Genomic DNA, 72,089 nt, shown 5'->3' on the forward strand with positions numbered 1-72,089 from the left:
GCTACTTTCCTGTTCCAGTAGGCTGTTTTGTCTTCTGGTCTGTTATGGAAATATTGTCTTTGAGGCCTGACTCTGCAATACTGAGCTAGATGTCCTTGTCCTCCACAGTTTGCACATTTCTTCCAGGGCATAGCATATTTGTATGGTTTGCCACGCCTTCCTTCATACTTGAGAGCATTTCCTTTCTTGTTGAAGTTGTGACCAACACCTTCTTTATCTAGTGGAACCTTGATGCTCTTCATCATGTATTTTAGACCTTCTTCTCCTTGAACAAAAGTTCCCATTCCTTTTCTGAGCTTCAATACTTCTGTTTCGAGAATTTTGATCTCTGAGCTTGATCTAGCTTTTCTTGAAGTTCCTTAATTCTGGCTTGAGTAGGCTCTTTGGAGTCAAAGAATTTATCTATCTTCTACATAAGCTCTTGAACCATGTTCTTAAGATAGTTGTTCTTTTCAATCAGCTTGCTGTTTTCTGCCTTGAGAGAATTATATTCCTCATTTGGAATACGATCTTGCTCCTGCATGGTTAGTTGTTCTAGCACAAGATTATCATTAGAAATATCAAATTTGAACGAACTAACCTCACTGTTGTCATCCTCGGAGTCAGTTTCGACAAGACCATCATCGGAAGTCCTCGAACATTGTCATCCTCCATGCCAACAAGTGCAAGATTGATCAGTTCCTCTCCAGATTCATCACTGGAGGCAGATTCTTCTTCATCATCACTCCAAGTCAGAAGTGCTTTAGATTTCTTCTTCTTGTCTTTAGACACAACAGGCTGTTTTGACTTCAGCTTGTAGCAGTCCTTCTTAAAGTGACCAGGCTTTCCACATTCGAAGCAGTTCTGATCCTTTGTTTCCTTGGAGGGCTTTCTGCTACTTGAGTACTTAGCCTTGTCCTTGCCTTTCTCCCTTTTCAGCTAATTATGTTTGTTGATCATCCGTTGAATCTTCTTAGAAAGGAGTGCAAGATCTTCGTCTGATTCCTCATCTGATTCTGGCTTGCTCTTTTCAGCAGTAAGAGCTAAATTCTTCATTTTCTCAACCGGAGCATCATGCTTCTTGGAGTGCATCTTTTTCTCAAATTGTTCCAATTTAGCAAAGAGAGCTAGACGATCCATTGTATCAATATTGTGAGCAGCTTCTAAGGCAGTTACTTTGGCTTGAAAGTCGAATGGAACAGAAGCTAGAATGTTCATGTTGAGTTCTGATTGAGGAATTATCTTTCCAAGTCTCCCTAGGTTATTGACAATGAGTTGAAACCTAGCTTGAGCTTCTTTGATTGTTTCTCCCTTTTGCAGACCGAAAGCACCAAGTTCCTTCATTAGTTGTCCCAACTTTACTTTCCTTAGACCCTTTGAACCTTCATGATAAGCTTCCAACGCATCCCATATCTCCTTGGCAGATTTGAGAGATGACACCTTGTCATATTCAGCTTGATTAAGACCATTGATGAGAGTACTTCTTGCTTTTCCATTTGCACCCATCTTTGTGAGCTCGTCAGTAGTCAGTTCATCAACATCTTTGACCTCGCCATCTTTATCAAGGAATTGATATGGACCTCGTTCAACAACTCGTTGCATGAGAGGGTCTCTGGAGAGATGAGCTTCCATTTGTCCTTTCCACCAGTTGTAGTTGTCCGAACCAGTCAAGAGCGGAGCTCTAAAGTCTGATTTTCCCTGAAATTGGTCAGCCATAGGATCTATACTATTCCTGTCACAGAAATGTTAGTAAACACAGCTCTGATACCACGTGTAAATACACCTAGAGGGGGGGGGGGTGAATAGGTGTAAATGGCTAACAATAACAATTTTAAACTTTACCGAATATTTCAGCTTACTGTTTTCAGATCAAGTGTGATTATAGCAGGCTATTATGCAAAACAGTAAAGTGCAGAAATGTAAATCAGACACAAGCAATTTTAGCCAGGTTCGACCCCTATGTCTAATGGTCTACGTCCTGGTCCCTTACCAACTTGGTAAGAGAATATATTATTACTGAAAATCCAACAATTACAGAATAATAATATATCTCCCTTTACCCAGTCACCTAAAGCAGCTTGCTGAAACCTTGAGCAGGCAGAAAACAGCTCGACACTTTAGTCCCCTGTGCACCTGTTCTCGAACCTCTGAATTCCTTGAGCTTCCCTCCTTGAATTCACCTTGTTCCTCGAACCTTAGCACCTCAGACCTTGTGAAGACTAATTCTATCTAACTCCCCCTTTGTTCTATACCAAGAACCCCGCTAGCTTTGGTGACTAATCAAATACAACTTTGAATAACAATAAGAGATTACAACTCAAACTATGTTCTCTAATAAGATATGAATCAAACACACGATATAAGCTCAGAAGAGAATTTCAGAATGTTTTCAAGATTGTGAGTTGTTAACTATACTTGAAAACAGCAAGCCGTTTATATACTGAAAGCTATAACGGCTATATTGAAACAAACCTCCATGAACGTTGCACAATGTGAACGTTGCAGGTTGTTAGTTCAATATAATACTCCATAGAAATAGTGGACTGAGTTTTAGAAAGTCGTTTGAAGCAACAGTCCCTATTAAAATGGGATAAGGAAGAGTTTATAAAAAGATAAGTTTAAATCATAACAACTTCCTTGATTTTAGGAAACGTTTTCAATTTAATAATCTGAGCTTATAATATGTATATTTAACTCATATTCAGATTAGAAAACGTACACCTTAAGTTCTATAAATTGAAGAAGTCAACAGCTGTAATCTTTGAAGTGTTCTGCTTCTGGTAGGACTCTATTATAGCTTGCTGTTATGAAACAGCTCGCTATAATTCTGTTATAGAAAATTTCCTGCAACACAAGATTAGAAATACAAAGCAGCAGGCTATAACAGTATGTCAAGCTAAAATAGCTTGCTATAGTTCTGTTGTCTATATAAAACCTGCAGAATGGATTAGATGATAAAATAGCATGCTATAACAGACTAAATACAATATGTTAAGCTGAAAAAGATACTAGCTTGCTAAAGTGTGTCATCATCAAAACTTGGGATTTACATATATACTAATTTTTAAGCTGCGATCCATATACTGTTCATAGTTGAACCATAGTTGAACTATTTGTTCCATATGGTGTTCATGCATGGGTTTTTTATTTTTTCAACTACTGGTTCCGTAAGGTGTTCATGAATGGATGTTTTTCAAAAAAAAAATTTTAATCAATGTATCACTATATATATTTTAACAATGTGGAACAAAAATCATTTGGTAGAAAAACGGTTGTAGTATTACAATGACATAATAAAATATTTTTTTTTCCTTTATATATTCAAGTATTTTCGTAGATTTAGGAGGAACATCATGATCACGAACTTGAACACTTACATTAGAAAAATCAGAAAAAAACAAATAAAATAACTCGTAAATGAACACCAAAATAAATTAAGATGATGTGATTTTCAAGATCGTTAGTTTTATCATAAATAATGTATAAAATCTTCTAGAATTTTGAAGATATCTAGGAGAATCTTTTAATGAGATTTCGTGTTTGTCTATGCCTCTTTTTAGTGTTTGCCCATATGAACACATAAAAGAACACCACAGCAAATCAATCCAGTTTGACTTTTAGACTATTGTAATTTTTCACTATGTAGGTGTTATTATATGTACAATGGCTACAACGTCTTAAAATTATTTTTTATTCGCTAGACTTACTGTGATATTTGCTTATGATAGTTAAAATACAAACCCAAAAAATAAAAAAATACATATATGATCTAATTAAGTAGATGAATTTATTTTGTTTTTTGTTATGTAAAAATGTTGTTACATTCAATTTAACTTTTTTACTTCGTAGAGATTTGTTGAACGCTTTTTTCATGTTAATTACAATCAAACTAAAGAAGAAAACAGAAGAAAAAAACCAACTGCGTATGGATATAAATTAATCTCAAAAATAATAAAAATTGAAAAACCACATAACCGTTCACTTTTAAAACAATCTTAATTGTAGCGACTATTGGGGAAACATCCAATGCATGCATTTATTAAACAAAACCGGTGGGAACAGTTGTGGCCAGATCGTGGTGTGAAGTCCAGGAATCATTTTATCTTTTCTCTTTATAAAAGAATCTAAGAACAACCAAAAAATCACTACTATCCATTCTTAAAACATCTACAAAAAACACCAAAACAAGTTCCTACTCATTTTTATCATAACAATGGATTCGCAAACAGTCAAAATCAACGAGATCACCAAGGAAAACCATTTAATAGAAGAAGCTATCAAAACGCTGGAGGAGGAAAATGCAAAACTTGAACACAAACTTAAACTGATGGAGATACATCAAAAGCACGACGAAGCGGTTATAGATGTGCTGAAGAAGCACATCGAAGAGCGGAGGGCATTCAACCATTTCAATATGGATGATTCAAATTTTGAACCACACAAGGTTGTAGAAAGGGAGAGGATCAGGGAAGCTTTCGAGGCGGAAGCAGAAAGGCGCAAAGCCGCCAAGGCTTCTGGGCCCAAACAAGATAAGAATTAATTTGTATTAGGTTTATTCCTTACATGTTCATCCATTCTGTAATCTCTCCAAGGAGAATGAAAAAATTTTAATTGTCTCAGATCAAATTTTCTTAAGGTATTGATGCAAATTTTTTTTCTTAGACACAATTTAGATAAAAAAGAAGTTAAAAAACATGAGATAATCAATATAGTCAACTTAATCTAATATACGAAAAAGGAAAAACAATTTGCATTTGAAGAATAGATATAATTTTGTTTTTTGATTTATAAATATAATTCAAAATGGAGTTTACAAAAACAACGACTAAACAAAACTGAACTTCTATGTGTCCTAACAATTCTTTTTGACGATTATCGTATTTCACGTACATAAAACATAGTCGAAAACATTACAGTACAAGATAGCTATTAGAACACATAGAGGAAACAAGTAGATGTGACTACGAGGAATCTCGTCGGAAAAAGGATTGTATTTAGTGCTAACAAATAGACAAGCGGTTTTTTTTTTGAAGTTTTATACATACATCAAAAATTTAAATTTACAATTTAGATTTCAACGAAAAAAATATGATTTTCCGTTATTTTTTGTTTACCTGAGGTTGGTTTAGAAAAGAACAAATGAAAAACAAAAATTCGGGAAAACTCGAAAGAACAAGTGTATACAGTTCATGTATCACTTACCAAAAACGACTCATGTAATTAATTTAAAATCGACTTTTTAATTCGTTCTCACAGATGAAGACACCTTTTTAAAAAAAATACATTAATAGTTGGTGTGTTATTTTGCGATGCTTTTAGAATTTTTTATTTTTTATAATAGAGTGTTAAATATTATATTTTTTGTCACATACAGATTAAACCTTTATAATTATTTTTTGGTTTATAATGTGTATTGAAAATGAACAAAAATTTTATAGAAATAATAAATAAATTTTTAAGATTCATTTTGTTGTTCTTACACAGTCAAAGATTACAAAAATATAATCTTTGATTTTTTGGTCATCGAACATTTTTGTACAGGCATTTGTATGCTGTAAGACCACATGACGAGTAAGATTACATCGACAAGATTTAATCCGATATAACGCGTAACTTTTTACCTTCCTAAAATTATGATATCTTTGACATTTTAACATGTCCATTGTCTTTAACGGTTTCCCGTTTTAAAATTTACGTGTTATTATTGTTTAATGTATAAGTTATTCTTTATTAATGACTCTTAATTAGTGTGCTGAAAAAATTCTTACCATTAAAAAAATTTACACATCAATGTCTCTTGCCAGTCATCTATATATAAAGATCTTTTTATTGGTTCATCATAAATTCTTGTAGGTAAAAAAATGACTCCATGGAATAAACCTCCCGCTGGTATTCTGAATATCAACGTAAGTGGTCACTCTGATGAACAAATTCGTTTGTCTTCGATTGGTTGCCTCATGCGGAGTACGTCGGGTCATTTTTTTTCTGGATATTACGATACTAGAGATTTTGCAGATCCGCTATATACTGATTTGTTGGCTATATATTATGGTTTTAAATTAGCGGACGATGAAGAACAACGGTATATTGAGGTCGAGTCTGACTCAGCAACAGCAGTTCACCTTGTCAATAATCCGAACCAGAACGCAAATTATAGTGATATTCTATTAAATATACGTAGATTAAAGGACATGGCAGCACCATCTTGTATTCTTCGATACGTTGAAAAATCTTCAAATCTTATGGCTATAAGACTGTCATCGTATTCGATCCAGAAAAGAGTACCAATCACACATTTGAATTCGTGTCCAGCAGAACTCTTCGAAGAACTTGCGGCTGATTGGTATTATTCTGCCTAGAAGATATTTTCGAATTTTTCAACCTCGCCACGTTAAAACTGTTGCAGAACACAAAGAGGAATAACATTCGGAAGCCCGTCACGTAATGATGTTCATGAAAAATAAGATATTAGGAAGGATCAAACAAGGTGGAAAATATGTTAATAAAAATCATCTGATTTAAGCAAACCATTTTATTTTAAAATTGATTATAGAAAATTTTGTTGATTGAACAAAATCAACAAAATTATTTTGTTGATTGTCAATTAAATCAACAAAACTATTTTGTTGATTGTCAATTAAAAAATGTAAAAGAAATTTATGAAATTTCTAAAGAAGAACTACTTCATTTTTTTTTGTGTTTTTAGTTTTATTGTTTTCTTTTAAAAAATAACAGTAAAGAACCTCATTAAGTAAAAACATAGTCACATAACATACTCTTTAATGTATCTCTATAAATCTCTATAAATCAGTAAAACACTTAAAAGAATCTCACAAAATGTATCTAATTTAAATTATTAAATACTCAAGAGAACTTTATAAATTTTTTTAATTTAAATTAGAATTAAGATAATTTTTAGAAAATATCAAATGTATTTATAGAGATGCATTAAGGTTTCTACAAAAAATACTAATGTCCTAATGAGAGATTTAACAGCATTTTTTCATATCGTTAATTTTTAGTTTTGTGTATAATATATAAATTGTTCGAAAGAATGTTCTTCGATGCTTTTATAAAGAGAAAAAAGAAACTGACTATGTGACTGCCCCACACGATTTTGCCAACAACTTTCTGCACGCATTTAATACATCTCAATAATACTTACCATATGAAAAACAAAGAACTTCAAAGGTCAGTTTTAAATTTATCTTTATAAACCCATTGAACAGTTAACGCAGTTTACAAATTCCAAGCCCAAACCCTTTTAATACAAATGGGCTCACAATCACCATCAAAAACCATTCGAATCATCGCCGATAAGAGTGTTTTGGAAGAAAGAATTAAATGCTTGGTGGAGGATAATGCCAATCTTCAGGAGAACATAAGGCTAATGGAAAATCAACTTGCGCACCATCAAACTGTGATAGATTTGCTGAAGAAGCAAATTGAGGAACGAAGTGCCAGGAAAGATTTAATTCCAGTTGAAGTCGAAAGCCGGAAAGCCTCGAAGCTTATTGAGGCTGAACGCAAAGAAGATAAGAACTAGATAACAGTAATTACTTTTCTTTACATGTCGATGTAATTTTTCAGCGGATGAACAAACATGAAAATTCATGATTTTGATCTAAAGTAACTTTTATTGATATATTGGCACACATTTTTTTTATAGTTGTAAATGTTTAAATTCAAAAACGATGTTTAAAAATGACGATTCTTAATTTTTTTTCTAACAATCAATATATGTGACACGGGAAAGGCAGTATTAGAAAAAATATAAAAAAAGAAACACCTTCCTGAATTAGATACGGGTTTTCATATGTGTTCTATTAGTTAGTTTGTAACATAATTTTTCCAGTTCGTGCGTTGCACATGAAACATTAGGAAATATAAACAGAAATAAAATTGTAGTTTTTAAAATTTTATTTTTTGGATCGTAATGAATTTTTTTAAATTAACATTCATTTTTAATTGTATTAATTGGATTATGTAAAAAATTGATTAACTTTTTTGAAATGATTCTTGTTGATGAATCACTTCAAGACGCAGTTCCATATATTGTTCAAGAATGTTAATCATATACGTTCCATATACGTTTATACTTGACTACATTGACGGCAACGTTTACTTTTTTTCTTGCAAGTTTTTTAATAGTTTTATCTCTGTAACATTTTTGATATTCTCTTTAGTGTTTAAAAGTATAAAAGCTTATACATTTATACGACTTTGGGGAGAGTAAGAAATAGTTTCCATGTATAGAAACCATTGGGAAAAAATAAAAAAATATAAAAACTGTTTGGAATAAGAATTAAGCTAAATTGTAGTTAATTTTTGAAATCACTGAGGCGTTTGATTTGAAAGAAAAATGCTTGCTCACGCCGATTGAGGAAACAAAAAGCAAACAGCAAAAAGACAATCAATGCACGTACTAAATGCGCTTGTCCAGGTTTTTGGTTTAACGTGGGGTGAAGTGTGGAAGATCACTTTTTGGGATTATTTTCAAACAAAGCTTTTATTGGATTTGTCGACGTGTTCCTTCATGAGTTCTTTTTTATAAGTTTTTTCGTTTTTTGTTGTAGGATAAAAATCGTGCCATAACGGAAAAAAGCATCGTGATCCATATTTATTTAAAAATGAAAACACTAGAGATTTATTCGTTTGTGTTACTTACCTCGTATAACCTACATATTAAGAACCCATCTAAGATCATTACCCAAAAAACGAAACTCATTCCATTTTTAATTCTATATAAAATCCACTGGAATCTTGAATATGTTCCAAACACTTCCAAAAACACAACATCCTATGACTTTTTGACGGGGAGGCACTATAGATCGCAACTAAAACAAAAAAAAACACATCATATACTTATTATGAAAGACGAAAGATTAACACATTCCGCAAATTTCTCTCTGAAGAAAACATAACTTTTCAAAAAATGACGTCAACCACATGTAGTTTAACATAAAAAAAAAAAAGTAACTCTGGATTCATTTACAGACATCTATCAATTTTAACTTTATATCAAAATTTCCTTTGTTTTATTTTGTTAAATTGATGTTCTTTATTAAATCTAGTTACAATATACAACACGTTTATATATTATATAAACACAAAAAAAAATATCCATAAGATAATGTTATTTTTTTAAACAAATAAATATAAATAAAAATTGATAAGAATTTTTTCAAACAAACATGCGCCTTTTACAACTGATATAGTCATTGCTATCAAAAATGTACTAAATTCAATTGATAAGTAATGTATTCACGAAATAAAAAAAGTGGGTGTTTGTTTAAGGTTTATAAGTCCATCTTTTGGATTATAAGTTATGAGCACTTATTCGGACCATTTGTGTAATAAGACAAAAAAGAACTTATAAAAAGTTAGGAATGCTATCTTTTTTTTCAAGGATTCTACATTTTTCCCAAACAGTTTAATCACTTGTAAGTCTTATCTTACTTCTAAATTCTATTCCACTTATTTATTTTTAAGCAATAATCACTTATTTTAAGCTCACCCATAGTATGATGAAAGCTAATGTAAGACATATCCTTCGAACTTTAAGACGGTATATTACAGCTGAGATAGTTATTGCCCTCATACTGTACTAAATTGAATTTCATCTTTCTTCATGTATATTTATATACATAAAAATATATATTTTTATGATTTTTATATACATATATATATTTTTTTATATACATAAAAATAAAAATGATTTTTATATACATATGTATATATTTTTAAAAAGAGGTTTTTTTTAATAATGAATTTTGTTAAATTTATAATTATCCTAACCTATTTTTGAAGATATTATAAATTTTAAACATTTAAACTTTATTACACGAGCTTTTAGTAAAGTGTTTGACTTTTTGAACAAAATGAATGTTGTTTAATAAGGATGTCTTAATGAATTTTTCGAGGTAATGTATGTAGGGAATCCCTGATTAAGTGCCCTAAACTTTCCAGGAGTTTGATTTAAAAAAATCAAAGCTAACACTCTACACACAACCCAAAATTAGGAGATTCTTAATGGTTTATGCTGTGGTCTTAAATGTTAAATTATAGGTTCTAGAACTTGAGATTTCCACTTCCACATACTTACACGAACTCAGCAGAACAAACAGAACTCCAGAAAGAAAGAATGAGGAAGAGGCTTAGGTTCTCCGACAGCATCGAATTATGTATTGGAAGAGGAACCCTTTGCTTTTAATTTTAGATTTCATTGTTGGATAAGTAAACTAACTCTTGGACTTAGAGGAAGAATCTGGAACTCTGTTATATTCAGTGAATTTAGGAATATGTGAGAACACAATAATTATGATTCATAGAACTTGGAAGATGTATCTATTTGATTCATGTATGATGTTTTATATTCTCCTGTTATATAAAGGAGAAGATTGTATTGTTTTGAATAAGATTAAGAATACAGAAATATTTAGAAACACAAAACAGTTCCTTGTTTGATTCACTATTCTATTCTGCACCTAGTATACTGAAATTATTCCTAAATTCTATACACAAACTCAACAAATTGGTATCAGAGCCAACAACCATGAATAATTCTTTTGCTGTTCCAAAACTTACCAAAGAAAACTATGGTCACTGGTGTATCCGAATGAAAGCTTTGCTAGGATCACAGGAAGCATGGGAAATTGTTGATAGAGGCTATGATGAACCTGAGAATGAGGGAGCCTTGAATCAGGCTCAGAAAAATAATTTACTGAAAGCACGAAAACAAGATCAACAGGCTTTGTCAATTATACACATGGGCTTAGATGAAGCCATGTTTGAAAAGGTGGCATCAGCATCAAAAGCAAAGGAAGCCTGGGAGATTCTGCAGAACAATTTTAAAGGCGTTGACAAAGTGAAAAAGGTACGATTACAAACCCTACGTGGTGAATTTGAAGCATTGCATATGAAAGAATCAGAATCAGTCCCAGATTATTTCACAAGGGTTTCTTCTGTTGTAAACCAAATGAAGAATTATGGAGAAAAAATCGAAGATTCTCGTGTCAATGAAAAGATACTGAGATCTTTGAATACAAAATTGCAACTTGTTGGAATCTCTATTGAAGAATCAAATGATACGGAAACCATGACCACTGATCAACTCATGGGATCATTACAAGCATATTCTGAAAGATTATTGAAAAAGGAGGAGACGGAATCCCAGGTGTTAAAAACTAATGCCTCCGTTGAAGACAAAGACAAGCTGCTGTATTCACAACATACTAGAGGAAGAGGCCGTGGACGTGCAAATCAAAATTTTAACCGAGGCAGAGGACGTGGATATGTAAGCAATAGATTTGAAGGAAGAGAGCAGACAAATCAACCAAACTGGCGAGGACAAGGACGTGGTCGCAGCAGAGGAGGAAGATCAAATTCTGGAAGAGGTGGAAGGTTCATTGAATGTTATAATTGTGGAAAATTTGGTCACTTTGCCAAAGATTGCTGGTTTAACAAAAGGGTTGAAGAAAAGGCAAACATAGCTGAAACAGGAGAGCAACAAGATGGAGTTTTGTTAATGGCCTGCAAAGATACTATTCCGGAAGAGGAGGTTCTTTGGTATCTTGACAGCGGTGCCAGCAACCATATGTCAGGGCTCAAACATCTATTTACTGATTTAAAAGAACTAGATTCTGGTTTTGTTTCTTTTGGAGATGCCTCAAAGATTGAAGTCAAAGGAAAAGGTGAAGTATGTTTTTCTAGCAAGGATGGCAGACAAGGCAGAATTGAAGATGTCTATTATGTTCCAGACATGAAGAACAATATTCTTAGCCTTGGACAACTGGTTGAAAAAGGATACTCAATTTTTATTGAAAAAAAGGCCATGTTCTTGAAGGACAAAAGTGGCAGAACAATAGCTCGTGTGGGAATGTCTCATAATCGGATGTTCAAATTAAACTTGAGGAATATACAGGAGACATGTATGCAAGTAAAGATGGAGGACAAAGCAACCTTGTGGCATAGGAGACTTGGACACCTACACTATGGTGGTCTAAAGGAGATGTCAAATAAAGGAATAGTTCATGGAATACCACGCATGGATTTTTCAGGAAATTTTTGTGAAGATTGTGTATTGGGGAAACAAACAAGAAATTCTTTTCAAAAGAAGGCCATCTTTCGTACTACAAAGCCTCTCGAGTTGGTGCATACGGATATTTGTGGGCCTATCACACCCAAGTCATATAGCTCCAAGAGGTATTTTCTTACGTTTATTGATGACTATTCTCGGAGGACATGGGTTTATTTTTTAAATGAAAAATCTGAGGCGTTGAAAGTATTCAAGAAATTCAAAATGTTGGTAGAGAAGAAGACGGGAAAGAATATCAAGGCATTGCGTTCAGATAGAGGAGGAGAATATACATCAAATGCTTTCACGGAATACTGTGAAGAACAGGGCATTAGAAGATTTCTAACAGCCCCATATTCACCACAGCAGAACGGCGTGGCTGAGAGAAAAAATCGAACTATCTTAGACATGGTTCGATCAATGTTAAAGTGCAAGGAACTGCCAAAGGAACTATGGGCAGAAGCTGTTCAGTGTGCAGTGTATATTCAGAACCGGTGTGTACACTCAATTTTGGGAGATAAAACACCTCAGGAATTGTGGAGTGGCAAGAAACCTACTGTGTCACATTTAAAAGTCTTTGGAAGTACTGCATACTCTCATATACCCGACCAGCAAAGAACAAAGCTGGACGACAAGAGCAGAAAATTTATATTCATTGGATATGATGAGAAAACAAAAGCTTATCGGCTCCTTGATCCGGTTGCGAAGAAGGTGACTGTAAGTAGAGATGTGAAGATACAAGAAGATGATGCATGGGACTGGAATAAAACTCCAGAAGAAGAAACACCAATTTCTAAAGTCTCACCAATAAGTTTTGATACATCAGAAGATGAAGAAATAAATGATGATGAGCCCCAGAATCCAAGGATGAGAACTTTGCAAGATTTATATGAAAGAACTGATGAGGTGCACTTGGTGTGTCTAGTAGCGGATGCAGAAAATGTTCTTTTTGAAGAAGCAGTAAAAGAACAGAAGTGGAAGGCTGCAATGGATGAAGAAATCAAGGCAATTGAAAAGAACAAAACCTGGGAACTAGTCGAACCTCCAGAAGGTTGTAAGCCCATCGATGTTAAGTGGGTTTATAAGAAGAAAATGAATGCTCAAGGAGAAGTAGAAAGATATAAGGCACGGTTAGTTGCAAAGGGATACCGACAAAAGGCCGGAATCGACTATGATGAAGTTTTTGCACCCGTGGCAAGAATGGAGACAATCAGACTCCTCATCTCACAAGCAGCTCAAAGGAAGTGGCCTATTTACCAGATGGACGTGAAGTCTGCTTTCTTAAATGGAGTGCTCGAAGAGGAAGTGTACGTAAACCAGCCACCCGGATATATAAAGGTAGGAAAAGAAAGAATGGTGTTGAAATTGTATAAGGCGCTCTATGGTTTAAAACAAGCGCCACGAGCATGGAACACCCGTATAGACACCTATTTCAAGAAGAATGGATTCATACAATGTCCTTATGAGCCTGCTGTATATGTCAAAATAAAGCAAGGTAATATATTACTTGTTGCACTTTACGTGGATGATCTTATTTTTATGGGCAACAATGAGGATATGATTACAAATTTTAAGAGGGAGATGACTCAAGAATTTGAGATGACTGACTTGGGCTTGATGAGATTCTTTCTTGGCATTGAGGTGAAGCAAGACAAGTCAGGTATTTTTATTTCACAAGAAGCATATGCAAACAATATTCTCAAGAAATTTCGAATGGAACACTGCAATCCAGTAGGAACGCCAATGGAACTGGGCACAAAGCTTTCTAAATTTGAGGGAGGAAATCCAGTAGAAGCAAATTTATATCAGAGTTTGGTTGGGAGCTTGAGATATCTTACATGCACAAGACCTGACATCGCATATAGTGTTGGGGTAGTAAGCAGATTCATGGAAGCTCCAAAACAATCACATTGGAAAGCAATCAAAAGGATTCTGCGGTATATTCAAGGAACAAAATCACTAGGATTGTTCTATTCTAGAACAACGGACTACAAGCTGTTGGGATATTCTGATAGTGATTGGTGTGGAGATGTGGATGATCGTAAAAGCACGTCTGGATACTTATTTTTTATGGGAGACACAGCATTTATGTGGTATTCTAAAAAGCAGCCTATAGTTTCATTGTCAACTTGTGAGGCGGAATATGTAGCAGCTTCTTATTGTGTCTGTCATGCTATTTGGTTAAGAAGGTTGCTTAGTGAATTGAATTGTCCACAGCAGAAATCTACTGAAGTTCGAATTGATAATAAGTCAGCAATAGAGCTTGCCAAGAATCCAGTACATCATGAAAGGAGCAAACATATTGATGTTAGATTCCATTTTATCCGGGAACATGTGAAGGAAAAGAATGTCCAGTTGCGTCATGTTGTTAGTCATGACCAGATAGCAGATGTGCTCACCAAACCACTGTCCAAACCTATGCTTGATACATACAAAAGGCTGATGGGAATGAAGGATCGGAAAGAGTTAGTTTAAGGGAGGAATATGTTGGATAAGTAAACTAACTCTTGGACTTAGAGGAAGATACAGAAATATTTAGAAACACAAAACAGTTCCTTGTTTGATTCACTATTCTATTCTGCACCTAGTATACTGAAATTATTCCTAAATTCTATACACAAACTCAACAAATTGGTATCAGAGCCAACAACCATGAATAATTCTTTTGCTGTTCCAAAACTTACCAAAGAAAATAAACTAACTCTTGAGTTTCTGAAAATATTCTAGAAGGATGTTTTAAATATCTGAGAATAAATGTAGTTCATTGAACTGAAGAGATGTATCAGTTTAATTCATGTATGATGGTTTGTATTCTCCTATTATAAATGGAGAAGCTTGAAGAGGAAGAAAAAAGATATCAGAACAACAAATATTCCCAGAAAAATACTTCTTCTATTCCTTGTTATGTTCTATTCTATATTTTATATACTTAAATTATACTAGAATCCTATATTCAAAACCAACAAATTGGTATTCATTGCTTCCCAAACATGATTTAATACTTCAAATTACTAATCGAATTTCTTCTCTGTGTTTATTAGCTGATCCAAAAAAGCTAAACGATGACCAGGCGGATCAATATTTAAGGTATCGAGTTTGATTTGTGATTAGAATTCTCTTTTGCATGTAACGAATTGATAAGAATTACTAAGTTTTGATTTTTTTCTTTAAATGATTATGTAGTTGTTTGTGGGCATCACTGGATAATGAGAAAGCTAAAGGATGTCTATATGTTGATTCTCTTCTAATGACGAGTTACTATACTAATGTAGAGGGTAGAGTAAAAGTCTATAAAAAACTGTTGAGGGACAATTTCTTCCAAAGACAATATGTTTTCTTTCCACTATGTCTCTGGTATGTAATACTAAACTTAACAATTAAAGCTACCATTTTTGTTTATAGTTGTGTTATTAAATGTATATATAGTTAAAATTAGTTACAAATTTGTTTAAACCAGGAATCACTGGATGTTAGTGATTTTATGCAATCCGGGTAATGATCTAAGAGCTGGTAGTGAACGTCCAACAATGTTACTATTGGATTCTCTGAAAGGATCTCTTTCGAGGAAGCCAGAAGAATTTATGAGAAGGTATTTTTCTACATTTCTATTACTGTGTACTATGTTTTGTTATATTTATATCGACTGTAAAAATACATTTTTAAATTAGGTTGCTGAGATCACTTTTCAAATATGCAAAGAGAGATTGTACCCAGAAGAATCTAAAAACTATCCCTTTTTTATTGCCTGAGGTAATTAGACATATTACTTGTTGAATAATGGAATATTGTTGAATAGTTGAATAGTGTTTGTTAACAAAATACCAGGTACCAAAGCAGAATGATGAGAAAAGCTGTGGATTCTTCGTGTTGTATTACACAACCCTGTTCTTAAAAATGTGTCCGCCAACATTGAATATAATGATTGATTATCCTTCATTTGTAAGATCTACACCTATACACATTGACCAGATCTATTTATTTTTATCAAAACATATCACTAGTTTTTCTAACTATTCCTATACAAAAAAACACAGATGTCAAGGAATTGGTTTAGTTGTGAGGAATTTGATAAATTCAGATGCAGATTATTAGGAATCTTTGGAAAAAAGGGTACGTTTTACGACACTCATATAACTTTTTGGAAGGATCTTTATATGTGTTTTCACACAGGTTGTGCTTCTGGGACAAAAAGATTTCATATGGAGATGATGGCGCTGGTTGTATCGTTTTCATTTGAAGGTGAATTCCTTAACTACTTAATTATAAGTACATGATAATTTTTTGGAATGAAGGAGGAGAATTTACAGTAATCCACATCAGTCTTCTTTATCATAAAGATATATGGTGTGGTTATGTTCTGCTCTTTTTTTTGGATGAACAATGCAGTGACTGGTATGTCGAGTTGTGATAAGAAAAAGGCTAAGAGACAGCGAGTTGAGGTCAAAAAAAGCAACTTTGTTGATTTGGTAAATGATCAATGTTCTTAACTTCTAAAAAGATATAAACAAATCAATGTTAATTGTATCTTACCATTGGGGACTATGCAGGATGTTGCAGAAACCAGTACGAAGAGCCAAATCACTGAAGAGCATGCAAAACGGCATAAACTGTTTATGAAATTAAATCCAACATTCTTCTGTGATATGATCGAGAGTTTGAGTAGCTCTCAGAAAGACTGGGTTACTAAGACCGGTTTTGGAAGTATCTTGGACTTTAATCTTCATAGTTATCCAAAATATCGGTCTTATATTGTTGTAAAAATTTTGATTGTGACTCCTGCGGTATCATGGTGGACAATAAGATTCTACAAATTACAGAAAATGATGTTCATCGTGTGCTTGGTTTGCCGATAGGACCAAAGTCTCTGTACCATTCATTAAGAGTGATTCACTGGCAAGGGAATGGAGAAAGCAATACAGTGATAACAAAGATCCTTTCAGAGTCGCTGTGAAAGATGTTCTGTCTGTTGTTAAAGATTCAACACTATCAGATGAGAACTTCAAAAAGAACTTTATTTCTCTGATGTTTTGTTTCTTTTTCCAGCCTCCTTCAAATTCGTTCATTAGACAAAAGTTGTTGCGTTTTTGTTGTAACTTAGACAGATGTTTCGATTATAATTGGTGTGAGTTTGTTATTAGTTGTTTGAAAAAGACTACTAGATTTTGGCTTCAAAAGGATGAAACAGAATACTACACGGGACCTCTACCCCTCCTTCTGGTATGCACTTCTGTTGTAAAAAATTATGTATCTTATAGGTATTAGTGCCAAACAAATATGACAGTAACATCTGAAATACTTTTTCCAGTACTTCTTCCTTGATAGTCACATTGGTAAAAGCTGTTTTCCCGAGAGAATCAAACCTAGGTTCCTACCATGGAACAATTATTGTTTGGATAAGGTGGAACAGGTTTTGATACAAAGAGGATGTATAGTCAATGGTTTTTTGCAGAATGTATGTGTCGACTACTTGACCTTAGAAAGCTGCAGGATAAAGGTTAGCAGATAAATAAACAATTTTTCTATTAAGTAATTTGTTTGTATCTAGTTTTGAATTTGCTCCTTTCTAGATTTTTCCAAAATACTTATGTATATTATAATATTACAGAGTAATGCTGAGACTGCTCCACACATAGGTAGTTCAGAGATCCCTGATTTTGTTGACGAGCACATGGTAAGCTCTCTTGACTTCTGTGTTCCCTAACACAAATTTAAACGTATTGTACCTTACACAAAAAATCTCATAAGATTCACGTGGAAAAGCAATTGTGGGTGTTATATTAACTGATGTTTTAAGTTTCCTCTGTTGTGTTAACTTTTTTAAGGTGCACGATGGCGATGATATGGATTGGGATTTGATACCAAAGGTATAATCAAACATTAACTTAATGTTATACCATTTCAACCTGATTTTGTAGAGAACCTAATTGTTTTTAAAACTTGATTTTCTTACTTAGGGGCACAATAAAGGTTTGGAATGGAACTTTACACAACAAAATAAAAAAACATGTTAGGACTCATTCCATGACAAGGTTTGCATGTTATTTTGTGAATTTTTTAATTATGAATAATAATTTTAAAAAACTGATTTAATTCATATTGTGAAGGATACAAGTGCTTTTGGAATGGACGCAGAAATCAATCGCACACAGGGCGAACAAAGGGTAATATTACTGTTTTTATCCTAGAATAAATTTTTCATGTGTAACAGTTTTTGAAGAAAAAATTACACACTAAAATCTACTATTGTTTCAAAATGAATCTTGTAATATTATTATACAATAAATGGCATTCATTTTTAAGCCACCATCAATTCAGATGCCTTATTTTGATCAAGAACAACATAAAAGATCAAAGGCACACTATGAACAGGTTTGACACAATTTTTTATGTCACTTAATCTCGTTAGTGTTTTGGTATAAATTGTTTTATATCGGATTTTATTTATCAGGGAACGACCTCAACGAGTAATGCATCTGAAAACGAAGACAATCATGTAAGTTTGTCATTTTGATCATTGTTGTGCCAGTTCTTCTCTTGTTTAGTTAGTTGTGCTTCTTAATATTTTTTAACATTGCTTTTTAGGGAAAATACACTTTGCTGGAATCTCTTTTAAGTTCTTACAAGTCGATCCAGACGTTGTTGCTGCACATTCTTTATGCAGATGACATTGCTGGCAATGAGAAGATGGATTCCATAAAGAAATCTTTTAAGGAGTTGAATGAAAAGGCAAACTTGTTTGTTGACTAAACTGAAAGTTTTGGAAGCTTTCAAAAATGTTTTATAATCTAAAAATCTGGATGAATTGTCTTTTCAATGGTTTGTAGTTCTGTTTCTTTTCAACTTGTTCTATACTTGCTTTTATAATTGAAGGGATGGTAGGACAAGTATCGGTAAGTGGTTCTCTATAATCACTTTTTTGAAGCAGTATAAATGATAATTATGGTAGAATTTATTCGTGAAATTAACATAATTAATTTTATATTTATGAATAACAGGGCTTAAAAAACTGATTTGTATCTATCAACATTACTCTGACATTAACAAAAAATATAATGACAAATCAAACAAGTCTTGTTTTTTGGTAAGTATTTAAAAGTAACAAGTGTTCTTTATAAAAACCCAAATTTATTCCGGATATCATTCTAATCAGATCGAGAAAACTTCATACATGTTTCCTTAAGTGTTCTTTATTGTTATAATATATTTTTTAGATACGCGTGATCACAGGAAAAACTATAAAAAATAGTCAATAGTATTAGATACTGTACTTAATGTAACAATTTATTAAATATATTCAATTTATAATCTACAAACAAAATTAACATTTCGGAAGTTCTAGCTCATCTTTTTAAAGTGAATACTAATGAACACAATGAAGAATTTGGTAATGTACATTGTTACGATTATTCAAACATAAACATCTAAAGGGATATTAAGAACCGATTTATTATAAATATCTTAATAACAATTACCATAATTGGACTTCAAAAACATAGAAATTAAAAGGAAACAGTATAAACAAATAAATAGATTATCATATTTCGAATTGAACAACATCTAATGCAATTATTCCCCCCTAACACCATAATGAATCTAGGAATCTCTAATATTTTTGCTCTATTTGAGTTAAAACTTTGAAAAACATGATTACTTGTACTAGAATTTTTATGTCATTTTTTTCAATTAAATTATATATAAACACACATAGATCAAGGAACACTTGAAAAAAATTAAAAAAATCTTACTGAACACCGTAGAGAATCTAGAACTCAACAGATAAAAGAACATAACAGTACCATTTAATATTATATTACTAGAATAAGAGTATCTTATAGGGAACGAAACACATAGAACAATATGTAACAAAATTTATTATCTCAAAAAACATTATCTCAAATTCATTTAATTAAGAGAACAAACACGTGTATTAAATGACGTACTGTACTTTGATTATAATGTCTATATTATGTTATTCTAAAAATAGGTTTATTTAGAAAACACATCATATAAAAATATTTTTTAATTCATAGGTATATTTCCATAAAATAATATTCCCTTGACTGATCAATAAATATATCAGACATACGGTACTAAGATTCCCTTGACTGATCAAAAAATATATCAGATATAGTGTACTAAGACAAAACTAAAAAGCAGTCATTTCTGTCTATATTTTGCTGAACTCTGTCCAACAACCATCACTTACGGAGTGTTTGGATTCTTAAAGAAATCAGGGTTTTAAAGAAAAGCACGAAAAGGGAGATCGCAACTACGATTCAAGATGAGGAGAACAGCTCGATTCGCTGGAGAGAGGGACATAGGTATCATTTCTATGAATTGTTCGTTTAGATCTTTCATAAAAATTCAATCGCAGTTCTGATTATTCAATTTAATTCTTTGTAGTGAATCCATTAGATACAGAAAGCTTGAGTGATGCTCAGGCTGATCAATATATAAGGTACAATTAAATTTTTAATTGAATGTTGCTTTGCATGTTAAAAGATTTGTTGAAATTGTGAAATTTATAAACACGAATCCATTTGATACAGTTTGTTGTGGAAAACGCTTGGTGAGGAAAAAGCAAAAACTTGTCTCTTTGTTGATCCAATGCTAATCAAAAATTACTACGATTCAAATGGTGATGACGAGGGTCTATTTAAGAACTTTGGTAAACAAAAGTTCTTCAGCAGAAGATATGTTTTTTTTCCCCTATGCTTGTGGTTAGTGTTTCGATACTATAAGACTGTGATTTTTTCAATAAACAAACTTAGAGTGGTGAAAACAATTGTAAATAGTTTATTATCTCAGGAAACATTCGGTGTTGGTGATATTGTGCAATCCAAACTACAAATTAAGAGGAGGGGTTGAACGACCTACAATGCTTCTTCTGGATTCTCTGAAGGGTTCGGACTCAACTACTATTGAGGAATTTCTTCGAGGGTAATCTAATATATTGTACGTTTTGTAAAATTACCTGCCAGATAGATTATATGACAAAATATTTGCGATAAATGTCTTCACATTACAGATTGCTTTCCTCTTTTTACAAATATGCCAAAATGGATTGTTCTGATCTTAAGTACTGTGATAACATACCATTCCTGATTCCAGAGGTAATATGACAAATTCAAAATTATTGCAATTTTGATTTACTAAAAAACTACTTTCAGTGAAGCAGATTATTGACTTTACAGGTGCCAAAACAAGTAGATAACGAAAGTTGTGGATTTTTCGTGTTATTTTACACGACTTTGTTTGTGAAAATGAGTCCAGACAGATATAGCTTAATGGAGCACTACCCTGGTTTTGTAAGACTATAATTGTTAATCCTTTCAATGATTAAGTTTTATTTTCATTATTCTCTGTAGTGTTCGAGACATTACTGAATCTTTGTCTTGTAATGTCATTTAGTTTAGTCAGAAATGGTTTACCAGGGGACAATTTGAAGATTTCAAAACTGCTTTGATTAAAGTTTTTAGAGATGAACGTAAGCCAAGTAGTTTGCATTATAATTACATTATCATCCTTTAATTTATTATTTAAAGCTTAGTTCTTTTTTAATCTTAAAGATGAATACCAAATGGAAGCTAGTGAACATAGCACAGAGGACGAAAGACGTTCTGATTCTTGTATACTTGAGCTGATAAAGCAAATATGTGTTAACTGTGAGTTCTCATGTGAAAGTTGAATATGTTAGATGTCCTCGAATTCAATTATTTTATATTTTTTACTATTTGATTATTTGTTTTCAATTAATACAACAGGCAATCTTATTTCATCAGTTGTTGGTAGTAAAGATTCAAAGAATGTAGTCAGGGATTTAACGACAACCACTGATGCAGTAAACATAGCTCAAAACTTTCACAGTTCCAATAAAAGATTTCAATAATAATAAATGTTTATGTTTGATATTTAAACTAATAAAATATATATTCTTTTTTTACATAGTCCTGCACCGATAGGAAAAGAAAGAGCAACGAAGCTGACAACGAGCATTCTACTGTGGCGCAAGAGGGAGAACATAAGCTGGTTAACTTAGAACACAGAATACATATGAAATTGAGTCCTGCTCTGTTCTGTGACATGATTCAGGACCTAACTCTTTCGCAGAAAGAGTGGGTAAGGAGAACGGGTTTTGGCTATGTTCTAGACTTCTCATTAAGTGACTATCCAAGATATCTTGGATTCTGTATTGCAAAAAAATTTGATTTTGCTAATTGTTGTATGATGGTTGATGAAGCCACAGTAAAAATCACAGAGAATGACGTTCACCGCGTTCTTGGTTTGCCACTGGGACCAAACTTGATAACCTTCGTGAACAGTAAATCATTGGCTACAGAGTGGAAGAAACAATTAAAGTTTAAAAAGAATTCTTTGAGAGTAGCTGTTACTGATATTATACAGTTGACCAAGAATTCTACTACTGTGGATTTAAATTTTAAGAAAAACTTTGTTTCTGTATTGATAAGTTTCCTGATCCAGGCACCATGTAATTCTTATATCCGAAAGAAATTATTGGGCTTCTGTTGTGATCTAGATAACTGCTCAAACTATAACTGGTGTGAGTTGGTAGTGCGAAGCCTAAAGAACTCAGGAAAATTCTGGTCAAATGATGCTGAGACAAAATACTACACAGGGTCACTTCCTTTCATATTGGTATGTTTCCCTTTTATTAAATGACATGAATCTCATTTAAATAATTTGCTAACAACTTTAAACAAAAATCTAGTACTTCTTTCTGGACTTCCACTTTGGACGGCGATTTTTTCCAAATGATATACTTCCAAGATTTATCCCGTGGAATAGTTATTGTTTGAAGATGATGGAAGAGTACATGATATCAAATTCTCTCATAGTAAATGGAGAACTCCATCTGTCAAAAGGTCCAAATTTGGATGAATGCCCATTATCTGTGGAGATTCCGAATGTGAAAAAGAAAAAGAAGGTTGCATATTTTGACTTATGAAATGTAAATATATGAATATCATACTATTTTCAGTTAAAATAATCTATTTTTTTTTCAAAGATTATGATCATTTGTATTACCGCAGTACAATGATAGGATAAGAGGTCCTGGAATTTCTGCAAAGAGTAATGCAGATGAATATGATTGGGATACAATTAAAAAGGTATAAATTAAAGATGGTACTAAAAAATTCCTTAGATATTTCTACATTATTCTTATAACGTTTAGTGAATTTGTTAAAGAATACATTTGCTGGGAAGGAATGGAACACTACTGGCGTGCTCCAAAATCAGGGGAAGGAATGGAACACTGATGACACGCATCAAAATTAGGTATTGTTTTTTTAAAGAACCTAAACAATCACATATTGTCCCTTTTGCTTGTATATTTTTGTGCTGATTTTTATATGAACGAGCAATTGGAATTTACTTTTCTTTTTGTTATCCAGTGTCAGATAATGTTGTTAATGAGATAAACTTTTGTTCTTATGCAGGGCAAAATCTCAGATCATGCAACCAAAAATCAACATGTTTTGAGTGGTGAAGAGAATACTATAAAGAATGATATGATTAAGGTAAGTCAACTTTTTAAATTTATACCATATAGTGAGGTTCTTTGAACCAACAATCAATGTTATCTATATTGTTCAGATCTTGACCATTTTAAAAAACTCTTGCAGGATAAGTATTCACTACTTGAATCTCTTTTGGATTCATACCACTCGATCCAGAGTACATTAATGTCCCATATCATATCTGCAGAGAAAGAAAGCAATAAAGATGAAAAGATTGAAGATATAAAATTCACTTTCGTCGAACTGAATAATGAAGCTAATCACTTCATTTTGAACAGTGGTACAACCAATGATTGAATTTGACGCTTTTATGTAATTCTACTACTGTGGTGGATTCTAGATTGATGCAAGTAGCAAAACTTTTGAACAAACGGTATAACTGTTTTTGATTCCTCTGAGAAGAAAATTATCTAATGACTGTAGTCAGTATGTTATTAGATAACGATACCCCTTTCGGAGTGTTCGGTAATGTATATTATTAAGTTATTTGTATGTACAGTAATCTGGTTTAACGAATGTATCTTTGTTTTATTTCTCATAGCAAACTTAACAGAATAATTCAGACTTATGAGAAACATAAGTCGCTATAAAACTGTTCACATAATATAGAATTCATATGAATAGTGTTCCTGAACTTGTTCTTATTGTATATAAACATACAAGTGTAGGAACGTGCGAGCACACAATAGATAAAAGCAAACAAAAACAACCATCCTATAAAAAAATTGTAAAGAACTTTAACAAATATAGCACTATGTTCTCAGGACAAGTTTAATGTTAAGTCTTCTCACGACAAGTCCTTGAATCATGATAAGCATAACTACCTGAAAAGTTGCACATTTCCTCATTTTCCTATTGTTGCACCCAATTGATTTCTCTGCTCCTGATATGATTCTTTTCCTGCTGCCCTTGTTGTTGCTTTTGTTAGGATTGTGTATTGTAATCTCATTGACAACATGAGAATCTATTAATTCTTCGATCTTCTCTGAGTTTAATCGAGTTCTTGGTTTCTTCATTGTTGTTGTTATGTGTTTCCTCATGCTAGAAAGTCCGTTTTTAATATACTCTAAAACATCAGCATTACCAGATGCGTCGCTTAGGCAGCCTTGGAACTCAAACCAACAATCTTGTGTCTGCACACGCCTAGATAAATTGTTGCATCTCTATCAGATATTTCTCCAAGTTCAATGTGCTGAAGCGCTCAACTGCGTTCTTCAACCATCTGTTTGAGACATACTGTCGCGGTATTATTCTAATTCCACAAATACCAAGGAAGAAAAAGGCATGGGAACATAGATAGCCAACCCTGGTGAACAGTTTGCACGAACATTCAATAAAATGTGTTTCCATGTTAAGTTCAACCTAAAAACATATGCATGGTGTTAAAAATTTAATTATTGTAATCAGTATTATATAATCCTATCAAGTATTCTTCGAATAAAAATTCTCAAAAACAAAGTACAAAACCTCAAAAATCCTGGTTCTATTCCCTGGTTCTTGGATCTTTATTTTCTTCACATTGTCCAGACAAGTCATGCCCAATAGGATAATATCCATACAACCAGCTCTTATCTCTTCTTGAACCTTGTAAAACAGATCCCTTGTGTCAAGTCTTATCGCATCTTTTTCAATCTCTCTGTCTGTGTAATTGTTTTTGGTGTGAAGTCATCATAGTGTGTCAGTTTCTTAGCGTTGTTCCTTTGTTTTTCAATTGCACTCTGATAGCATATGTAAAACTCTGAAAGTGTATCACCTCGTTGGACATAATTTCCAAAATAAAAATTAGAACTTATTCATTGCTTCCCAAACATGATTTAATACTTCAAATTACTAATCGAATTTCTTCTCTGTGTTTATTAGCTGATCCAAAAAAGCTAAACGATGACCAGGCGGATCAATATTTAAGGTATCGAGTTTGATTTGTGATTAGAATTCTCTTTTGCATGTAACGAATTGATAAGAATTACTAAGTTTTGATTTTTTTCTTTAAATGATTATGTAGTTGTTTGTGGGCATCACTGGATAATGAGAAGCTAAAGGATGTCTATATGTTGATTCTCTTCTAATGACGAGTTACTATACTAATTAGAGGGTAGAGTAAAAGTCTATAAGAAACTGTTGAGGGACAATTTCTTCCAAAGACAATATGTTTTCTTCCACTATGTCTCCTGGTATGTAATACTAAACTTAACAATTAAAGCTACCATTTTTGTTATAGTTGTGTTATTAAATGTATATATAGTTAAAATTAGTTACAAATTTGTTTAAACCAGGAATCACTGGATGTTAGTGATTTTATGCAATCCGGGTAATGATCTAAGAGCTGGGTAGTGAACGTCCAACAATGTTACTATTGGATTCTCTGAAAGGATCTCTTTCGAGGAAGCCAGAAGAATTTATGAGAAGGTATTTTTCTACATTTCTATTACTGTGTACTATGTTTTGTTATATTATATCGACTGTAAAAATACATTTTAAATTAGGTTGCTGAGATCACTTTTCAAATATGCAAAGAGAGATTGTACCCAGAAGAATCTAAAAACTATCCCTTTTTTATTGCCCGAGGTAATTAGACATATTACTTGTTGAATAATGGAATATTGTTGAATAGTTGAATAGTGTTTGTTAACAAAATACCAGGGTACCAAAGCAGAATGATGAGAAAAGCTGTGGATTCTTCGTGTGTATTACACAACCCTGTTCTTAAAAATGTGTCCGCCAACATTGAATATAATGATTGATTATCCTTCATTTGTAAGATCTACACCTATACACATTGACCAGATCTATTTATTTTATCAAAACATATCACTAGTTTTTCTAACTATTCCTATACAAAAAAACACAGATGTCAAGGAATTGGTTTAGTTGCGAGGAATTTGATAAATTCAGATGCAGATTATTAGGAATCTTTGGAAAAAAGGGTACGTTTTACTACACTCATATAACTTTTTGGAAGGATCTTTATATGTGTTTTCACACAGGTTGTGCTTCTGGGACAAAAAGATTTCATACGGAGATGATGGCGCTGGTTGTATCGTTTCATTTGAAGGTGAATTCCTTAACTACTTAATTATAAGTACATGATAATTTTTTGGAATGAAGGAGGAGAATTTACAGTAATCCACATCAGTCTTCTTTATCATAAAGATATATGGTGTGGTTATGTTCTGCTCTTTTTTTTGATGAACAATGCAGTGACTGGTATGTCAAGTTGTGATAAGAAAAAGGCTAAGAGACAGCGAGTTGAGGTCAAAAAAAGCAACTTTGTTGATTTGGTAAATGATCAATGTTCTTAACTTCTAAAAAGATATAAACAAATCAATGTTAATTGTATCTTACCATTGGGGACTATGCAAAATGTTGCAGAAACCAGTACGAAGAGCCAAATCACTGAAGAGCATGCAAAACGGCATAAACTGTTTATGAAATTAAATCCAACATTCTTCTGTGATATGATCGAGAGTTTGAGTAGCTCTCAGAAAGACTGGGTTACTAAGACCGGTTTGGAAGTATCTTGGACTTTAATCTTCATAGTTATCCAAAATATCGGTCTTATATTGTTGTAAAAAATTTTGATTGTGACTCCTGCGGTATCATGGTGGACAATAAGATTCTACAAATTACAGAAAATGATGTTCATCGTGTGCTTGGTTTGCCGATAGGACCAAAGTCTCTGTACCATTCATTAAGAGTGATTCACTGGCAAGGGAATGGAGAAAGCAATACAGTGATAACAAAGATCCTTTCAGAGTCGCTGTGAAAGATGTTCTGTCTGTTGTTAAAGATTTAACACTATCAGATGAGAACTTCAAAAAGAACTTTATTTCTCTGATGTTTTGTTTCTTTTCCAGCCTCCTTCAAATTCGTTCATTAGACAAAAGTTGTTGCGTTTTTGTTGTAACTTAGACAGATGTTTCGATTATAATTGGTGTGAGTTTGTTATTAGTTGTTTGAAAAAGACTACTAGATTTTGGCTTCAAAAGGATGAAACAGAATACTACACGGGACCTCTACCCCTCCTTCTGGTATGCACTTCTGTTGTAAAAAATTATGTATCTTATAGGTATTAGTGCCAAACAAATATGACAGTAACATCTGAAATACTTTTTCCAGTACTTCTTCCTTGATAGTCACATTGGTAAAAGCTGTTTTCCCGAGAGAATCAAACCTAGGTTCCTACCATGGAACAATTATTGTTTGGATAAGGTGGAACAGGTTTTGATACAAAGAGGATGTATAGTCAATGGTTGTTTGCAGAATGTATGTGTCGACTACTTGACCTTAGAAAAGGTTAGCAGATAAATAAACAATTTTTCTATTAAGTAATTTGTTTGTATCTAGTTTTGAATTTGCTCCTTTCTAGATTTTTCCAAAATACTTATGTATATTATAATATTACAGAGTAATGCTGAGACTGCTCCACACATAGGTAGTTCAGAGATCCCTGATTTTGTTGACGAGCACATGGTAAGCTCTCTTGACTTCTGTGTTCCCTAACACAAATTTAAACGTATTGTACCTTACACAAAAAATCTCATAAGATTCACGTGGAAAAGCAATTGTGGGTGTTATATTAACTGATGTTTTAAGTTTCCTCTGTTGTGTTAACTTTTTTAAGGTGCACGATGGCGATGATATGGATTGGGATTTGATACCAAAGGTATAATCAAACATTAACTTAATGTTATACCATTTCAACCTGATTTTGTAGAGAACCTAATTGTTTTTAAAACTTGATTTTCTTACTTAGGGGCACAATAAAGGTTTGGAATGGAACTTTACACAACAAAATAAAAAAACCTGTTAGGACTCATTCCATGACAAGGTTTGCATGTTATTTTGTGAATTTTTTAATTATGAATAATAATTTTAAAAAACTGATTTAATTCATATTGTGAAGGATACAAGTGCTTTTGGAATGGACGCAGAAATCAATCGCACACAGGGCGAACCAAGGGTAATATTACTGTTTTTATCCTAGAATAAATTTTTCATGTGTAACAGTTTTTGAAGAAAAAATTACACACTAAAATCTACTATTGTTTCAAAATGAATCTTGTAATATTATTGTACAATAAATGGCATTCATTTTTAAGCCACCATCAATTCAGATGCCTTATTTTGATCAAGAACAACATAAAAGATCAAAGGCACACTATGAACAGGTTTGAAAAAATTTTTTATGTCACTTAATCTCGTTAGTGTTTTGGTATAAATTGTTTTATATCGGATTTTATTTATCAGGGAACGACCTCAACGAGTAATGCACAGAAATCTGAAAACGAAGACAATCATGTAAGTTTGTCATTTTGATCATTGTTGTGCCAGTTCTCCTCTTGTTTAGTTAGTTGTGCTTCTTAATATTTTTTTAACATTGCTTTTTAGGGAAAATACACTTTGCTGGAATCTCTTTTAAGTTCTTACAAGTCGATCCAGACGTTGTTGCTGCACATTCTTTATGCAGATGACATTGCTGGCAATGAGAAGATGGATTCCATAATGAAATCTTTTAAGGAGTTGAATGAAAAGGCAAACTTGTTTGTTGACTAAACTGAAAGTTTTGGAAGCTTTCAAAAATGTTTTATAATCTAAAAATCTCGATGAATTGTCTTTTCAATGGTTTGTAGTTCTGTTTCTTTTCAACTTGTTCTATACTTGCTTTTATAATTGAAGGGATGGTAGGACAAGTATCGGTAAGTGGTTCTCTATAATCACTTTTTTGAAGCAGTATAAATGATAATTATGGTAGAATTTATTCGTGAAATTAACATAATTAATTTTATATTTATGAATAACAGGGTTTAAAAAACTGATTTGTATCTATCAACATTACTCTGACATTAACAAAAAATATAATGACAAATCAAACAAGTCTTGTTTTTTGGTAAGTATTTAAAAGTAACAAGTGTTCTTTATAAAAACCCAAATTTATTCCGGATATCATTCTAATCAGATCGAGAAAACTTCATACATGTTTCCTTAAGTGTTCTTTATTGTTATAATATATTTTTTAGATACGCGTGATCACAGGAAAAACTATAAAAAATAGTCAATAGTATTAGATACTGTACTTAATGTAACAATTTATTAAATATATTCAATTTATAATCTACAAACAAAATTAACATTTCGGAAGTTCTAGATCATCTTTTTAAAGTGAATACTAATGAACACAATGAAGAATTTGGTAATGTACATTGTTACGATTATTCAAACATAAACATCTAAAGGGATATTAAGAACCGATTTATTATAAATATCTTAATAACAATTACCATAATTGGACTTCAAAAACATAGAAATTAAAAGGAAACAGTATAAACAAATAAATAGATTATCATATTTCGAATTGAACAACATCTATTGCAATTATTCCCCCCTAACACCATAATGAATCTAGGAATCTCTAATATTTTTGCTCTATTTGAGTTAAAACTTTGAAAAACATGATTACTTGTACTAGAATTTTTATGTCATTTTTTTCAATTAAATTATATATAAACACACATAGATCAAGGAACACTTGAAAAAAATAAAAAAAATCTTACTGAACACCGTAGAGAATCTAGAACTCAACAGATAAAAGAACATAACAGTACCATTTAATATTATATTACTAGAATAAGAGTATCTTATAGGGAACGAAACACATAGAACAATATGTAACAAAATTTATTATCTCAAAAAACATTATCTCAAATTCATTTAATTAAGAGAACAAACACGTGTATTAAATGACGTACTGTACTTTGATTATAATGTCTATATTATGTTATTCTAAAAATAGGTTTATTTAGAAAACACATCATATAAAAATATTTTTAATTCATAGGTATATTTCCATAAAAAAATATTCCCTTGACTGATCAATAAATATATCAGACATACGGTACTAAGATTCCCTTGACTGATCAAAAAATATATCAGATATAGTGTACTAAGACAAAACTAAAAAGCAGTCATTTCTGTCTATATTTTGCTGAACTCTGTCCAACAACCATCACTTACGGAGTGTTTGGATTCTTAAAGAAATCAGGGTTTTAAAGAAAAGCACGAAAAGGGAGATCGCAACTACGATTCAAGATGAGGAGAACAGCTCGATTCGCTGGAGAGAGGGACATAGGTATCATTTCTATGAATTGTTCGTTTAGATCTTTCATAAAAATTCAATCGCAGTTCTGATTATTCAATTTAATTCTTTGTAGTGAATCCATTAGATACAGAAAGCTTGAGTGATGCTCAGGCTGATCAATATATAAGGTACAATTAAATTTTTAATTGAATGTTGCTTTGCATGTTAAAAGATTTGTTGAAATTGTGAAATTTATAAACACGAATCCATTTGATACAGTTTGTTGTGGAAAACGCTTGGTGAGGAAAAAGCAAAAACTTGTCTCTTTGTTGATCCAATGCTAATCAAAAATTACTACGATTCAAATGGTGATGACGAGGGTCTATTTAAGAACTTTGGTAAACAAAAGTTCTTCAGCAGAAGATATGTTTTTTTTCCCCTATGCTTGTGGTTAGTGTTTCGATACTATAAGACTGTGATTTTTTCAATAAACAAACTTAGAGTGGTGAAAACAATTGTAAATAGTTTATTATCTCAGGAAACATTCGGTGTTGGTGATATTGTGCAATCCAAACTACAAATTAAGAGGAGGGGTTGAACGACCTACAATGCTTCTTCTGGATTCTCTGAAGGGTTCAGACTCAACTACTATTGAGGAATTTCTTCGAGGGTAATCTAATATATTGTACGTTTTGTAAAATTACCTGCCAAATAGATTATATGACAAAATATTTGCGATAAATGTCTTCACATTACAGATTGCTTTCCTCTTTTTACAAATATGCCAAAATGGATTGTTCTGATCTTAAGTACTGTGATAACATACCATTCCTGATTCCAGAGGTAATATGACAAATTCAAAATTATTGCAATTTTGATTTACTAAAAAACTACTTTCAGTGAAGCAGATTATTGACTTTACAGGTGCCAAAACAAGTAGATAACGAAAGTTGTGGATTTTTCGTGTTAGTTTACACGACTTTGTTTGTGAAAATGAGTCCAGACAGATATAGCTTAATGGAGCATTACCCTGGTTTTGTAAGACTATAATTGTTAATCCTTTCAATGATTAAGTTTTTATTTTCATTATTCTCTGTAGTGTTCGAGACATTACTGAATCTTTGTCTTGTAATGTCATTTAGTTTAGTCAGAAATGGTTTACCAGGGGACAATTTGAAGATTTCAAAACTGCTTTGATTAAAGTTTTTAGAGATGAACGTAAGCCAAGTAGTTTGCATTATAATTACATTATCATCCTTTAATTTATTATTTAAAGCTTAGTTCTTTTTTAATCTTAAAGATGAATACCAAATGGAAGCTAGTGAACATAGCACAGAGGACGAAAGACGTTCTGATTCTTGTATACTTGAGCTGATAAAGCAAATATGTGTTAACTGTGAGTTCTCATGTGAAAGTTGAATATGTTAGATGTCCTCGAATTCAATTATTTTATATTTTTTACTATTTGATTATTTGTTTTCAATTAATACAACAGGCAATCTTATTTCATCAGTTGTTGGTAGTAAAGATTCAATGAATGTAGTCAGGGATTTAACGACAACCACTGATTACGCAGTAAGCATAGCTCAAAACTTTCACAGTTCCAATAAAAGATTTCAATAATAATAAATGTTTATGTTTGATATTTAAACTAATAAAATATATATTCTTTTTTTACATAGTCCTGCACCGATAGGAAAAGAAAGAGCAACGAAGCTGACAACGAGCATTCTACTGTGGCGCAAGAGGGAGAACATAAGCTGGTTAACTTAGAACACAAAATACATATGAAATTGAGTCCTGCTCTGTTCTGTGACATGATTCAGGACCTAACTCTTTCGCAGAAAGAGTGGGTAAGGAGAACGGGTTTTGGCTATGTTCTAGACTTCTCATTAAGTGACTATCCAAGATATCTTGGATTCTGTATTGCAAAAAAATTTGATTTTGCTAATTGTTGTATGATGGTTGATGAAGCCACAGTAAAAATCACAGAGAACGACGTTCACCGCGTTCTTGGTTTGCCACTGGGACCAAACTTGATAACCTTCGTGAACAGTAAATCATTGGCTACAGAGTGGAAGAAACAATTAAAGTTTAAAAAGAATTCTTTGAGAGTAGCTGTTACTGATATTATACAGTTGACCAAGAATTCTACTACTGTGGATTTAAATTTTAAGAAAAACTTTGTTTCTGTATTGATAAGTTTCCTGATCCAGGCACCATGTAATTCTTATATCCGAAAGAAATTATTGGGCTTCTGTTGTGATCTAGATAACTGCTCAAACTATAACTGGTGTGAGTTGGTAGTGCGAAGCCTAAAGAACTCAGGAAAATTCTGGTCAAATGATGCTGAGACCAGATACTACACAGGGTCACTTCCTTTCATATTGGTATGTTTCCCTTTTATTAAATGACATGAATCTCATTTAAATAATTTGCTAACAACTTTAAGCAAAAATCTAGTACTTCTTTCTGGACTTCCACTTTGGACGGCGATTTTTTCCAAATGATATACTTCCAAGATTTATCCCGTGGAATAGTTATTGTTTGAAGATGATGGAAGAGTACATGATATCAAATTTCTCATAGTAAATGGAGAACTCCATCTGTCAAAAGGTCCAGATTTGGATGAATGCCCATTATCTGTGGAGATTCCGAATGTGAAAAAGAAAAAGAAGGTTGCATATTTTGACTTATGAAATGTAAATATATGAATATCATACTATTTTCAGTTAAAATAATCTATTTTTTTTTCAAAGATTATGATCATTTGTATTACCGCAGTACAATGATAGCATAAGAGGTCCTGGAATTTCTGCAAAGAGTAATGCAGATGAATATGATTGGGATACAATTAAAAAGGTGTAAATTAAAGATGGTACTAAAAAATTCCTTAGATATTTCTACATTATTCTTATAACGTTTAGTGAATTTGTTAAAGAATACATTTGCTGGGAAGGAATGGAACACTACTGGCGTGCTCCAAAATCAGGGGAAGGAATGGAACACTGATGACACGCATCAAAATTAGGTATTGTTTTTTTAAAGAACCTAAACAATCACACATTGTCCCTTTTGCTTGTATATTTTTGTGCTGATTTTTATATGAACGAGCAATTGGAATTTACTTTTCTTTTTGTTATCCAGTGTCAGATAATGTTGTTAATGAGATAAACTTTTTGTTCTTATGCAGGGCAAAATCTCAGATCATGCAACCAAAAACCAACATGTTTTGAGTGGTGAAGAGAATACTATAAAGAATGATATGATTAAGGTAAGTCAACTTTTTAAATTTATACCATATAGTGAGGTTCTTTGAACCAACAATCAATGTTATCTATATTGTTCAGATCTTGACCATTTTAAAAAACTCTTGCAGGATAAGTATTCACTACTTGAATCTCTTTTGGATTCATACCACTCGATCCAGAGTACATTAATGTCCCATATCATATCTGCAGAGAAAGAAAGCAATAAAGATGAAAAGATTGAAGATATAAAATTCACTTTCGTCGAACTGAATAATGAAGCTAATCACTTCATTTTGAACAGTGGTACAACCAATGATTGAATTTGACGCTTTTATGTAATTCTACTACTGTGGTGGATTCTAGATTGATGCAAGTAGCAAAACTTTTGAACAAACCGTATAACTGTTTTTGATTCCTCTGAGAAGAAAATTATCTAATGACTGTAGTCAGTATGTTATTAGATAACGATACCCCTTTCGGAGTGTTCGGTAATGTATATTATTAAGTTATTTGTATGTACAGTAATCTAGTTTAACGAATGTATCTTTGTTTTATTTCTCATAGCAAACTTAACAGAATAATTCAGACTTATGAGAAACATAAGTCGCTATAAAACTGTTCACATAATATAGAATTCATATGAATAGTGTTCCTGAACTTGTTCTTATTGTATATAAACATACAAGTGTAGGAACGTGCGAGCACACAATAGATAAAAGCAAACAAAAACAACCAGCCTATAAAAAAATTGTAAAGAACTTTAACAAATATAACACTATGTTCTCAGGACAAGTTTAATGTTAAGTCTTCTCAGGACAAGTCCTTGAATCATGATAAGCATACTCCTGAAAAGTTGCACATTTCCTCATTTTCCTATTGTTGCACCCAATTGATTTCTCTGCTCCTGATATGATTCTTTTCCTGCTGCCCTTGTTGTTGCTTTTGTTAGGATTCCGTATTGTAATCTCATTGACAACATGAGAATCTATTAATTCTTCGATCTGCTCTGAGTTTAATCGAGTTCTTGGTTTCTTCATTGTTGTTGTTATGTGTTTCCTCATGCTAGAAATTCCGTTTTTAATATACTCTAAAACATCAGCATTACCAGATGCGTCGCTTAGGCAGCCTTGGAACTCAAACCAACAATCTTGTGTCTGCACATGCCTAGATAAAATTGTTGCATCTCTATCAGATATTTCTCCAAGTTCAAGTGTGCTGAAGCGCTCAACTGTGTTCTTCAACCATCTGTTTGAGACATACTGTCGCGGTATTATTCTAATTCCACAAATACCAAGGCAGAAAAAGGCATGGGAACATAGATAGCCAACCCTGGTGAACAGTTTGCACGAACATTCAATAAAATGTGTTTCCATGTTAAGTTCAACCTAAAAACATATGCATGGTGTTAGAAAAATTTAATTATTGTAATCAGTATTATATAATCCTATCAAGTATTCTTCGAATAAAAATTCTCAAAAACAAAGTACAAAACCTCAAAAATCCTGGTTCTATTCCCTGGTTCTTGGATCTTTATTTTCTTCACATTGTCCAGACAAGTCATGCCCAATAGGATAATATCCATACAACCAGCTCTTATCTCTTCTTGAACCTTGTAAAACAGATCCCTTGTGTCAAGTCTTATCGCATCTTTTTCAATCTCTCTGTCTGTAATTGTTTTTGGTGTGAAGTCATCATAGTGTGTCAGTTTCTTAGCGTTGTTCCTTTGTTTTTCAATTGCACTCTGATAGCATATGTAAAACTCTGAAAGTGTATCACCTCGTTGGACATAATTTCCAAAATAAAAATTAAAACTTTCTGACCTCGATGTTGTCTGCATAAGTCCTACCATTGGTTCATCATTAAAGTATGCTGGAATCCACAAAGATCTCATGTCAAACATTTCTTTTAGCCAAACATTCTCGTTCAAGTCAAATTCATCAACAGCATCTATCCATCCTTGTTCAAATTCATCTGGCGTTATGTGATCTGCCCAGATTACTCGTCCAAGTTTGTCCATGAATCCTGATTCAGCACAGAAAACAGTTCCTAGCTGCGAAAAAAGAGTTGTGGAATAATCAGCATCTTTTTACTAACAACTCAGACATTTTTTATACAGATGCACATGTTTTATTATTCAAATTCTTCTAACAATACATGAGATTAAATGAACACAATCTAATATGTTATTTACCTTAGAAGGAAATTTTTACATTATATGCCACATACAAAGCCGATGCTTAACAAGTGGGAAGGAAATCTGAAGAGCAGCTTTCATTGCTAAATCTTGATCTGTAATAATACATTTAGGATCCTTACCAAACACCTTCTTGAAAGATTCGCATGCCCATATATAGTTTTCGTTGTCTTCCCGTACGTTCAAGCAAAATCGCCCCAAAAGTCACACTCTTCCAGTGATTGTCAATTCCTACAATAGGAATGAAAACCATGCCATACTTGTTTGTCCTATACGTTGCATCAAAAGAAACAGCATCACCAAATACTTCATAGTTTTTCCTGCCTTCACCATCTGCCCAGAATAATTGAGTGAGATGATTTCCCGAGTCGGTTCTATATTCAAATCTAAAACTCGAGTCTGAAGATTCTTGTATATCCCTGAATTTCTGGACAATCATATCAGCGTCGTGCTTCCCAATGTGTTGTTTAATATCCCTGGCAAAGTTCTTAAAATCAACAACAGTAGCTCCTACATCTTCATATGAACCGATCATTGATTTAAAAATTGTATACGCTCGTGAAGCACCAATGTTTGATTTGGACGCATCAAAGATAAATGTTCTGTGGAACTCGGTTAGAGACCTACTACACCTTAGGAATTGAATTCCTCCCTTTCCTGCAAAAGGGTGATTGTGTGATTCTGTGAACTTTTTCACATAAAAACCACCTAGTTGATGTGAAGCAAGCACAAGGTCTGCATGGCATTCACACTTTGTTGAAACTGTTCTCCACCTCTTTTGGAGTTTTCTATCAACATTTTTGTCGTCAGGACGTCCCGATCTTGAGCAAACAAAATACTTCTCTATAGTATTACCATCCTTGTCACTCCTTTCAGTGGAACGACGTACATCAAATCCAGATGATCTACCGTATTCCTTGTAGAAAATAAAAGCTTGATCAAGATCACTAAAATGCTGATCAATGAATGGTTTCAATCCCTCAGCACATTCAGGGATCCAATCTTTACCAAGCTCTTGCATATCAACATCAAAATTTTCATCAAACCTATGGTGATCAAACACAGTATTGCTACAAGCATCTGTAAACAATAAAAGAATGAAACGTAACGGTCTAATCTCGTAGACAAGAATTCAGAAGAAAGTAATATATTATTAAGATACATAGTTCAAAACTTTCGCGAAAAAGAAATCAAACCAGAATTCGAATGCACTTCAGTGTTCCTGCTAGTGTTCTCCATCGCATAGAGCTCCCGTTCGTGCGCAAGGATAAGACGATTGTACAGAGACAACTGTACCGACTCAAAATGGAAACAGATTAAAAAAGGATAAGAATCAATCAAAGAGAGTGTTATTTGGTAAGTTTTGTAATGAATCTTAAATCGATTCAAACAAATATACGTATAGAGATTTTTTTGTTTTAAAATCTTCCGTATACTACCCTTAATCATAATTTAATACGATTTATATAGTACGTATAGTATTTGCTTAGATTACAAGATCAAGACTGATCCAACGGTCAGCATTCACGTCCCTCACGTCTCTCGCTTATGCCCCGTCTCTTTTGAACCTCCCCCTATATATATTAGTTAAGTTCTATGGAGTACATAAAAACATTGGAGTATTGGAGTACAATTAAATCATAATTTTTTAGTTTGATCCTATATAATATCATTGATTATCCAAATTTTGATATAATCTATCATTTATAAGTTGTCTTGCACATAATTGTCAATTAATCATTAATATCTTTCAACTTTAACAAGTATTAAAATTATTGTTCTGCTTATTAGTTATATTGCAGAACATAGAGTCCTATGATTTATAAAAGTAATTATTCTACCATTTGATCACGATGTTTATGTTGCAGAACATAATGTGCAGGTTGTCAAATATTTACAAATATTATTGGACAAAAAAAATTGAAATTTAGATGACTTGATTACATTTTATCAAACTTTGTACTCCAATACTCCAATTTTTTTTGTACTCCATAGAACTTAACTCTATATATATATATGTATATACACACACACACACACACACATCACACATCATTCCATACGAAAAAGTGTATATTATTATAATGAAAAATCATAATTGACTTTAATTTTATTCTAGTAAATATTATATTATCAAATATGTCCTTAAATGATGAAATAAAAATAGAGTTGGACTGTTGTGAATAAATATAATACAAAAAATCGACTCTCTCTCTCTATATATATACATATATACAAACACACACATATATATAATGAACTATAATGTTAATTGAACAATATAAATGTTACAACCTTAAGATACAACCTCCCTTAACAAATAATATTTTTAAAAGTCATGAATTTTTTGCACCAAAATGCATAGTAATTATAAATCTCTTATAATTAGGTAGAAAAAACTCATGGTTGTTAAAATATGAAAAGAACATGTGTTTGCGTGCATAATGTCACATTTTTTAACTCATAATGTTAATTTAAAGTATACAAAACACTTCAAAAATATAGTGTAAATATATAAATATAAAATAATAGAACTTACATCAATATTGTAAGGGAAAAGTATGAAAAAATTACAAAAATTTATGTTTTTTTATGTATTTATTTCCGAACGGAACATGTTAATTAAAATTAAAAATTTCATCATTTGAGTGTTTATATCATATACTAAATATATATATTTATTTTCCAAATGAAAAGCATAAATATTTTCACAAATATATCCATCAATTTAAAATCCTATGATAAAATTTTAACAAGAGAATTTACTAATTAAATTAAAAATAAATAACTAGTACAACATATTAACTAGAATAAAAGATATTACCTGCTTAGCACATGATGAAAGAGGCATTTGTAGTCATGTTGGAGCAATTTCTTCATTGTTTAGAATAATTCTTTCACATATACTGATATAAGATGAACATCAAACTATTTTTGCAATAAAAAATGTCAAGGACTAATTTTAATATACAAAGATATATGCCATATATAATTTTTAGAAAAGACCGAACAATAACAAAAAAAATAAAAGATGATTAAAGTGTGTCATGATAAGACTTTCATGTAATTATATCATGATTACTTTAAGCTTTATTGAAAACTTTATATCATATATTGGGACTCAAAAATCACAACCCAACATTCCATTAACTCGATATATGTACAAAGAAAAAGAAATCCAAAATAAGATATAAATATATGATAATGGCTTATTGATTATGCATGAATCAAGCACAAACCATCAAATATATGATATATGAAGAACATGATAACAATGATTCTTGTGGATAGGGGTGTTATATTCCCTATGTCATAGCCGGTTAATTATGTTAATTTTCAGCACGCATTTTAATACTCCTATAGTTTCATAATAATTTCTAATTTTTTTTCCTAAATAAAAGTTTCACGTTTAAACTTTTATGAAAAAAATTTATAGAACTATACTTTATAGGAGACAAATAGTGAACGTGAACAATCAAATGAGACGGAGAGAGTAGTGTTTATACTAAAAAGATGATAATTAAGACTTTATTGGAAACTTCATATCTTAGATGGAACTCAAAAATCATAAGCCAACATTCAATTAAATCAATATATGTACAAATAAAAATAAATCAAAAATAAGAAGTAAATATATGGTAATGACTTAAAGATTAGGCATGAATTTATCGGTCACAAATGGTCAGATTTATGATATATGGAGAACATCGTAAAAATTATTGTTGTGGACGGTGGTGATATAATGTTTACACTAAAACTAAATAAATTTAGGCTTAATTGGAAAATTTATATCTTAGATTGAAATTCAAAAATAAAACTCATCATTGGATTAAATCCAAATATGTAAAATTAAAAATAAATCCAAAAATAAATAAATTATGGCAATGGCTTACCCATTAGGCGTGCAACGGGCACAAATCATCACATATATGATATATTGAAAAGATCAACAAAATTATTGTTGTGGATGGTGGTGATGTAGTGATTACACTAAAAATGATAAATTAAGAAGATAGACTGATACAGGGGCGGAACTAGTATTTGGAATCCAGTTGAGAGACAGAGCGGCAACGGCGGAGTAGCGGCCGTTTTAATTGTGCAGGCTGTGAAGAATAGAGACAACATAGGTGTTTATACGTTTAGTTTGCTCGAGAAGCATAGCTCCACTACAGAATTAGGTTTTGAATTTTCGGACTACCTGGGGCTGAAACTATATTGGGCTAGCAAGGATATATAAAAAATTTATAAAAAAAATTATGGGCCGGGTTGCAGCCCTCGGCTAGTTCCGCCCGTGTACGGAAGGTAAATTATGAAAGAGAGGCTGATGCTGAAGGTGGAATTTTAAATAGAGAGAATAAGGAGATGAAGGGATCAGTGTATGAAGTGATGAATGTAGAATGATTTTTTATTTTGATAAGAGCTTGAAAAGTAAATGATTCAACGTTTCAATCTCTTATGAAAATAAAAAATCATTCTACATTCATCACTTCATAGAATCATCCCTTCATCTCCTTATTCTATCTTTATAAAATTCCACCTTCAGCATCAGCCTCTCATTCATAAATTATCTTACATAAATGGACGGAACTAGCCCATGGCTAGGGCGGGCTGCAGCCCGACCCAAAAAAATATTTTATAAAATTTTTATATATCTTTGCTGGCCCAATATAGTTTCAGCCCAGGTAGCCCAAAAATTCAAAACCTAATTCTACCGTGCAGCTATGCTTCTCCACCAAACTAAACTGATAAAAACCTCTGTTGTCTCTATTCTTCACCGCGTGCACAATTAAAACCACCCCTACTCCGCCGTTGCCGTTCTGTCTCCCAGGCCATGTGGATTCCAAATCCGCCATGTGGATTCCAAATCCTCGTTTCACCCCTCCTCCCATATCGGTGTCTCTTACTAATTTATCATTTTTAGGGTAATCACCACATCACCACCATCCACAACAATCATTCTGAATGATCTTTTCAATATATCATATATCTGACAATTTGTGCCCGATCCACGCCTAATAGGTAAGCCATTTCCATATATTTAATTTTTATTTTGGATTTATTTTTAATTTTACATATGTGGATTTAATCTAATGGGTGGTTATATTTTTGGATTTCAGTCTAAGATAAAATTTTCCAATTAAGCCTAAATTTATCTTTTTTTTAGTGTAAACACTATATGGCCACCATCCACAACAATCATTTTTATGATGTTGTCCATATATCATAAATCTTATGATTTGTTCCCGATTAATTCATGCCTAATTTGTAATTGTCATATATTTACTTCTTATTTTGGATTCATTTTTATTTGTACATATATTGGTTTAATTGAATGTTGGTTATGATTTTTGAGTTTCGATCTAATATATGAAGTTTCCAATAAAGTCTTTATTATCATCTTTTTAGTATAAACACCACTCCCTCCATGCCATGTGATTGTTTAGGTTCACTATTTGCACGCATTTTGAGTCTCCTATGAAGTATAGTTGAATAATTGTTTTTATAAAAATTTAAACGTCAAACTTTTATTCAATTTTTTTTTTTAAAATTATTATGAAACTATAGGAGTGTCAAAATGCGTGTCAAAAAAGAAGATAAAGAACCTATTAGGACAGAGGGAGAATAACACCACTATCCACAACAATCATTGTTATGATGTTCCTGATATATCATATATTTGACCATTTGTGCTTGATTCATGTATATTTAATAAGATTTATCATATGTTTATATCTTATTTTGGATTTGTTTTTCTTTGTACATATTTGGGGTTAATGGAATGTTGGGTTGTGATTATTGAGTTTGAATCCATTATATAAAGTTTTTGATAAAGCATAAAGTGGTCATGATTTAATTACATGAAAGTCTTATCATGACACACTTCAATCGTCTTTTATTTTTTTGTTATGGTTCGATCTTTTCTTAAAATTATATATTGCATATATAATTGTATTTTCAAATTAGTCTTTGAAATTTTATATTGCAAAAATAATTTGATGTTCATCTTATTTGAGTATATGTGAAAGAATTATTCTAAACAATGAAGAAATTTCTCCAACATGACTTAAATGCCTCCTTCATCAATATCTTTTATTGCAGTTAATATGTTGTACTAGCTATTCATTTTTAATTTAATTAGTAAATTCTTTTGTTAAATAGGAATTTAAATTGATGGATTTATTTATGAAAATATTTATGCTTTTCATTAGGAAAATATATATATATATATATATATATATATATATATATATATATATATATATATATATATATTTGGTATATGATATAAACACTCAATTGATGAAAATCTCAATTTTAATTAACATGCTCTGTTATACATCAATAAACATGAACTTTTGTAATATTTTTTTACTACTTCCTTACAATATTGATGTAAGTTATATTATTTTATATTTATATACTTACATTATATTTTTGAAGTTTTTTTATACTTTAAATTAATATTTTGATGTTAAAAATGTGATTTATGCACGCAAACACATGTTCTTTTCATATTTTATCGACCATGAGTTTTTTCTAGCTAATTATAAGAGATTTATAATAACTATGCATTTAGGTACAAAACATTAAAGACTGTTAAAAATATTATATGTTATGGGAGGTTGTATCTTAATGTTGTAACATTTATACTGTTTAATTAATTTATAATTAATTAGTTATCTAAGCCTACAACTCTTGTCGGGTCTCTTGTTGAATGACAGAGGAACCTATATGCACACAACAATACAACTGATAAAATGATCTATATAAGTCAAAAAGGTAAAAAAAAATACAAATTTTATGTATGTATATATACTTACACTTTTAGGGACAAATATCCATTTGTCTTCCCCATATTTTCTTTCAAGAGTTGATGAGAATTGATTAAAAAGTGGGGTTATATTTATTTTTTTAGAAATAATGACATTGGTTAAATCAAATCAAACTCCAGTAAAAAATATTATGAACAGGTTTTAAGTATCCATAAAAAATATGTATTAACATAATTCATCATAACAATAACTAACTTCAACATAGGTGACCGAAACACAGTATAAAATTTTAACCACATTAACATATAAGATGGGAAGAAATTTGAACCTGTTGTCGAGTTGTTTTCTGAGTCTGAGGCCTCTCTTGCTCGCGAGTGTTCCCGAAACTTGGTCGCTCCTCGATCAAGATTGGGTCCCTATCAGTCCTGCCACCGAAGCCCTGAGAATCTCGGCATGTCGATTTTTTATGGATTCTTGGATCTTGACCATGTGGTGGCCCTATTCATAGTCGCGTCGCCATGTGGGCGCGGTTCTTGATGTAGTTCTAGCCTACTCGGGCCTATTATCTCATTCTCTGATTATGGCAAGTAGATCTGCCTTGCTAACTCTGCCATCGAGTTGATCCGACAGGGAGTCCATCGTTCTTGTGGATCTTCCGGTGAGTATCAATGGTGGACTATCTTTTTGATGAGGAGGCCTTCCGCTGTCCCTGGTATTTTCCAATCGCCTATCATCTCCTCCAACCGTAATCTGATCGTCAGATGAAAACAAGTTACGCAGAGTATTTACGTGTCCTCTCCCGTCACGACAGCGACTTCCTTCTTCAAGAGGTTGCTTCCCAGAACGACGTGTTCTTGGTAAGGAAGACTCGATTCAGATCTTGTTTTATGAGTTTTTGAAGGGCAAGACTCATTGCTTCCTTTATTTTCATGTACAAACTCAGTTTGCTTTGTTTAATCTTGTGGTGACTAATCTAGTATGTTTATTTTTCCTAAGGCGGTCCTCTGGTGGAAGGGAGGAGGGGTTTGAAAACTAGGAAATAGGTTATGTACAAGTGGTAAATGACGCTGCACATTGTCAATTTACTAGATATGATATAAAATCTTGAAAAGATTTGCAGCTAGCTCACAATTTTGTTGTCGCACACATTGATTTTTTCTCCGAAATCCTAACAACAAAAATATATTTTAAATATCTTTAAGTTAATTTAAGATAGATTTTTTTTGTTTAACTCACATACCAAATTCTTTAATGTTCAACTAATATATATTAATGAAATACTTGCCGCAAATAATGAAGAAAATGTTCCATGAGAACTATGTCCATGACACATCTCTAAAGGTAATGTTATTTTTCTTTCACGGAAATAGACAATGTATTGATAGTGGATTGTTTAATTTATGATGAGGGCTAATATCATTGTGCCCTTTAAAATTTGTCCCCTTATACACATTGTTGACTATAAAACTTGAAAAATTATGTAAGAAAACTTTTGACGTATTTGAAGGGTTTTTTTAATTACTTGCTTACATGTGCTCGAGATACGATGAGAACTTTTAAGCGAAAGTGGAAAACTTATGTATGAGAGTTAAAAAAAACCTTGAAGCTAAAGATAGTAATTATTATTTGATGATGGGTAGTGTCAAACAAGTAGCGCGTGAGGTTGTCAAAAAAATATTTATTTGTATACAACCATTTAATAAACTCCATTACTATGAGTCTTTCCAGATGTGTCAAAAAATATAGGTCTATCACTGATGTTTAATAGATTCAATAAATACTAATGAATATGAAAGATTGAAGTATTAAGCAGCAATGCAAAGCCTCCTGTATTAATATGAATAACTATTGTTACGGGAGAAATCTGGTAGTTAACAAAGATGAGGTTCACAACCTGAATCAAGATCTTTTGCGGCGGTTATTCGTCGGAAGATGTGGTAGTGATGGTTTATTTGGATGTGGCTGAGATTGTAGGGAAAGGGTTCTTGAGTGGGAAGAAAATTAGGGCTTATTCACTAGCGTCTAGCTCTCAAGAATTGTCGATGCCTACATACCCTTTTTATAGGGGATCAAGGCGGACGTAGTTCTATTAACCTAAAAAACCTAATTGGATTAGGCTTCCCCTTCTGCCGTATTCCTGAAAGGGGCCCAGTACGATGAGGCATAGCCTTGGGCCTTGTAGACTCTCGAGCACCCAAGACTTACCCCAAATGCAAGGGCACTTCTTTGCACCAAATACACCATCACCACCACATCTTCCGACGAATAACCTCCACAATAGAGCTTGATTCGGATTGTGAACCTCATTTTTGTTAACTACCAGATTTCTCCGTTAACAAATTGGCTCTAGAAACAGGGGCTTTCAAGATTTGCATCTAGATGAAAGGATGTCAAACCGCCGCGATACAACCCCAAGCAGAAGCAAACAACCCACTCCAAGGTCCTGAGGAGATAATGTCAACAAGACAAGCAACACCGGCCAGATAGACAACACCGTCATCGTGAACACCCCCGGACCGAGCGCTTGTTATAAGGGATGGAGAAAATGTCATCCTACGATGGCCGATAGAGCAACAACCACCGATCATGGTGAGAAACAAGGAATTGCTCAGAGAGTTGCATTATCTAAGGAGACAATCCAGAGACTATCAAGAACTCAAAGATCGAGTAGGGCAAATCAAGTCTTCCTACCAACAACACGTCGTTCTGGGAAGCAACCTCTTGAAGAAGGAAGTCAGTTAAGCTGTCGTGACGGTAGAGGACACGTAATTACTCCGCGTAACTTGTTTGCATCTGACGGTCATATTACGGTTGGAGGAGATGATAGGCGATTGAAAAATACCACGGACATCAGAAGACCTCCTCATCAAGAAGATAAGCCACCATTGATACTCACCGGAAGATCCACAAGAACGATGGACTCTCTGGAAGAGCTATCAAGGCAGATCTACTTTCCATATTCAGAGAACTAGATGATAGGCCCGAGGAGGTTAGAACTACATCAAGAACCACGCCCACATGGCGAGGCGACTATGAGATATGGCCACCACATGGTCAGGATCCAAGAAGCTATGAAAAATCGACGGGCCGAGATTCTCAGGGCTCTAGTGGAAGGACTGATCGGGACCCAATCTTGATCGAGGAGCGATGAATTTTCGGGAACACTCGCGAGCAAGACACGCCTTAGACCGAGAACACAACTCGACAACGGGTTCCACTTTCTTCCTGTCTTATATGTTAGTGTGGTTAAAATTTCATACTCTGTTTCGGTCACCTATGTTAAAGTTTGTTATTGTTACGATGAATTATGTTAATAGATATTTTTTTATGGATACTTAAAACCTGTTCAAAACAAAGTTGATATATTGCCTATAATATTTTTTACCGGAGTTTGATTTGATTAAACCAATTTCATTATTTTTCAAAAATAAATATAACCCCACTTTTTAATCATTTCTCATCAACTCTTCAAAGAAAAAATGGGGAAGACAAATGGACATTTGTTCCTAAAGTGTAAGTATATATACATACATAAAGTTTGTATTTTTTTTTATCTTTTTGACCTATATAGATCAATTTATCAGTTGTATTGTTGTGTGCATATACGTGCCTGTATTATTCAACTATTTGATGAATACTATAGGTTTGAAGAGACCCGACAATAGTTGTAGGCTTAGGTGGGTTAAACACCTTGTATCGAGATGCAATACTTGTGTCTCGGTACATTTGAAATCTTGTGTGATTGTGATTACACGAAAATCTTTGGAAGATTCTTTGCTAGTATTAGTTAAACAACCTGGGGGGGGGGACTAGGACCCTGTCTAAAACCAATTGTATATATTAATAAACGGCTTAAGAGATTAATCTTTTTAATTCATCTCAAGGTGAGATGCTTTACCGTATATTTTGTTTTTTTTGAGGTCATAGGGTGGTAGTCTCTCTTGGTGCAAACTTTACTCATATATTGACGTGGATGGTCTAGAGATATCACTTGCACTCTTAATTATGACCACTATATCTAGTATTACACCTTTAAATATTCAATCTATGCTTGGTTTCATAATGTCTCACTAAATTTAATGTCAATCTCGAAAAGAGAGGCTAGGATGGTATGTGTACTTTCTAGACGTGGTCTCGTGTCTAATATGACTCTTAGCCAGTCAAATTCATTGGGGGGAAACTCTGACCTATGAGCTTTGAATGTGTTGTAACGTCATAAGTTCCATTGCATGTTAACTATATTGAGATTCATGAAGTGCCACATCTTAAATTTATAATTTTTTTAAGGAAACATGATGAACTTTAGATGAAAATTTGGTAAGGGCAAATATTTTTGATGAATTTACATTTGTAATATTATGATATTAGCCGCGGCATTTTGAGATACTTTCTTTATCGGCATTCTTCATTCGTAAGGAAAATGGTGGAACAAGCATAGGTGGTGGTATGAGTGTCTGGTTGGAAGGTCTAGATGAACGTGTCATAGGTGTAACTTTACATACAGGTTTTGCAAAAGAAATTTGTGTAAATTTTAGGGAAAATTTATTCATTCGTTCTTGAACTATAGGTCATTTATGGTTTATGTCCATAAACAAAAAAACCCTATTTTTGAAACCTAAACTTTAAAGAAATCTTATTAGTCCAATTTTTACCCATGGACTTGAATTAGATTTTTTGAAAGTTTAGATTTCAAAAATTGGGTTTTATTTTATTTTAGGGATCTAAACAATAAACAATCAATAATTCACCGACGAATTAATTAAGTTTTTCTAAAATATTCAGAAACTCCTTTTGCAAAAGCTGTATTCCAAGTGACACCCATGACACGTCCATCTCGATCTGCCAATAAAACACTCATGCCACCAACTATTCTTTTTGTTCCATAATATTCAGTAAGAATGAAGAATCTAGACAAAGAAAGTATCTCAAAACGTCCTCGTAAAAATCATAATATTACAAATGTAAATTCATCAAAACAAATTGTCCTTTTAGACAAATTTCTCGACTACATCTTTATACTCGCAGCTTTGATAATTCAAATAAATAACAAAATACGAATAATGTCACAATTCTCAGAAATATCATTATACAGACAAATTTCTCGAACATATCACTATAACTGACAACTAGTATTGTCGTGGATATTAACTCTTATGTTGATATTATTCCGGACGGAAAAGGTTGTATCCTTTTCGATGGACGAAAATACAATGAAAAGGAAGAAGAAGATGGTGGAGGAACTGTCAGAAAAGATATTGTTTTTGATTGATGAAAATAAAATGAAAGGGAGGAAGAAGATGTTGGCGGAAGTGCATGAAGAGATAATCTGCGATTAAGGATGTAAATGAGTTGATATGCTCGATAACCAGTCGCTGTTCGGTTCGAAAAAAGCTCGGTTCGAGCTTGGTTTGATTCATAAACGAGTCGATCTTGAGAGTAATTTTAAGGTTCATTTTATAAACGAGCTGAACTTGAGCACATTAGATTTCGACTCGATAGTTCGCGAACAAGTTCGAATTATGAGTTCGTAAACATGGTTCGTGAACTTGGCTCGTGAGCGTAGTTCATGAACTAGCTCGTGAACATGGTTTATTATGAATTTATAAATCCTTAAAGCATAAATTAAAATATTGTTGGAATTTTAATTTATTTTTTTAATTAAATTAAATAACAAACAAGCTTGTAAATAAATTTATGAGCATAAGCTAGATCGTTACCAAAATTTATCAAACAAGCTCGTGAACAAAATTAATGAGCGCTTGGTGAACAAAAATTCATGAGAAATGTTCGTGAATGTAAGTTAATGAGCAGTTCGTGAGCAAAAGCTCGTGAGACATGTTCGTGAGCGGTTCGCGAGCCGTTCGTGAACAGAGTTATTCCTTAATGAGTGGATCCTCAAACAATATTTTTGGCTCGATCCAAGCTCGAGCTCGAGTTTTCTAATTTTTTAACAAACGACACACGAGCACTCTAGATTTCGGCTCGGCTCGGCTCAACTGATTTACACCCCTATCTGCGATGAAATATTGATGCTTCATCCAAATAAATATGTGGTACGTTTTAAAACCGTTTCTAAATATTGGAAATCACTACTCTCAGCACCCAAATTCGTGAAACAAAACCTGATTCGTAGTGCAACTCAAAATCCTAATGGGCATGACTATGTGATAGCTAAGAATTAAGTACTACACAATCTACATGCTTTCTCGCTACAAAGAAACATATTTACTCCGTGCAAGTAACTAATAATTAATTGGTTCAATAAATGGCTTAGTTTGTCTTGGTAATGGACGAAAGTTAGCCTTGGTAATGGACGAAAGATAGCTAAGAAGTACTACACAATCTACATGCTTTCTCGCTACAAAGAAACATATTTACTCCGTGCAAGTAACTAATAATTAATTGGTTCAATAAATGGCTTAGTTTGTCTTGGTAATGGACCAAAGTTAGCCTTATGGAACCTCGCTATTCATCAGTATAAGGAATTCACACTTCCACCAAGTCGTGACTATAATTTTTGTTATAGTATGGGACTCAGTTATGATGCTGCAAATGATAATTACAAGATTGTAGTTCTGTCGGATGATCAGAGGTCTGCCAATGTTTACGAGTCTCATTCAGATTCCTGGATTGACATAATTGTTCCTCATAACATGTTATCTAAGAATGCACTTGAGAAATGGACTCCAACTACTATTGTAAAGGATTGTCCTTACTGGACATGTTCCAGACTATCGAGCGATGAGATGTTTTTATTATCATTGGGTGTAGTAAAGTTTGATGCAACAAGTGACAATTTCAAGTTGTTGCCTGAGTTCCGCTCCAATATATTGGCAAGTCCAGAGAATTATGATTTGATTTATAAATTCGCGGACATGACAGATCATCTTGCATTGATTGTGCTTGACTGTAGCTCTGCAGATTGTATGGTGGATATCTACACTTTGGAGGGGGATGAGGGATGTGGTGCTTGGATTAAAATGTGCAGTATGGGTCCTATTGATTTTGAGCAGCGACTGAAGTTGTATCAGTGTTGCAAGGTTTTAAGGTTGAATATTTTAATGGCCTATTGTGAATAACTTATTTTGCTAAATATGAAATTTGTTTGTGGTGTCAGTTTGTAAGTGCAATTTAGTATATGGTTTTATAGTAGTCACATTGTTAAATCAATCTTTGATCCTTTTAATTTTGTATCAAAGAAATTTAATGACTAAAAAGATTGGTATATATCTATTAGCATAGCCTTTAATTTTTTTCTTTCTAAAATTTCTTTGGATTGCATACTAAATATATGAAAAGAGGCTCTTATTACACCACTGCATGTAAGAGTGTATTTGAACATAGTATCTTTCATTTTATTCTCCGAAAAAAAAATCAATATTTCTGAAAATATTGGCTAAAGAGGGAAAAAGATTTGAACCTCTCGTGTCACATTTTGAAAACTTTGATTTGTCCCCAGTCATAGGGTTACTCGAGCCATTGTCCACATACCATAGCTGTGAGAGCTTTCTTTCCTTCACTTTTGTCTCCAATTTGGGTATAATCATTTCTTCATTCAACAATACCATCTTGGGTTTATTCTCATCCAACTTAGAGAGCAATAACGCGGTTCATCGTCTTTAATCTGTGCCAAGTTTGCCAGGTTTAAAAGCCTCTTGCATTCTGCAGCGTAGTGCCCCAACACGTTGGAGTTGAAACACCTTACAGAACGCCTATCACGTCTTGCACGGTGGGTTCGTGCATTGTCATTTGTCCGGTTCTTATAGCCTCGTCCACTCCGTGCTTTAAAATTTGATTGGCAATCTCCTGACTCCTTGTCTGATCTCATAATCCAGTCCTCTCTAGTGAGCAACAATTTTTCTTTATTCTATTATTTTGCTTTTTATTGTGTGTTTCATGTTTATATTTTATAATTTTTATGCTTTATATGTTTTATTTAAACAAACTATTTGAATAGGTATAATTTATGCTAAAATTTCCATATATTGTGATCCAAATGTGTAGTATACTTATATATCTATATTTATAACTTCTTGATATTCAAATTTTATACAAATAAACTATATATGTCTCCAATTTTTTGAAATAAATAAGATTATTTGATATTCATGAATAAAAATTGATACACATTTTTACAAAACTCAAAAAATTTATCATTTTATTTTCGGCAATGGAACCTTAAAAATTAATTTTAAAAAAGTATATTAGGTAAATTATTTTACCTCTCAAATCTTTTTCCCCGCTGTAGCCAATGTTTTCAGGAATATTGAGTTTTTTCGGAGAATAAAATGAAAGATACTATGTCCAAATACACTCTCACATGCAGTGGTGTAATAAAAGCACACAAGCCTCTTTACATATATTTAGTACGCAATCCAAAGAAATTTTAGAAAGAAAAAAAAATTAAAGGCTATGCTAATAGATAAATACCAATCTTTTAAATCATTAAATTTCTTTGATACATAATTAAAAAGATCAAAGATTCATTTAACAATGTGACTTAACAATGTGACTGCTATAAAAACAAATACTAAATTGCACTAACAAACCGACACAATAAACAAATTTCATATTTAGCAAAACGTTTTAAGGTTTTAAGGTTGAATATTTTAATGGCCTACTGTGAATTTCATCTGGTAAGGACAAATTGTTTTGATAAATTTACATTTGTAATATTATGATATTAGCTTCGGCATTTTGAGATACTTTCTTTGTCCGCATTTTTCATTCCTAAGGAAAATGGTGGAACAAGCATAGGTGGTGGTATGAGTATGTGGTTGGCACGTGTCATAGGTGTAACTTTACATACAGGTTTTGCAAAAGAAATTTGTGTAAATTTTAGGAAAAAATTGTTCATTCGTGCTAGAACTATAGGTCATTTATGGTTTATGTCCATAAACAAAAAAACCCTATTTTTGAAACCTAAACTTTAAAGAAATCTTATTAGTCTATTTTTTACCGATGAACTTGAATTAGATTTTTTGAAAGTTTAGGTTTCAAAAATTTGGTTTTATTTTACGGATCTAAACAATAAACGATCAATAATTCACCGATGAATTAATTAAGTTTTTCTAAAATATTCAGGAACTCCTTTTGCAAAAGCTGTATTCAGTGACACCCATGACACGTCCATCTCAATCTGCCAACGAGACACTCACGCGGCACCAACTATGCTTTTTGTTCCACATTATTCAGTAGGAATGAAGAATCCAGATAAATAAAGTATCTCAAAACGCCCTGGTAAAAATCATAAATATTACAAATGTAAATTCATCAAAAATATAGTCCTTTCAAACAAATTTCTCGACTATGTCGTTATACTGACAGCTTTGATAACTCAAATAAATAACAATATACGAATAATGTCACATTTCTCAGAAATATCATTACACACACAAATTTCTCGAACATATTACTATAACTGACAACTAGTAGTGTCGTGGATATTAACTCTTATGTTGATATTTTCCGGAAGGAAAAGGTTGTATCCTTTTCGATGGACAAAAATACAATGAAAAGGAAGAAGAAGATGGTGGCGGAACTGTCAAAAACGATATCGTTTCGATTGATGAAAATACAGTGAAAGGAAGGAAGAAGACGGTGGCGGAACTGTCGGAAGAGATATCTGCGATGAAATATTGATGCGTCTTCTGATTAAATATGTGGTATGTTTTAAAGCACTTTCTAAATATTGGAAATCTCTGCTCTCAGCACCCAAATTCAAGAAACAACACCTGATTCGTAGTGCAACTCAAAATCTTAACGTTCATGACTATATGATAGCTAAGAAGTACTACACAATCTACATGCTTTCTCACTACAAAGAAATATATTTACTCCCTGCAAGTAACTATCAATTAATTGGTTCAATAAATGGCTTAGTTTTTCTTGACAATGGTCGAAACTTAGCCTTATGGAACCCGACTATTCATCAGTATAACGAATTCACACTTCCACCAAGTGGTGGCTATAATTTTTGTTATAATACGGGACTCGGTTATGATGCTGCAAATGATAATTACAAGGTTGTAGTTCTGTCGGCTGATCTGAGGTCTGCCAGTGTTTACGAGTCTCGTTCGGATTCCTGGATTGACATAATTATTGCTCATAACATGTTCTCTAATAATGCACTTGAGAAATGGACTCCAACTATTATTGTAAAGGATTGTCTTTACTGGACATGTTCCAGACTATCGAGCGATGAGATGTTTTTATTATCATTGGGTGTAGTAAAGTTTGATGCAACAAGTGAAAAATTCAAGTTGCTGCCTGAGTTCCGCTCTAATATATTGGCAAGTCCAAAGCATTATGATTTAATTTATAAATTTATATCAAATCATAATTCTCTTGACTTGCCAATATATTAGAGCGGAACTCAGGCAGCAACTTGAATTTGTCACTGGTTGCATCAAACTTTACTACACCCAATGATAATAAAAACATCTCATCGCTCGATAGTCTGGAACATGTCCATTAAGGACAATCCTTTACAATAATAGTTGGAGTCCATTTCTCAAGTACATTCTTAGAGAACATGTTATGAGCAATAGTTATGTCAATCCAGGAATCCGAACGAGACTCGTAAACGCTGGCAGACCTCAGATCAGCGGACATAACTACAACCTTGTAATTATCATTTGCAGCATCATAACCGAATCCCATACTATAACGAAAATTATAGTCACGACTTGGTGGAAGTGTGAATTCCTTATACTGATGAATAGCCGGGTTCCATAAGGCTAACTTTCGACCATTACCAGGACAAACTAAGTCATTTATTGAACCAATTAATTGATAGTTACTTGCAGAGAGTAAATATGTTTCTTTGTAGCGAGAAAGCATGTAGATTGTGTAGTACGTGTTAGCTATCATATAGTCATGACCATTAGGATTTTGAGTTGCACTACGAATGAGGTGTTGTTTCACGAATTTGGGTGCTGAGAGCAGAGATTCCCAATATTTAGAAACGGTTTTAAAACATACCACATATTTTTTTTCAAAAAAAAAAAAAAAACATACCACATATTTAATCAGAAGACGCATCAATATTTTATCGCAGATTATCTCTTCTGGCAGTTCCACCGCCGTCTTCTTCCTCCCTTTCATTGTATTTTCATCAATCAAAAACGATATCTTTTCTGACAGTTCCGCCACCATCTTCTTCTTCCTTTTCATTGTATTTTCATCCATCGAAAAGGATACAACCTTTTCCATCTTGAATAATATCAACATAAGAGTTATTATCCACGACAGTACTAGTTGTTAGTTATAATAATATGTTCGAGAAATTCGTCTGTATAATGATATTTCCGAGAATTGTGACATTATTCATATTTTGTTATTTATTTGAGTTATCAAAGCTGTTAGTATAGCGATATACGAGCGTTTTGAGATACTTTCTTTATCTGGATTCTTCATTCCTAATGAATATTGTGGAACAAAAAGCATAGTTGGTGGCCTGAGTGTCTCGTTGGCAGATTGAGATGGACGTGTCATGGGTGTCACTTTGAATACAACTTTTGCAAAAGGAGTTTCTCAATATTTTAGAAAAACTTAATCAATTCATCTATGAATTATTGATCGTTTATTATTTAGATCTCTAAATAAAATAACACCAAATTTTTGAAACCTAACATTTTAAAAAATCTAATTCAAGTCCATCGGTAAAAATTGGACTAATAAGATTTCTTTAAAGTGTAGGTTTCAAAAAATAGGGTTTTTTTATGGACATAAACCATAGATGACCTATAGTTACACCTATGACACGTCCACCTAGACCTGCCAACCAGACACTCATACCACCACCTATGCTTGTTCCACCATTTTCCTTAGGAATAAAGAATGGCGACTAATAAAGTATCACAAAATGCCGCGGCTAATATCATAATATTACAAATGTAAATTCATCAAAACAATTTGTCCTTACCAGATTTTCATCTAAAGTTCATCTTGTCTCCTTAAAAATATATGGTCTATATTCTATTGTAGTTGTACTTTATACAAAAAATAATTATAAATTTAAGATGTGGCACTTCATGAATCTCATTATAATTAACATGCAATGGAACTTATGACGTTACAAAAGACACCATACCACTTCTAGAAAGTACACATACCATCCTAGCCTCTCTTTTCGAGATTGACATTAAATTTAGTGAGACATTCTGAAATCAAGCATAGATTGAATATTTAAAGGTGAAATACTAGATATAATGGTCGTAATTAAGAATGCAAGTGATACTACACGATGCACGTCAATATATGAGGAGTAAAGTTTGCACCAAGAGAGACTACCACCCTATGACCTCAAAAAAAACAAAATATGCCTTAAAGCATCTCACCTTGAGATGAATCAAAAAGATTAATCTCTTCAGCCGTTTATTAATATATACAACCGGTTTTAGACAGGGTCCTTATCCCCCGACTCCCATGTTGTTCAACTAATACTAGCAAAGAGTCTTCCAAAGGTTTTCGTGTAATCACAATCACACAAGATTTGAAATATATGGATACACAGGTATTGCATCTAGATACAAGGTGGTTAACCCACATAAGCCTACAACTCTTTTCGGGTCCCTTACAACATATAAAATGATCTATAAAGGTCAAAAAGGTAAAAAAAAATACGAACTTTATGTATGTATATATACTTACACTTTTAGGAACAAATATCCATTTGTCTTCCCCATATTTTCTTTGTAGAGTTGATAAGAAATGATTAAAAACTGGGTTATATTTATTTTCTTAAAATAATGACATTGCTTAAATCAAATCAAACTCCAGTAAAAAAATATAATAGGCAATATGTTATAATCACTTTGTTTTGAACAGGTTTTAAGTATCCATCGAAAAATATCTATTAAAATAATTCATCATAACAATAACCAACATTAACATAGGTGACCGAAACAGAGTATGAAATTTTAACCACATTAACATATAAGACGTGAAGAAAGTGGAACCTGTTGTCGAGTTGTGTTCTGGGTCCCGATCAGTCCTGCCATCGAAGCCCTGAGAATCTTAGCCCGTCGATTTTTCATAGCTTCTTGGATCTTGACCATGTGGTGGCCTTATCTGATAGTCGCCTCGCCATCTGGGCGCGGTTCTTGATGTAGTTCTAACCTCCTCGGGCCTATCATCTAGTTCTCTGATTATGGTGAGTAGATCTGCCTTGCTAACTCTGCCCTCGAGTCAATCCGCCAAGGAGTCCATCATTCTTGTGGATCTTCCGGTGAGTATCAATGGTGGCCTATATTCTTGACGAGGAGGCCTTCTGTTGTCCCTGGTATTTTTCAATCGCCTATCATCTCCTCCAACCGTAATTTGACCGTCAGATGCAAACAAGTAACGCGGAGTAATTACGTGTCCTCTCCCGTCATGACACCTTAACAAACTTCCTTCTTCAAGAGGTTGCTTCCCAGAACGACGTGTTCTTGGTAAGGAAGACTCGATTTGTCCTACTCGATCTTTGAGTTCTTGACAGTCTCAAGATTGTCTCCTTAGATAATGCAACTCTCTGAGCAATTCGTTGTTGCTCACCATGATCGATAGTGTAAGTTATCCCCGAAACCAGCCACCGCTTCACAGTCCTTAGATTCAGTACTATTTCCTACTTTGACTTTTGAAACCTAACAAATCAATTGCACTTGTGACATGGAAGGTCCTCTGCAGATGAGATGACCATAAATTACATCTTGATGATGCCACTTACGATCATCACAATCTCTGCAGGGGCATTTCATTTCATTACCTACGGCAAAAAGAGGAAATGCCTTTTCCACAAATGCTTTTATCCCTTCTTTATATTCGCTACTGTATCTTGGAAGTCCTATCCAGTTATAATCATTAACATGTTCCATCGTGAACCTAGGTCCTCAGAGATTCGAAGAATGCACCTATAAAGCTGAAATTAATACCATACTTATATATTATTTAAAAACACTTACACTAATTGACATTCGTACTTAGTTACAATTGCTATTTCACGCCTTGAATTTTATGTTTTTATCTGAACTTGTACAAAAGTAAGGTACTGTTTTTAAGAAAATAGTATAAGAGGTTTTAATTTATACTAATAGAACTAGAGGGATAATAAGTAGCTAGAAACATGCTATACATCACCAGAATAGTCTAAAGTCTACCGGTCTATCAAACAGAAAAAACAACCAAAGTTATTAGCATACAAAATGACAGATTATCATGGCACGAAGCTGAAAGTAATACATACTTGAAAAATAGATTCACAAAAAAAATCAATAACACATAATATATACTCTGAATTACAATTATATTAAGCAAAACAAGCCACACCTCCATGTCAACAACAAAGTCTAATTTATAAGGGGAAATTTACAAGCCAGAGAAGATATCACCATCACATGTAGATGTTGCATGTACATATATAAAAATATATCAAAAAGAAATCAACAACACATAAAATCAATCATGCAAGCATATACATCACCAGAATTTCAAACCTATGCATAAAATCAAACAAATACACATAAAATTCGAAAAAGTACCTTGAATTCAATTTTCAACAGCTTTAAACTTTACTCGACTTTAATCACTTCAAACCTCAACAACTTAGATCCTCAATAGCTTTAAATCGCCTCAAAGATAGTTACTAATCAAACACAAGACAATCTGGAATCCAAGTTTATAAAACATGAAAGTACAAAGCTAAAAACAAGAGGAAACTCGTATTAATACCCTGTATGTGTACCCCACCAGACCCATAAAATCACTTTATAAAACTCAACATCATGGAACTTTATATAATCACTTTTCTACTACCCTGTATCTGTACCCCACCAGACCTGTAGAAAATCTCCTCAACATTTAACAAAAAAATTTAAAATCAGATTCTAAGCTCCTCAAAAATTTAAAACAAAACACAAAAACTCAAATACATAAACAGCAAGAGTCATTCAAAAAACTAAATAACACAAAAAAAATCAGATTCATATACAACATACATGAAAATACGTCCAAATAACTAAATAACACACAAAAATAAATCTCACATATAATCAAACATATACCCATAAAATTACAGAGAAATTACCTTAAAACCGCTTTAAAACTCAACAACTTTAAATCGCCTGAAATAAAAAGTAAAAGATCTTAGATACAACAGTTTATAGAAACTAAAAGAGTCAAAAGCCCCCATTAATGTGTGTATTTACCTTATAAACAAAAGCCCCAATTTATGAAACCCTAACTAGCCTGCAAATTGAGAAAATTTGAAAGTTAGTAACCCTAATTGGAGAAATTGTGTGTGCTTGTGTATTCAATTACCATTCGGAGACAATATATGAAGCTAGTGAGGGAGATCTAATGTTTGAACCCTAATCGGAGCTATTGAGGGAGAGACTGGGTGAGAGTGAAAGACTAGAGAGGCAGATTGAAGAGTGAGGGGGAAGAGAGACTAAAGAGGGAGGAAGTGAAGAGAGACCGGATAGGAGAGTGGGTGATGTGAGGTCGTGGTGTTTGGAGACCAGAGTGGGTGAGGTCGATGGGAAGTGTTTTTAGTTAAGGGGGAAAACAATACTGAGTGTTTTAGTTTAGGGGGAAACATTTAACCTCGATAACAGCTCTGTATTTTCTTTTTAATTTTTTTAATAAACCTTTTTTTTACAATTTTATATATATTGAATATCTTATTTTATTTAAATATAATACTAATTAATTCTGAAAGGAAAGATAATAAATTTTGAAATTTTTTTGTAATATTTATAAGACATTTTATAGTTATAAATAACATAAAATATAATTCTAATTCTAGTTTATAAAAATATATTCACTTTATCAATTTGAAAAATGAAAAATTAGCTATTGTAAGGGAGGAAGTGAAGAGAGACGGGATAGGAGAGTGGGTGATGTGAGGTCGTGGTGTTTGGAGACCAGAGGGGGAAACAATACGAGTGTTTTAGTTTAGGGGGAAACATTTAACCTCGATACCAGCGCTGTATTTTCTTTTTAATTTTTTTAATAAATTTTTTTTTACTATTTTTTATATATTGAATGTCTTATTTTATTTAATATAATTCTAATTATTTCTGAAAGGAAAGATAATAAATTTTGAAATTTTTTTGTAATATTTATAAGACATTTTATAGTTATAATTAATATAAAATATAATTCTAATTCTATTTATAAAAATATATTCACTTTATCAATTTGAAAAATGAAAAATTAGCTATTGTAACGGCGGTGCTAGTGTTACATGTTGTGCAACACCGTCACTTGAGTACAACACTAGCTTTATAGCTATTGTAACAACAAATCAGCAGTGTTACAATATCATAGAAATTTCTTACCTACCGCAACGAAATGATTGTAACACTTTCCAATAACCATTGCATCAGGCCACTTATGACGTAGTGATGCATGCTCGTACGGACATTTTGTGAAACCCCGTCTAAACAGTTGCTTAATTTTGCATACCAGGCTTGTGGTGCCTGACGAAGTCCAGACAAAGTCTTTATTAGCTTGTACACTAGATGCTCCTTTCCTTGTTCGACAAATCCTTCTGGTTGCCTTACGTATACATCTTCCTAAGATCACCATTCAAGCAAGCTGATTTCACATCAAGGTGATGAACCTCCCAGCTATTTTTTGCTTCTAAAGCCAATAATAGTCTCACTGTTTCGATCCGTGTAACTGGTGCAAAAACCTCCTCAGAATCTATACCTTGTTTCTGAACATACCCTTTCGCGACCAGTCTCTTCTTATGTTTCATAACTAGTTGCAGTTGAAACACCTTACAAAACTCCTATCACGTCCTGCACCCTCGGTTCGTGCATTGTCATCTGTCCCGTTCTGATAGCCTCGTCCACTCTGTGCTTTAAAATTTGATTGGCAATCTCCTGACATCTTGTTTAATCTCTTAATCCAGTCCTCTCCGGTGAACAACAATTTTTCTTCATTCTATTATTTTGCTATTTATTGTGTGTCGCATATTTATATTTTACAATATTTATGCTTTATATATTTTATTCAAACAAACTATTTGAATAGGTATAATTTATGCTAAAATTTCCATATATTCAAATCCAAATGTGTAGTATACTTATATATCTATATTAATAACATATTGATGTTCAAATTTTATACAAATAAACTATATATGTCCCAGCTTATTTGAAATAATAAAGATTATTTGATATTCATGAATAAAAATATTGATACACATTTTACGGAACTGAAGAAATTTGTCATTTTATTTTCGGAAGTGGAACCTTAAAAATTAATTTTCAAAAAGTATATTAGTTAAATTAATTTTACCTCTCAAATCTATTTCCCCTTTTAGCCAATGTTTTCGGGAATATTGACATTTTTCGGAAAATAAAATGAAATATGTTCAAATACACTCTCACATGCGGTGGAGAAATAATAGTACACAAGCCTCTTTACATATATTTAGTACCCAATCCAAAGAAATTTCTAAAGGAAATAAAATTAAAAGTTATGCTAATAGATAAATACCAATCTTTTTGGTCATTAAATTTGTTTGATACATAATTAAAAGGATCAAAGATTGATTTAACAATGTGACTGCTATAAAAACAAATACTAATTAAATTGCACTTACAAATGACACCACAAACAAATTTCATATTTAGCAAAATATGTTATTCACAGTAGGCCATTAAAGTATTCAACTTTTAGTTGGCAACACATATAAACACGAAATGATGCATCGGATTAATTAAAAGACCATAGGTTATAAGCATAAAAATCCCAGCCGCCTAGAAACAAATTTAATGACCCGGTATGTAATCAACAACACTCAAGATATGGATCACTTAATAGATAATGGATCACTTAATAGATATAGTGCGTGGATTAATCTCATCAAGCATCAAAAGGCTCCCAGTTGTGCGCAGAAGTTACACAATGTTCCAGCCTCTACATATTCTTGTATCTGTGGAGAACAAATATTAAAGGGAGTAGGATTTAATCATTTCTAGCTATAACAAGTATAATGAATTGACCAATGATTTATAGGTCACGTGATATCCCCGCGTTCTATTTATATGAGTGTATGAGTGTGCTTAATTATATAAAATATAGGTACAGTGAAACAGATGACAAACACCTGGAGAGCTCTTCTTAATTTGTAGTAATAGTTCCCTGAAGTTTTTTGACTAATTGGGAAAGGTAATGATACACTACAACAAAACAGGGTATTTACGACGGAAATTAAGCCTAATATCCGTCGTAAGTTTACAATTTACGACGGAATATTTCCGTCGTTTTTGCTCAAGTAGTAAGTTCAAAAAACCGTCACAATTTTCTTCTAGCGTCGTAAGTTCATTATAGCGTCGCAAGAATTATCGGGCGTCGTAAGTTAATCTGGTGGGGCCCACAATCTCAGCAAATTCATTGTTTAAACTTACGACAGAAAGGCCGTCGTAAGGTGGCCATTTTACGACGGAAATTTCCGTCGTATATTAATTGTGGGCCCACGTGTTCAATTTTTGGTTCTATTCTTGCGACGGAAACTTCCGTCGGTAGTTATCTTACGACTGAATTTGTTTAAGAACATCCGTCGTAAAGTATTGGGAAATCTAGAAATTATGACAAATATTTCCGTCGTAAGTTTAGATTTAGATTTTGAGGAGCCTACTGTTTTCTATATTTCTGCCATTTTATACCATTCGAGAATGGTACAAGAAACCTGTCCATGATAATATTCAATACCCAACAGACATTTTAGCTATTATACTAATCCAAGCAAATAATCAAAATCCCTAATAACATAGTTTTCATTAACAAAACATCCCAAACACATATTCATACACAAACAAAAGACTAAAACATCCCAAAAACATAGTCATACACAAACATAGGATTAAAACATCCAAAAACAGCCCCACAAATTCAATTACATTCACACAACTTAATATTAACTCTTAATAACCGGACCTCCCCTAGAGACAACAACATATGGATGACTCATGTCACGGTCTTCGGAGTCCGTGCTCTCATTCCCACTTCCGGCTTTATCAACATCATCTTCATCCCCGGTGTCGATAACCTTGCCCTACAATATACACCCAAAAATAATTCAGTAAAAATTGAATAGAATCTCATTTTTATTTCTAGATAGAAACATGCACTGTATGTTTATTTTGTTTTCTTTAATGTACGCCCATGTCTATAATTTAGGGTGTGTTTATTTTTCATGTATTTTGTCTATGCTTACAATTAGCCAATCTTACTTGTCTATCTATGTTTACAATTAGCCAACCTTACTTGTCTATTTGAACAGGTGGAATTATAGTTTATAGGCAAGTTTGTGTCCACAACATTTATGAGAATAGGATTTCCCTATTGCATCATTTCTGATATAGTAGTATAATAGCTAACACAAGCTTTTTTATTTTACTCTTTAGCTAGTTATAGATGATATGCATCTGATATGTTTCAGAGCTTGTAATTAGAATTATTAAGGAAACAATAATTTGTAGTTATATATATATATATATATATATATATATATATGTATATATATATATCATAATTACTATTAATTCTAAATTGTGTACCTTATCAGCTCCAGGTTCGTTTGTTTTATACAAATTGTTCAGTACTTCTACTGCAACCTGGATAATTGCTGCTTGTGTTTCTTTTGCAATTGGATGGTCAGCAGGAAGAGAAGTCTTCTCAGCTTCTACAGCTTCACGTGCTAAAACACGGACTGCTCTGGTGTGAGAGAGAACTGCTCGGGATTGGCTCGAGCCTGAGTAAGCTTCTCTTCAACTACTCTCAAGAACAAGTCATCTTTCTTCCCCTTTCCGGGGTGGTGGTGCACGTCCCTCAGGCCCTGTGATAATTAGATCATTGTATTAACCGATAAGTGTATAAGCTATATATACACATCTAATTAAAAAACCAAAAATAATATGAAAGGGCTAAAATATGTAAAACATAAAAAATATACCACAAATATCAGAGGCACGGAGCCGCGGATGTCCTTGAATCGAGTTCTTCTTAATACCTCCCACTGCCTCGATCCAAAACTGAAGATGTGTGCTTTTAGGGTCAATACCTTTCTTCGTACATATAGCAACATAACGATCCTGAAAATAAAAAAATATAATTTGTATATGTATGTGTGTGTGTCAAAAAATAGTAGTGGTCAGTAGATACGTTCCCAATCAGAGCATAAAACACTTTATAGTCATTCTAGGAATTAAATTAAATCTGATCTTGATCAGATTTAATTACTCACATTATATTAAAATATAAAAAGGTTATTCTTATGAACCAATATTTCAGCCTACAAGCAATAATACACTGGCAAGAACCAACAGAGAAAGGGACACATGCTTGGAAATAAAACTTTACATTATTAATCTCCTAAAAAAGAAAATTGGGCTTGGGATTCACGACATAAAAAATTAAATGAGATTGCATTATAATACAAATACTTACAATAATTTTCTTGGCTGCTTTCGTAATCCCCTTCCCTTTCTTTTCCTTGTCTTTATATGTGTGACATTCCTTGTAGACAAAAGTTTTATCGAGCTTCCCGTCGTGTTTTTTCATATAATCCTATTTCTTGATTACACAATAAAGATGAATAAATTAAAAAAAATATGTGTGACATTTTTTGTATTTTGTAAAGCAACCTTGATTTAATTTATAAACCTCTCTTAAACATAATTTGTTTAAGTGCAGCTATGGCTGACAAATATTCAATAATAAAAAAAAAAAAACCATACCCGTTCACGATGGTTGAAAGAACGCGCGCCACAGGTGTGAGGCGCTTTCACGTTGCTCCGGGCTTTCTTACCAGCATTGGACTTCTTTTTGAATTCGTCGGTAACCCAATACTCACATAACCTGGACCACACACCAGGTTTCACATATCCAGGCCTATACTTTGCATAAGACCCTCCAAAAGAAGCAATAAGCTCGTCAGCCCTTTCCTTGTCATCGGCAACTGTACGCCGCATGTTGTCGCGCATGTGTGCTAGTATAGACGCTCTTGCCTCCTGCTCAGTGGCAATATTTGAATCCCACGTGAAGTAGCGCTAGGACAGAGAACAAATAGACCATTAACAATGAAGATAAATCGACATAATCACACAAAATTTCAAGATATACAAAGATGTGACTTACCAAGAACTCATCTATGCACGTTGTCCAGAATGTTGGAGATTTTTTATCAATATCTCGCACGCCAACACAACCATCTGGCCAAAACATACGTGTAACCGCCAATAAGTTGCGCTTAGCCTGTGGACAATCTATCCTGAAATGTTATCAGGATAGATATTTATATTACATATTAAATAATTCTAAAAAGATGAAAGTACGTGAAAATGGATGTAATTATAAAATAAATTCATTCCAAAACTTTCACTCTAAAAGTGAGATTAAAATGAAAATTCATTTACCTTCAATTATATTTACTTGCTTTCTCTTCTAAAAAAACAGTGCCTAAACTATTTAGGCGAGCTTAAACTCTGCTGACTCTGGCTAATTTAGACTTGTACTTGTAATATCAAGACCTCAAAAGTATGTGCCTGTCCTCATGCCCCCAACACAAACAAATAGCATTACTGTATCTATGTAGTATCTTTTGACTAATCTTTAATGCTGATTATCAGGTAATTATATATTATACTTCAGCTCCAACATTTTAGCTAACCACTCTCTCTTCCTTTTTAATTGATATATATATGGTGATAACTGATAATTTATGGGGGACCCAATGCTAAAATCCAAACAAAGCTTTTCATGCACAGGTTTTTATACCATTACATATTACCAATGAGAAGAAAAGCTACGAGAATAGTTTGGAAAAAAGTAAGAACCAGTAGGATTAAGGTACTGGTTATGTTTGATGTAAACCGCAGTTGGGCTTGCAGGATATGTTCCAAATCCACCAGAAGAATATCCACGTGTCCTGTGATTGCGCGGATCAGCATCTTTCCTGAGTGGTACATTAATCATCGTCCCTTCGTCATCCCATAGAGCACATTCAGAATTTTCTTCATCTCTGTCTCTATGCCTACGCTTCCGCTTTTCTAAGAACCCCTTATGCAATCCATAAAAACTGGATTTCCTACTATGCGGTAGTTGCTTAGCTTTAACTTCACCCATACACACATGACAAGCCATCTTTCCATGGGTTGACCACCCACTAACCATATACCCAATCCGGGAAAGTCACTGATAGTCCACAACAAAGCTGCTCGCATCATAAAATTAGTCTTTGTAGAAGCATCAAATGTACGTACACCAACCTGCCATGTATTTAAATAATTTATATAATTAAAAGTAAATAAAAAATAATCTATATTTTTAGTTGAAAAATAAGTAGCATCAAATGTGTGTACACTAACCTGCCATAAATCAATCAACTCATCAATCAATGGTCTAAGATAAACATTTAGATTCTTGCCAGGATCATTCGGCCCAGGTACTAGTAGTGTCATGAACATATATGGATCCTTCATGCACATGGTATGTGGAAGGTTGTACACAAGCAGTACAACTGGCCACACTGAGTATATTGTAGATGTAGCATTACTGTATGGGGGAAATCCATCAGTTGCAAGACCAAGTCTAACATTACGAAAATCTGCTGCAAAATCAGGATACGTCTTGTCAAATTCTTTCCATTCTTCTCCATCTGCAGGATGACTTAGAACCCCTTCATCCACAGTCCTGTACTTATGATATTTCATATGCTCCGCAGTGCGGGTAGACATGTAAAACGCTGCAATCGAGGAGTGATTTTAAAGTATCTTAATACCTTCCTCGGAATGGTATTATTCCCCACATGTGTTGCAGCTTTGTATCGACTCAAGTTACAAAACTTACAATTTTTCAAATCTTTATCATCACCATAAAACAACATACAATCATTCTCACATGCATGTATTTTTTCATATCCCAAACTCAGCTTTTTAACCATCTTCTTGACAGCATAATAATTAGAAGGGAGCTTATGCCCCACAGGGAACACGTCCCCAAGTAAAAAGAGCAACTCATCGAAGGCTTTATCACTACATTGGTTACGACTCTTCCAATGTAGTAATCTTGAAACAAACTTCAATTGTGTGTACTTGATATTGCCCGGGTATATTGGCTCCCCAACATTGTTCACATTGTCTAAAAATTTAGTTGCTTGCTCGTTCGGGTTCTCGGGAATGTTATTCTCCTCTTCGAAAGCGTCCGGCCCAAAAGCATCCCTCAACATCTCATATTCATCATACACATCTTCGTGATCATTCATTTGTTCATTTCTCGACCCTCTAGATTCGCCATGATAATGCCATATGGTATAACTCTCGAGAAAACCGGTTGCAAATAAGTGAAACTCGACATCGGGAATGAGTTGGTGTAATAGATTTCTACATGTATTGCAAGGACATCTAATAAGAAGGTTCGGATCATCCGATTCTTTAGAATTACTTCTTGCAAATGCCAAGAAATATTTAACCCCCTCATTATATTCATCCGTAAATCCATAACCACCGGGAATTATTCGTCGAGTGATCCAACTTCTATCATAAGACATCTATATATGCATGAATAAAATCATATCAAATTCAATATGCATATAAACAAAAATAGATACAAACACAAATCAAACACATGTAAATATTAAATGATTCTATCAATGCACATATTATTAAACTATAGAAGAATAAGCAAAGATTTATCATATACTTACATTGATTCAAGTGTTAATGACCCTTGTTATGTCATATCTTGTATGAAATCATAAGGAGAAGAATGGTGTTTTGAAAAAGAAGTGGCAAATTAGAAAGAGGGCAGTAGTGATTATTCAGGACAATTTACGACGGATAGAACTCATTCCGTCGTAAGTTAATTTAAATATATTATTCTTCAACGGACAAGTCAAAAGTTACTGGTGGTATTAAATGTGGTAGGTGAATTTACGACGGAACGAACACAATCCGTCGTAACTTCCAGCACAAAAACGACGTCGTTTGAATCAATGTAATATTCTCGATTACTTTTAAATCAAAAAAAAAATTATATATTTGAATTTACGACGGAAGTCACATATCCGTCGTAAGTTCGTAAGTTATCCGTCGTAAATGACGCATATTCTTGTAGTGATATGTCACTACAGCTTTCCACCAATCAATTTCTACCCCCTCTCTCATTAAGTGGTAGTTTTGGGAGTTGTATGTTTTGTTTGTTTACTTATCATGTTATTTTATTTTGAGGGTAACAAGATAGAAAACCATAAGAATTAAGAGAATGCTTCAAGGAGGCTTGGTATGTCACTGACAAGTATGTGAGCGAAATTAGGGATAGTGTGTAATATTAAATGATAATAAAATATATATATGCGGGCCAACATCGGTTATGATTAAAATAAAAAACATAATAAAAATGTGCATGCTTCATAAATCTAAGTCAAATGAAACCTATAACTAAGCTTCAAGAGGGTTTTGTTATGCAATATAGTTCAACTTTCCATATTCATTAATACTGTAGTACTTAGATGCTGTTTGGTTGGAGAAAGGTATGGGGTTGGAATTAACTATTGTAACCGCGGTGCTAGTGTTACATGTTGTGCAACACCGTCACTCCAGTACAACACTAGCTTTATAGCTATTGTAACAACAAATCAGCAGTGTTACAATATGATCAAAATTTATTACCTACCGCAACGAAATGCTTGTAACACTTTCCAATAACCATTGCATCAGGCCACTTATGGCGTAGTGATGCATGCTCGTACGGACATTTTGTGAGATTCGGGCTTTCTAAACAGTTGCTTAATTTTGCATACCAGGCTTGTGGTGCTTGACGAAGTCCAGACAAAGCCTTTCTTAGCTTGTACACTAGATGCTCCTTTCCTTGTTTGACAAATCCTTCTCGTTGTGTTACGTATACAGCTTCCTGAAGATCACCATTCAAGCAAGCTGATTTCACATCAAGGTGATGAACCTCCCAGCTATTTTTTGCTTCTAAAGCCAATAATAGTCTCACTCTTTCAATCCGTGTAACTGGTGCAAAAACCTCCTCAGAATCTATACCTTGTTTTTGAACATACCCTTTCGCGACCCGTCTCTCCTTATTTTTCATAACTGGTTGCAGTTGAAACACCTTACAAAACTCCTATCAGGTTCTGCACCCTGGGTTCGTGCATTGTCATCTGTCCGAATCTGATAGCCTCGTCCACTCCGTGCTTTAAAATTTGATTGGCAATCTCCTGACATCTTGTTTGATCTCTTAATCCAGTCCTCTCATGTGAACAACAATTTTTCTTCATTCTATTATTTTTCTATTTATTGTGTGTCGCGTATTTATATTTTACAATTTTTATGCTTTATATATTTTATTCAAACAAACTATTTGAATAGGTATAACTTATGCTAAAATTTCCATATATTCAAATCCAAATGTGTAGTATACTTATATATCTATATTAATAACATATTGATGTTCAAATTTTATACAAATAAACTATATGTGTCCCCACTTTTTTGTAATAATAAAGATTATTCGATATTCATGAATAAAAATATTGATACACATAAAAATATTGATACACATTTTACGGAACTGAAGAAATTTATCATTTTATTTTCGGCAGTGGAACCTTAAAAATTAATTTTCAAAAAGTATATTAGTTAAATTAATTTTACCTCTCAAATCTATTCTCCCCTTTAGCCAATGTTTTCGGGAATATTGACATTTTTTGGAAAATAAAATGAAATATGTTCAGATACACCCTCACATGCGGTGGTGTAACAATAGCACACAAGCCTCTTTACATATATTTAGTACCCAATCCGAAGAAATTTTAAAAGGAAATAAAATTGAAAGCTATGCTAATAGATAAATACCAATATTTTTGGTCATTAAATTTGTTTGATATATAATTAAAAGGATCAAAGATTGATTTAACAATGTGACTGCTATAGAAACAAATACTAAATTGCACTTACAAATGACACTACAAACAAATTTCATATTTAGCAAAATATGTTATTCACAGTAGGCCATTAAAGTATTCAACTTTTAGTTGGCAACACATATAAACACGAAATGATGTATCGGATTAATTAAAAGACCATAGGTTATAAGCATAAAAATCCCAGCCGCCTAGAAACAAATTTAATGACCCGGTATGTAATCAACAACACTCAACATATGGATCACTCAATAGATAATGGATCACTTAATAGATATAGTGCGTGGATTAATCTCATCAAGCATCAAAAGGCTCCCAGTTGTGCGCAGAAGTTACACAATGTTCCAGCCTCTATATATTCTTGTATCTGTGGAGAACAAATATTAAAGGGAGTAGGATTTAATCATTTCTAGCTATAACAACTATAATGAATTGACCAATGATTAATAGGTCACCTGATATCCCGGCGTTCTATTTATATGAGTGTATGAGTGTGCTTAATTATATAGAAAATAGGTACAGTGAAACCCATGACAAACACCTGGAGATAGCTCTTTCTTAATTTGTAGTAATAGTTCCCTGAAGTTCTTTGACTAATTGGGAAAGGTAATGATATGTCACTACAGCTTTCCACCAATTAAAATCTACCCCTTCTCTCATTAAGTGGTAGTTTTTGGAGTTGTATGTTTTGTTTACTTATCCTGTTATTTTATTTTGAGGGTAACAAGATAGAAAACCATAAGAATTAAGAGAATGCTTCAAAGAGGCTTGGTATGTCACTGACAAGTATGTGAGGGAAATTAGGGATAGTGTGTAATATTAAATGATAATAAAATATATATATGAGGGCCAACATCGGTTGTGATTAAAATAAAAAACATAATAAAAATGTGCATGCTTCATAAATCTAAGTCAAATGAAACCCATAACTAAGCTTCACGGTTTTGTTGTGCAATATAGTTCAACTTTCCATATTCATTAATAGTGTAGTAATATAGTTGAATTAATTATTTACCAATTCAAACAGAAACATAAAAGACAAATCACAAGCCATAAATAAACAAAGAAAACTAAGCTAGTACATGAAAGGTAGCGATGAGTCTTGTGCTTCATATATGTTAGGTCCAGATATGATTGTAGAAGGGGGGGGGTTGAATACAATCAGTACCAAATCGTCGCGGAAGTGAATCTGATTGAATAAGATTTGTTAATCAGATTATAATTAATTAATATAACAATGTTTGAAGTCGTTATATAATTAAAATGGTTCAGTTTTAATGTCCACTAAAGTTCGTAGAATAAATTCGACAGGGTATATTCTAGATTTAGTGATTAAAACAACCGGGTTATCAAAGCACAGAAAACTGTGGATATAACGATCAAGCAAGTTACGAACAACTTGAAAGCTTTACAAATGCTTTGAATACAAAGTGAATGAACACTAAAAATGAAGGATGCAATGCCATATTTATAGGCAAAGCATTTGTACTTGTAAGACAATTTAAAGACAAGACAATCTAGAAAGGAAAGACAATTTAAATGTCTTACAAAGCCATTTACATAGCAGAAAGACAATCCACAAGAATGGTAAGACAAATAAACTTCGGTAGGACAATTGCAATTGTCTTGCAGAAGCCATTCGGCCAGACAATCTTGGATTGTCTTGGCAGAAGACATTCGGCCAGACAATTTAAGATTGTCTTGCAAGCATCACAAGGCTTCGGTCAGACAAACTGATTGTCTAGCAGGCAATTACTTCGGTAGGACAATCTCTAAGGGATTGTCTTGCTGCTACTTGAATCTTCGGTAGGACAATCTCTAAGGGATTGTCTTGCAGACATTCAATAAAACTCGGTAAGACAATGTGAATTGTCTTGCTGAGCTTAAGTGGATGATTGATTGTAATTTGTAGATTATATTTAAATAGAAAATTATCCACTTAATTAATTTAATCATATAAATTCATAAATTAAATTAATTCGAGATTGAATTAATTTAACAAATAAATTACATAATTAATTTAATTATTTGAGAAGTGAAATAATAATCTATTAAATATTAAATCACCCATTCTTCAGTAGAATTGCTTCCCGTCTTCTTTAAACATTAATAACTCCGTCTTGATCAGTCGAACGAACGAACCACCAACTCTGCTTGACTTCAAATATTCAATTTGAATAACTGATACACAAATGCACTGTCTGGTTCATCTGTATCTAGTTAACTCAAATATTCTTTGTCAAATAAACATTAAGAATTTGATTTGTTCGTCGAGTCTTCGTCTTGTAAGTACTTCTTCATTAAATGGAATCTTCTGATAAAATAAAGTATAGAAACTTTATATCTTCTGAACTCCTGGACGTGCCACAAAAGATTATTTGTTCACTGAGGCTTGAACATATTAATGAACTTCTTTCAGTGGTGTGCAGCAGCATCCTGGAATTTATCTGACATATAATTCCCATAAATCATTTGACGTTCTTCGTACGGATTTCGTTGACTTGCTATTTACTGAGCTTTCTTATCTGAGTTGAGTTGTACCTCTTTAAATACAAATAGGCTGAACATATGCCTTTCAATCTCCCCCTATTTGTTTGTTAACATAACATGCAAATTTCCTAGAGGATAACTCAACTAACAGATAAGACAAAGATTTAAACAAAGGAATGTAAATAGCAAAAGTTTATGGCTTGCATTAAACATTAAACCATATTCATAATAGATTACAAAAGGATGTTCCTTGAACATATCTAACAAAATATCCTAATCAATCTATTCACTCAGAACGAGTGACTTCTCCTTCCTCTGCATCTGAACAGTGAATGATTGGAGTAGAAGGCTCATTCTGAGTAGGCTCTTCAGCTGCAGTGGATTCTCCACGCTTCTTTCTTTCACGAGCCAATGAGAGATAATATTGAACCTCAATATCCACAGGGTCTTCGATGAAATCTGCTGGCTGAGATTGGTTGATATACTTCATCTTCCTGAAGTATTGCTGAATATTTCTCCTTGTGCAGTAGTTCACAATCTCAGTATCAGCATCAGCTTTGGCCTTAGTAGCGAAGCCCTTGGTACGTAGAATTGTAGATACAAGAACCAACTGACTCACATCATACTTAAGAAGATGTTGGTGGTCCAGGTAGAAGGTTCCAAATTTTCTCTCGTGAATGAACTTGACACAGTAAGGCTTTCTGACAACTTGTGGACTGTTATGAATAGCACAATCCATAAGTCTGTCACGTAGGAGTTCATTCAGATTCGAGCTGCGTCTGATCTT

The 72,089-nt window shown here is 33.0% G+C and overlaps 2 protein-coding genes and 1 long non-coding RNA gene across 3 annotated transcripts; 1 reads left to right on the top strand and 2 right to left on the bottom strand.

Moving 5' to 3' along the window:
• The first annotated feature begins 10,534 nt into the window (after nucleotides 1-10,534).
• Nucleotides 10,535-23,892, top strand: LOC135148426 (uncharacterized). Its single transcript, XM_064083639.1, has 30 exons — nucleotides 10,535-14,520; nucleotides 15,239-15,409; nucleotides 15,513-15,644; nucleotides 15,724-15,805; nucleotides 15,881-15,994; nucleotides 16,090-16,165; nucleotides 16,226-16,294; nucleotides 16,442-16,521; nucleotides 16,603-16,796; nucleotides 16,909-17,079; nucleotides 17,194-17,272; nucleotides 17,361-17,549; nucleotides 17,661-17,726; nucleotides 17,878-17,919; nucleotides 18,504-18,548; nucleotides 18,638-18,789; nucleotides 18,926-18,945; nucleotides 20,459-20,513; nucleotides 20,605-20,775; nucleotides 20,864-20,995; nucleotides 21,084-21,168; nucleotides 21,250-21,363; nucleotides 21,467-21,542; nucleotides 21,625-21,720; nucleotides 21,820-21,896; nucleotides 22,004-22,711; nucleotides 22,875-23,000; nucleotides 23,107-23,184; nucleotides 23,515-23,595; nucleotides 23,701-23,892. The coding sequence occupies exons 1-30, from the start codon at nucleotides 10,535-10,537 to the stop codon at nucleotides 23,890-23,892; spliced, it is 7,659 nt and encodes a 2,552-aa protein (XP_063939709.1).
• A 10,829-nt stretch (nucleotides 23,893-34,721) lies between these two features.
• Nucleotides 34,722-41,004, bottom strand: LOC108203897 (protein FAR1-RELATED SEQUENCE 5-like). Its single transcript, XM_064083641.1, has 5 exons — nucleotides 40,828-41,004; nucleotides 37,312-37,405; nucleotides 36,296-37,195; nucleotides 35,414-35,943; nucleotides 34,722-35,306 (listed from the first exon to the last, which is right to left on the bottom strand). The coding sequence occupies exons 1-5, from the start codon at nucleotides 41,002-41,004 to the stop codon at nucleotides 34,722-34,724; spliced, it is 2,286 nt and encodes a 761-aa protein (XP_063939711.1).
• A 21,673-nt stretch (nucleotides 41,005-62,677) lies between these two features.
• LOC135148194 (uncharacterized) lies at nucleotides 62,678-63,470 on the bottom strand. Its single transcript, XR_010286092.1, has 3 exons — nucleotides 63,334-63,470; nucleotides 62,840-62,978; nucleotides 62,678-62,722 (listed from the first exon to the last, which is right to left on the bottom strand). It is a non-coding gene; the product is annotated as an uncharacterized LOC135148194 (long non-coding RNA).
• Between the last annotated feature and the right edge of the window lie 8,619 nt (nucleotides 63,471-72,089).

The sequence above is a fragment of the Daucus carota genome, chromosome 8 (assembly GCF_001625215.2).
Source record: "Daucus carota subsp. sativus chromosome 8, DH1 v3.0, whole genome shotgun sequence".
In the NCBI taxonomy this organism is placed as follows: Eukaryota; Viridiplantae; Streptophyta; class Magnoliopsida; order Apiales; family Apiaceae; genus Daucus; species Daucus carota.

Bases quoted from the DNA above. Each gene is read 5' to 3' on its own strand.
- LOC135148426 (XM_064083639.1), top strand. From the start codon at position 10,535: ATGAATAATTCTTTTGCTGTTCCAAAACTTACCAAAGAAAACTATGGT. The intron at 16,166-16,225 runs GTACGTTTTACG...GTTTTCACACAG, and splicing joins AGGAATCTTTGGAAAAAAGG to GTTGTGCTTCTGGGACAAAA. The intron at 20,776-20,863 runs GTTAGTGTTTCG...TTATTATCTCAG, and splicing joins TTTTTTCCCCTATGCTTGTG to GAAACATTCGGTGTTGGTGA.
- LOC108203897 (XM_064083641.1), bottom strand. From the start codon at position 41,004: ATGGGAGGAGGGGTGAAACGAGGATTTGGAATCCACATGGCGGATTTG. The intron at 37,406-40,827 runs GTAGAATTAGGT...GAGTCGGTACAG, and splicing joins TGGAGAAGCATAGCTGCACG to TTGTCTCTGTACAATCGTCT. The intron at 35,307-35,413 runs GTTTTGTACTTT...ATATGTTTTTAG, and splicing joins ATAGAACCAGGATTTTTGAG to GTTGAACTTAACATGGAAAC.